Source organism: Coenobita brevimanus, chromosome 19, assembly GCF_032717465.1.
Source record: "Coenobita brevimanus isolate Jiangsu-jjx chromosome 19, ASM3271746v2, whole genome shotgun sequence".
In the NCBI taxonomy this organism is placed as follows: Eukaryota; Metazoa; Arthropoda; class Malacostraca; order Decapoda; family Coenobitidae; genus Coenobita; species Coenobita brevimanus.
The window spans coordinates 28728800-28800888 of record NC_136972.1 but is presented as its reverse complement, the minus strand read 5'-3'; the positions used below and the strand labels follow the sequence as shown (position 1 = coordinate 28800888).

Here is a 72089-nt window from a genome sequence, read left to right as displayed (position 1 = left end):
CTACCAATCTACCAGTCAATTAACCTTCTGACCTCTAGGTAGTAACTGGTAAGGTGAAGTAGGTAAGATATTTACTAGAGTTATCCCCACTGTGAAAGGGTTAAGGTGTCTACATCTATTTCCAGACGTCTATTTTACCGTGTCCTTCGTCATCAGGCTGCATTCTCTCCAGCTCATATCTCCCTCTCTCCCATCTCCTCACCCCACCCCTTCACTTCCACTCACTCACACTCTCCATTCCCCCTCCACTTCACTCAAACTCTCCATCCCTCCTCCACTTGACTCACACTCTCCTAATCAGTCTCACATCCTCCAGCCTCACCAACTGTGCAAAATAAATCGCTACGAGAAAGGTGTTACGAGCTTAGATAAATGAGAATAGGCGACAGTTCTTGGTCAAATACCCCTTTTACAGTTGACTGTAGGTAATTCTCAAAGCATAGTGTTTGTATTGGGTAAGATCACTCGAGGTTTCGCTAATCTCGCTGTACCAATTAATCTCACCCTTAGATCAGACAGCAGTGAAAAGGAGCAGCTATGTTACTTTGTGAGGAGCAAGCTTGATGTACTGTAGGTGAGAAAAGTTCGCCTGATATTTCACTGCTTCTACTTATCACTTTCCTCTGCCGCCTAATTTTGTTAAACTAAGAGAGGCTTGGTAAGTTTCTCTGCTTATTATTTTACTGTTTCTGTTTGTCACTTTCCTCTGCTGGCTAAAAGTGCTAAGCTAAGATGGGCTTGGTATGTTTCTCTGCCTAATATTCACATCTTCTACTTGTCACTTTCCTCTACTGGCTAAAAACTGGTATGTTAAGAGGGGCTTGGCATGTTTCTCGCCTAATATTTCACTTCTACTGGGAGGCGTGGCATATTTTTCTGCCTAATATTTCACCTCTTCTACTTGCCACTTTCCTCTGTTGGCTAGTATTCTTACGGTGAGGGAGGCTCTGTGTTTTGCTGCCTACAAGTACAAAAGTTAGGCTATTATTTCAACTCCTATACTTGGCACTTTCCTGTTACCTAATCATCCTAAACTGAGAGAGGCTTGTTATGTTTCCCTGCCGGATGGTTCACCTCTTCTGTTTATCACTTTCCTTTGCTGTCTAATACTGCTAATCTGATAAAGATTTGGTAAATTTTTCTGTGATTCTAAAGTTCACCTAATATTTCACCTCTTCTATTTGTCATGCTCCTCTGCTGCCTAATATTTCTAAGCTGAGAGAGGGTTGGTATGTTTCTCTGTCCATAGATACAAAAGTTCGCCCAGTATTCCACTTCTGTTTGTCGCTTTCCTCTGCTGGTTAATATTGCTAAGGTGAGAGAGGGTTGGCATGTTTCTCTGGCCATAGATACAAAAAATCGCCCTTCCACTTCTGCTTGTCGCTTTCCTCTGCTGGTTAATAATGTTACGCTGAGAGGCTTGGTATGTTTCTCTGGCCATAGATACAAAAGTTCGCCTATTATTTCACTTCTGCTTGTCGCTTTCCTCGGCTGGTTAATAATGCTAAGCTGAGAGAGGCTTGGTATGTTTCTCTGGCCATAGATACAAAAGTTCGTCCAATATTGTACTTCTAATTGTCATTTTCCTCTGCTGCCTAATTATGCATGCGAAAGAAGGGATTTTAGTCGAACCTAATACGCTATCCATCAGAAATATTTCCCTAACTAAACGAGCTTACAAGAGATATATTACACAGATTTAATGTTTAGAAATAAGTTTGTGTAAAAAGCGCTTATGACGAAAACGATAGGGAAAATAATGCTTAGAAATATGCCTAAAAAAAAGTTACAAAAGAAAAATCTGACGAGGAAGAATTGATGTTCAGAAATATTTATGATTGAAAACGCTTACAACAACAAATATGACGAGCAAGAATTCATATCAGTCTGTCTATAGCCCGACGCCCTAATCCCGCAAAAGGGTGGCCGTAGACAAAACGCCTCCATTTCGCTCTGTTGCCCACCATTTGACTGTCATTCCCCGCAACTCACTCCCCCTTCCCTCATATACTCCCAAATATTGCGATAATCACCAAACCATACACAGGATGGAGTATATTCGTTCTTGTGGGAATCAAATCATACATTCCCAAGCATGCGTCTATCCATCTATCTATCTATCTTATCTATTTGTCTATCTATCTATCTCCCTAGCCATCCATCTATCTATCTGCCTTGTCTACCTCTGTCTATCTCTCTAGCCATCCATCTATCTATCTTATTTATTTATCTCCATCCATCTATCTATCTTATTTATTTATCTATCTATCTATCGGACAATTACCGCCCTCAGCACACCGTTAATCACCGTATAATCCTCTACGCCAAAATAAACTCCGGCTAAATCCGCTTCAGTTAGTGTGACGTGTAAATATAAACAATGTATCTATCTATCTATCTACCTATCTATCCGTCTGGAGTATATGTCAACCTGTTTTTCCCTATCTATCTATCTATCGATGTACCTGTCTTTACTGTCTATCTATCTAACCATCTATCTATCAAACTGTCTGTCTGTCTGTCTATCCACCTATCTATCTATCTATCTGTCTACCTATCTAACTGTTTGGCTGTCTATCTATCTATCTATCTATCAATCCATCTAACTATCTATCTACTCGTCTGTTTATCCATTCATCCATCTATCTACACGTCTATCTATCCATACTTTCTACCCCTATCGCTTCATTAATCACCCTATAATCCTCTAAGCCAAAATTAAATCCTCCTAAATCCACAAAAATCAGCTCAAACCAATACAAATCCTCCCAAATCCAATTAAATCCACCCAAATCTGTTTCAATCCGTGTGACATGCGAAAATAAAGGAGCGTATCAGCGTCCGTGGTAATCCGCCCTAAATCCGACGTATTAACAGCCATTCCGTATTTATTAAGTCCATCATCCACTCACTCGATGTAGTGCCGCCTACTTCTTCCTTCACCTTCGTCATTCATTTTCTGTCTGCCCACCTCTCTTCCTATTCCTCTCATCTCTCTCTTTTCCTTCTCAGGTGGCTTTACACTGAGTGACATTTACAACGCTGGGTGGTAACCATATAACCAACCCATACGTGTTCCCTTCGTGTCACCAAGTGGGTTGGCGGAGGGTTAGTGCCCCTCCCTGTTAAACAGCTAAAGATAAATGGCCACCCCTTACGTGATTATGGCGTCTGGCTGTGGGTTGATAGTTAGATGGATGGACAGATAGACAGATAGATAGATAGATAGATAGATAGACTGACAGACAGACAGATAATTTATTAGTCTATCTACCAGTTTATCTATCTATCTATCTGTGTGTCTGTCTGTCTATCTGTCTATCTGTCTGTCTCCGTGTCTCTCTCTCCCTATCTATCTATATGTATCTACCTACATACATACCTACATATCTGTCTACGGTATCTATGTATCTATCAGTATTTTCCCATATCTATCTATCTACACATCTGTCTGGTATCTATCTATTTATCTACCTCGTTCCTTATGCACCATCTATCCCTATCCATCTATCTACGTACCTCTCCCTATCTACCCATCCCAAATCCTCATCAACCCGCCTGACGTGCAAGAATGAAGAAGCATTGCCCAGTTCGTGATAATCTGCCCTAAATCCAGCCTGTCAGGTGGCAATGGCGGGAAACGAACGCAAAACTCAATTAACTCTGAACGACAAAACGCAGTTCGGTGGGCTAAATTTATACAGACTAGACGAGGAATTGAACTGATAAATAAATAGGTGTATAGTTAAGTTAGTTAATACTGATGCAGGGATGGATGGATGTGTGGTTGGATCGATAGAAGAATGGATGAATTGAGACAGATGGATAGTTGCATGGACAGATGTATAGATAGACAGGTAGAGAGCTTAATGGGTAGACAGATAGACAGATAGACAGATAGACAATTAAATATATAAATCAATAAACGGAGAGAAGTCATAATTATTCTGATTGTTAAATGATGGAGGTTAATTTTCAAACTCCAATTATGGAATAAAAAATAAACATTTAGCCTCTTCCATCCAATGCCTTTGTTTGTTTTTCTCCTCCTCCTCCTCCTCCTCCTCCTCCTCCTTCTCCTCCTCCTCCCTATACCAAACACCCACCGAAGAACTAACAGGTCTGGTGCTGTTTTCTTTTGTACTCTTCCTGCCCCTCCCCTCCCTCCTGCTCCTCCTCCTCATCATTTTCTTCCTCTTCCTCCTTCTCCTCCTCCTCCTCTTCTTCTTCTACTTCCTCTTTCTCCTCCACATCCTCCTCTTCCTCTTCTACTTCCTCTTTCTCCTCCTTCTCCTCCACATCCTCCTCCTCCTCCTCTTCTTCTTCTACTTCCTCTTTCTCCTCCACATCCTCCTCCTTCATTAATCACAGGTTTTTCTTAGATAATTTCAGACGATTTTATTCAGCTACGGAAAGACCCTCTGAACTGGAGGGGTTAGCTGCAGCCTTCATTTACCCCTTCAGTTCAAGATGCCTCCTTTAAATTTAATAACACTGATGGCACCATAAAAATTGCTGTTTACGGGGAGAGGAGGGAGATAGTCGTGTGGTTAGTGTGTCTAATTCGCGAGTGAAAGAACCTGAGTTTTAATTCTGATGCCGGTAAGACTGTTGGACGCAGTTTGTTTCCCCTTCCCCCTGTACACCCGGAAGTACAACTGAGGATATGGATGTAACACTGACTTCCTATTGTGTTCTAGTGGAAGATTGGGACTCAGCAAAACTGGTTACCCATGGACGGATCCAGGGGTATTGATGCTTAGGCTGCAAGTGGTGGACGGGGAAGCCTTCACGTGGTGGCACTGATATAACTGAGCAATGGAGCAGCCCGGTTGTACAAACGTCCCTCCACTCCCCATCCCACAAAGAGAGGATGGTGGACTGGAGGAAGGGGGGAAGGGGGAGCTTCAGCCTGCAGTCCACTGGGGTCACGCTGAGATGAACCTGAGGCAGCAACGAGAACCTGGTACAACAAAACAGGGATCTTTCCATTATGTACATTTCTCCCATGTACTTTTTTTTTTTTTTTTTTACTCTAACCTGGCTTAAGCTTGCCATCTCTCCACCTTGAATGCTGAGTCGTAACAATAGATCAACACTAAATTATGATGCTAGTCATGAAGAAGTGTTACGGAAAGAATGTGGATACGTAATACTGTCTTCCTCCTCCACTGACCAACGTTAAATAAGCTGCAAAAAGGACGAAAATCTGGGCCAGGTAAAAGTGAAATGAGTATAGGGATCATCTGAACGTGAACCCGGTGGACTGAAGGCTAAATCATGCCATTCTTCCACAGTCGATCATCCCTCTTTCGGAAAATTGGCAGCAGCTTGATGGACGTTTGCATAACCGAGCAGTTCCACCGCCCTCTCACATCAGTGCCACCAAATGAAGGCGTCCCTCTCAGCTCATCAATATTCACTTAAAATTAGGTCTATATGAAAAGGCAAGGGTGCCCACCATCCACTCACTCAATGCAGTGAAACCTTCAGGACTCTCCACTGAGCGACAGGCCACACGGTTCCCTTATTTACCACGTTGAGTGATAATAACATAATCAAATCGACGCGTTGTAGTCTAGTTATCAAAACGTATGGGCCGGTAAGGGTATACATCGAGGGGTTAGTTGAGGGAAGTATACTCTATTCACTCTAACTAGGCTATTCGTCATATTTCCATCCTGCATGCCGAGGTATAACAAGAAATTAAAACATACTCTATTCTCTCTATCTGAGGTTGTTTGTCATATTTTCACCTGGTATAATAATAAGGTATAGGCCTAACAAGCGACTGACACAAGAATATGGTGCTAGTCATGAAGAACTGTGTCTATCTGTCCAACTACATATCTATGCAGTGCTTGAAATGATCTAGAACAGCATAATACTTTTTTCAAAGGAAGATGAATGGAGGAAGAAAAAAAAAATCCATACTCCAGATTAAAGAAGTCCTCCTTTCATAAAAACCCGTAAGAGATGGACCTAAACTGCTGTACGTTAGAGTTTCTACCCGGCAGAACGTAAACCAACGCCAGGTTAAAATGAATAAACTACAGAAAATAAAACGGCCATAACAACTTCCGAAAAGGACAGCCAAAGCTATCTATCTATCTATCTATTGCCAGACGCTTCAATCCCGTTTGGGGTGGCCACAAACAAATCGCCTCCAAGTCGCCCTGTCCCCCGCCATTTCACTGCCCTGCTCCCAACTCACACACCCCTCTCTCATATACCTCTCCACCCCATCCCTCCATCTCATCCTCGGCCTCCCCCTCCCTCTTCCCCCCTCCACCTCACTCACATACACTCTCTTCGTCAGTCTTTCACCCTCCATCAGCAATCGCCCACAAACGCGTGTCGCCCGCCATCACTATAAAACTACCGTAAATCAGTAATCCTCTAGCAGTTGAAGGCATATTAACGCAGCATCACCAAAATTACAAACCCAAAAGCCTCATATACCGGGACACTGCCCACAAAGGTTGGATACAATATACCCACTTGCTTTTGAGATATTTAGGTAACAGACAGACACACACTAGCCAGGCAGTAATAATAATCACGACGTTCGCAGTAATTCAGTATAAGTCGACGTTTCAAGATGGCGCTCAAGGAAGACAAGTGCAAACATAATTTTCTGAGGACAAAGGAGGAAGGCGAAAATAACATCAAGGAGTCAATTCAGGCCATGTAAGACACTTTTGACGCTTTTACTCGAGTTTCTTTGAGAGAGAGAGAGAGAGAGAGAGAGAGAGAGAGAGAGAGAGAGAGAGAGAGAGAGAGAGAGAGAGGTCAGTTGCAAGACAGGTTAGAGACGGAAGTTAGTTACAAGTAAGAGATAAAAGATGAAAGAGAGAGAGAGAGAGAGAGAGAGAGAGAGAGAGAGAGAGAGAGAGAGAGAGAGAGAGAGAGAGAATATTCAGCAGTGGGTATGCACCGTACACTCTTTTCATTTTAACATGACCTAAAATTGCCATCTCTCCATTTTGAGTGACGAGTTGTAATAACAGCACAAGAAAATAGTGCTAGTCACGAAGAAGTGCAATGGAAAAGGAATGGGAGACGCTGTACTGTTTTTCCACCGAGTTCCATCAATATATTAACACTAGAATATGATCCTAGTCACGAAGAAGTTTTATGGAACTAAAGAAGAGCCGAAGTACTGTTTCATTCAGCCATTGAATTTTAACAGCATTTTGCTGATCACGAAGAAGTGCTGTGCAAAGAATGTTGAACTGTAGTATTGCTCTCTCTCTCTCTCTCTCTCTCTCTCTCTGAACTATTGCTCCCCCCCCCTCTCTGACTCTATCGGACACGTTTGTGTGAAGCTACAGAACGTGGTGAATGTTTTTTGGCGTATCCGATAGCGCCAGGATTCCGGGGACTTGGATGATGAGTGAATGGAAGCGTGGCCCACTGGACTGGGCAAATCTGGGCTGTCTGGACACTATTACTCCTCATCCTGCCCTAGGGTGGGAAAGGAGGTCCGGACGATGATGATGAAACATATAGCCTATATATACAGTAATCTATCGCTATATTTTTGCACAATATATAAAAATCACGTTACGATAAATCAGGTTATAAAATACATAGCCATATATATCTCATCCCATCTCAGGTTACATCATTCGCAAATTATAATTATGTGGCGTATCTATGGGAATTATTGGCTGGCAGATTGGAAGAAGCCTTAACACTGTATCCAATCATGGTGCATCCCATTCCTTAGCCACCCCTCTCCTCTCTCTCTCTCTCTCTCTCTCACTTGTAACTGACCTCTCTCTCCAACCTGCCATTTAACTGACCTCTCTCTAACCTGTCCTTTACCTGACCTCTCTCTCTCTCTCTCTCTCTCTCTCTCTCTTGTAACACCTCTCTCTCACTCTAACCTGTCCTCTAACTGGCCTCTCTCTCTCTCTCTCTCTCTCTCTCTCTCTCTCTCTCTCTCTCTCTTTCTCTCTCTCTCCCTCCGTCCATCCAATAGTCCATATAACCTCCATTCCTTAAATCACCGCATCGTAAAAAAAAAAGTATCAGAAATACAAATCAGATAAGTAAAAAGTCAAACTATTAAAAAAAACACACAAAAAAAAAAAAAAACATTGTCCACTTAAAATTTAGATATTCCAAACTTAAAATAATAAATACATAAATAATACGTAAGAAAATAATGATAAAATGCTTTCGCCTATAATCTGTTTTCACCTGACGGAACACCTTTACAAATATGAAGTCTCCTTGGTTACTAGTCAAATCAACCTTCTAATCTAACTACACCCGGCCATCAACTGAGCTGAAAAGGGTTACGGATCTCTGTCAAGGGAAATTAAACACCCTACAGTATAGCCTGCGTTTGTCTGCAAGATGTGGATTCTCCCTTACATGCACAGTCATTTGAAATCCATCTGAACCTGACTCGACGAACTGTAATTTGGGTCTGTCATCTTGTACTCTAGGTTAGGTTAGTTTGGTCAGGATAGGTTGATTGGTTAAAGGCTCTAGGCGACTTTATACAATTCATTCACTACGTTATTCTAGGTTATATTTATCATTACACTAATAACATTAATAATGATAATAATAACAATAAACTGGAGACAACTGTTGCATCGAAAGCAATTTAAGCAAAGGGAAAAATTAATGAAACCTGAAGAAGACAATACGGTAGTAGGCCTCGGCACTGAGTAGTATTAAGTGAACGATTAACTTAAAGTATTTCTGTTGCTTACTCTCTTCAATTCAGGTGGCGTACTTTCTTTTCTCGTCATCATTTTATTCAATTTGAAAAAAGGCCTCTCATTTAGGTGGGATTCATTAATGGTATATAAAACCATCCCAATTCAATATGCCTATCAAAGTCGTCAAATTGCACGAACAGAGCAAATTAAGAGGTACAAGTGAGAAGACATACATTTACCAATAAGATCATGGACTTACCTTGCCCTTCCATAGTCCCACCATCTGCTGAAACTCAAACTTGTCATCTTGTGAGAATGCAGACTCCTCTTGCTTCCACATGCATTCACTGCCTTTTAAAACACACAGAGTTTCTCGTTATTCTTCTTTTTTTAATGCATTTTCTTCCTCTTCGAGTGCAATTACCAGCATTCAGAATCCCACTTCTCGTAAAACTCGTGTTGCGTTTACGAAGATGCAATATACGTTAATGTATTTAACACGTTATAACTGCACTGGAAAATATATATAATGTCACTATAAGTACACACTTCGACGTAAGACAATCTACGTTATAAGCACACTATAATATAAGTTATGTTTTACGCCTGTGCAAAAGTTAAATGTGTATGTCGCAAAGGATAATGTGGTGGTGAGGTACGGTGGCGATTTTACCTTACCTACCTTCACATTACTCTTACGTCGTCTTCATCACATTACTAGTACTATTATAATCTGTATTTTCTTCGTGTCCAGGTCACTAGGCGTCGGGTTTTTTGCCTACGGTTAGCACTCACTAGCATCATTTAAGTCACTGATTTGTCTATTGTGTACATCGCTTATGAGCAAAAAATCAAAGTCAGTGGTTAGAGAAAACGGAGGTACGCCAAACTATAACAGAAAACCCAATATAATTGTTTTCTTTACATTTATATTATTTCATCGATTACTATAAGCCCATCAGTGAAGGAAGATTATAGAAATTAGCGTGACACCCAACAGTGTTACAAAACTGAATATATACAGACTCGTCAAACAAGGAGAAATAAGGAATTCGGGCTGCCTTTCCTTCGAATAAGCAATATATTTCTTTCTACACATCACCAAGGGCTAAAAATTAATGGAAGTCTTCAGGGAAATGGACAGCAATATATTAGAAATTAGTGGTTTACACCCTCGAACCTTTGAAATCATTTAAAATTAATTCTATAAAGTAGTCTAAACTGAAAATATCCTAACTTCCTGGTGAATATCGATTTTCACTGGCCTCGACTTAAAACAGCTATATATAGGTTAAGCAGACTGAACCACTTAAATGACATGACACATTTTTATGCCTACTGGTAGAAGATTATCAGGTTAGGAGAACGGCCTAGTTAGTCAAGAAATTAATGTTATTGAATGACGCCTTTTTTTTCTTTTTTTTTTATGCTGGCTGTTGCTATGCTTTTTTTTTTTTACCTTAACATTGACACATCTCCATTTTGAATGCTGAGGTGTAATATATGCAATAGAATATGGTGCTAGTCATGAAGAAGTTCTATGGAAATAATGTAGATCTCTCCAGGGGTGTACCTAGAGATTTGGGGGCCCGGAGGGCTAGGTTCTTTGCGGGGCCCCCCTCCAGGAGGGGGGCCCCGCAAAGAACCTAGCCCCCCTCATTCTCAAAACTTATCTAACATCTCAGCAGGGATTGTCGGGATGATAAATATATATATTCTTAAATATTAATAGAAAAAAAATAAATAAATTTTGAAGGCTTCTTGGGGCCCCCCCTCATTGGGGGCCCGGGGGGTAGTTTCAAACAGCCCTACCCCCCGCCCCCCCCCCTCAGGTACGCCACTGGATCACTGTAGTCTTTGCCGCCGACCGACGAGAAATAATTTGCAAAAGGTTGAATATCTGGGTCAGGGTGAATCACTCGTGTTTTTAAGATTAGAAGTCCTGACAGTGAAGGGCTTAATGCAGGGTATATTTAACCCCTCCAATTAGAAAAGTTACTCCTAAGCTGAATTAAATCGTTTGTTAGTAGTAAAAATAAAGTGATAGAGGTCATGCGAATCGTGAGGTTAAGATGGACAGTTGGTGCAAGTGAAAATTTGATGTACAGGAGTAGACGTAATGCTGAGGCGAGCATTACACGAGATATTTTAAGTTATCGAGTTTAAACAGACTTTTAAATTAACACTGTAGAACAAGTTAACACGGACTTTTACTCAAAATATATCTTATAACTTTAACCAAGCCACTGCAATAAAAAAGTCAATATCCTCTCAATGAGATGATGAGGAAATGGAAAATGTACGTTTAAGTACTTGGGTAGTGTGATGAGTAAGGACTGAAGTTTGGAGGGTGAAGTGCTTGAAAGGGTACAACAAGGAAGAAAGGTTGCTGGTTCCTTGAAGGCAGTGATAAGAAACAGGGAAGTGGGCATGGAAAAGTTACTGCATGAAAGTATTGCGATACCAACTCGAACGTGTGGAAGTGAAGCTTGGACGTTGTTAGAGGGACACAAGTCAAGATTGACAGCACTGTAAAATAATGAGTTATTTGAGAGGAGCCTGTGGAGTCACATGGAGAGACAAACTGACAAATGAGGATGTAAAGGAGCATTGTGGTGTGGATGTGGATGTGATGGGAAGCGTTAGGAGAAACACATTGTGGTGGTTTGGCCATGTGGAAAGGATGGAGAGTGAGAGACTGACGAGGAGAGTGTATGTGAGGTGGAGGAGGAAGCCAAGGATGAGATGGAGGGGTGTACTCGTATATGAGTGAGAGGGGTGTGAGCTGGGAGCAGGGCAGTGAAATGGCAGGGGACAGGGCGACGTGGAGGCGATTTGTTTGTGGCCACCCCGTATGGGATTAAGGTGTCTGGCAATAGATAGATAGATAGATCTTCTCAATTTTCAATATGTGGGTGTAATTCTTAAAAATCTCGATGCATTTTTTCCTACAGTATACAGTAGTAATAACTGAATTAACTGTAACCCCAGGCTTATCTGAACCACAGAAAAAGCTACAATTCACCATCCTCCTCTTGGAGGGTGGGGATGAGGAGTGATTAATAAATGTGCTTCCAGCCTTGTCCTCCGTCCAGGTGCATTGGTGCCACCACAGGGAAAGCGAAATGTTCCCCCAAGCTGGACCTTATTAGATTATACAGCCCTGCTGGTTGACAGGAGGGTGCTACCCCTCCCGGCATGGCAGCAGCTACCGGGCGTGGCTCGAACTCATGACCCCCCAGTCCCAAGTCCGATGCTCTACCACTGTGCCACCCTGCCCCCTGGTGCCACCACAGGAAGGTATCATTTTCCACCACTGGATTTTGCTCTGCTCAGTAAAAGCACCAGATGTTGCACTGAATATATCACCAAATGCATAGCCATAAGTTTCTGAAGTAATTACATCTTTCACTATTATGGTTATCCCTGAGCTGAATAAAATACCTTGTATTACCTTGTATATTACCCTAAAAGAGGTCCTGGAAGTGGAAGTTGGAGCATGAAGGTGTGTGTGTGTGTGTGTGTGTAATTCACTGGGTCGGTCAGGATCACTTGATGGTCGTGATGGTCAGCTTTTACCCTCCCGGAAGGGAGCTGAGAGCTCATATAGTCCGATCTAAAGGCAAGGCTGTGACCTTCACACACCCGTCCCCTTGCTCCAGGGGGACAGTAACCACCCACTTCGTCAGTGAAACTTTTCGCAACCTGAGCGAGGCGCGAACTCCCATCTACCAGATGGCAAGCGAGAACGTTACCACTGCACTGTGTGTGTGTGTGTGTGTGTGTGTGTGTGTGTGTGTAAGCAATTTTTAAGATGCATGTGTACTGAGTTTTGAGAAGCATGCGAGTACTGTATTGTACTGAGTTATAAGAACTGTGTACAAAGAAGTTTGTTCAAAGTGTGTGTGTGTGTGTGTGTGTGTGTGTGTGTGTGTGTGTGTGTGTGTGTGTTTACCTTGAAAGAAAAGTACCGGTAGTAGTAATGTGTTCTTGAAAATCACAACCCAAATATTTCATCAGTACCACCATACGAAAGCATCCCTCTCCATGAAAACAAACACCAGAGAGTAAAATTCCAAACACATGCAAGATGGGGTACCTCTTTAATGAAAGTATGTGACAAGATTCATTTATGTACAGAGTTAATGGTTGGTGTGAGGGTGATGGCTCTCTCAGTCTGACACGAATAAATTACACTTCCTACCATAACTTATCAACGAAAAAAATTACATGTTTGTGAGTGTACGACAAAACTACCGCCGCCTACTTATGCATTAGTAACCCCTTCAGTCTGAGTGATTATTATTTTATTTATATTTTCTGATGAATGTCTGACGGTCTTATCTGTATCATCATTAGAAAAATTATCAAAATCCCTAAGTACTGTACAGGAATCTTCACTGTGCTATTCAGTTGTGTGTTTGTTTTTCTCACCTGGCATCATAATCATCATATTAAAAAAAATTACAAACAAATGCCCTTCGGTACACACTGTTACATTCCACTCGGTACACATTGTTATATTCCACTCTAGGTCTGATGGGTTTATTCAAGAGGTAAAAATGGCAGCTTATGCATTATCTACAGTGCTCCCTTGGTCCAGCAGTCTTTAAATTTATTCTGGTTACAGCTATAGTATTCTTGTTAATGTCAAATGATTTTATTCAGCTAAATTAACCAGACAGAAAGAGTTAGAGCATATCTTTACCTATAACCCTTTTGGTCTGGGTGTCTATTTATATTTTTGTGTGGTGTACATTAAATATTTTTCTGATGAGGCGAGAGATCCTTGGACAGAGAGATTACCCTGCTCACCCCAAAGATGTCTCAGCTTTCATTCTTGCCATCCCAGCATGATTTTATACTGGAGATCTTAGCTCCTTCAGTGAGGTCTTTACGTCATCATCATCATATTCTTTACTAATCATCATCATCTTTACTAACCTGAAGACAGCAAGAATGCATTAATAAAAAATAAGGAAAAATTGTCATAGGACTGAATGAGTTCTATTAAAAAAAAAAAAAAAAAAAAAAAAAAATCCAGAATGCACTAAGAATTTGGGCATGTAATATTTTTCATAAGTCGACTTTATCTCGTCCTACACCCACAATACAAGCAACATCAGTTACCAGCTATGAATGCTTACAATGATTCAATGAAATCATAAACATACACACACTGGGCCTCGTATTTCTTCAGTTCTGGTGGCTTCACTGCAACTGTTCCTTAGTGATTTATATTCTGCAAAGTACACCTTAATACTCTCCTGTACGACATTTATTACACATTATTATTTTCTTGTATAATATTCATGCACCTTAAAATTCAGTCGTATGCCACTGTGTCTTTTAAATACTGTAATAACAAACAATCCACATAAAACTGCGATTCATAACACCTATGGGATGGCTAGAAGTAACATACAAAAGTTTATTAATAAGCCATATGCAAAAATAAACTGCCAAGGAAGAGGTGCTAGGAAGCCTTCTTAACTGATGAAAATACAGGCACTGGTCATCTCGCAACAACAATACCTTTAATGCCTAAAGTTTGAGAGGGAGTGGACAGTTTGAAGGGAAGTAGACAATTTCGAACGAAGTGTACACTTTCAAAAGGAGTGGGCAATATGAATGGAGGATTACAATTTCAAAGAGAGTGTACAGTTTCAATGACAGTGTACAATTTCTAAAGGGGTGTACAATTTGAAGGGAAGTGTACAATGTGAAAGTGAGTGGACAGTCTGAAATGCAGTGGACAATTTCAATGTTCATCCTAGTGCCATCGTTAGCATACAGGGGGAACAATTTTAGTTGCCAATATTAAATACCAGTACAGTACCAAAAATAATACCATTAATACTCTACACTGCCACCACACATTCTAATTTCAAAGTTATTACAATTTTCACAATAATTTTTGCACCAGCTACTATAATTGCTACACAGACTCCCTTATTTTTTTCAGCAAACAGTCAAATTAACCCCTTTATTCAGTTGATATATTTCCTTCCATTCTTTCAACCACCAAGCAATTTAAATCACCATGGGAGAGATTTTTTGAACTTGACGTATCAGATACGACATTAATTCACCCCTTCATTACCAGGGTGTTTTTCTTAGGCTGAATATATAACAGCCTGATGGAAGCAAGAATAAAATAAAATATACATCTGATGCAAGGGTTTAACAATCAGTCTGCAAAGCTATGAAGCTGCTAAGGAAAAGTGCAGGGGGGTAAAAAAGTCAGTGTTTGTTTCCAGAAAGGCAGAAGAGAATTTGAGATCGATTGAAGTGGATACATTTAGTGAGATCAACCCATTCAGCACGAGGGTGTCTATTCTTGCTGCATCCTGAAGATCTTATTCAGCCAAGTACCTTTTTTTTTTTTTTTTTTTCTATAGTTTACCCCACTCCCTCCAATGTTTATTCTTAATCTAAAAGATTTTATTCAATCTGGTATCAATGCATCACTGCATTAAATATATTTTTTCATGCTATGTTCACATAATTTTATTCACTTTTGGAACAATATCTTGGTCTAAGGATACAATACACATGTAAAATTAAAGCTTTCAGGGCAACAGCATCCTTTTCTACTCTTATTTTTAGCCCTTGTATTGAAGGGGTTAAAAGTTTAATACTCCAGTAGCAAACCCAAGAAAATGAAGAAGAAAGAAAGAAAGAAAGAAAAAAAAAAAGTGATTTGAGACAACCAAACAGTGCGATATACACAAACAAGTCATATTAAATCTACGCAGACACTTAACCCCTTCACCACCATGACTGCTTTCATAATTCATCCTTGCTAGTACCTCACAACTTTGTTCAGCTTTTTTTTCCATTTAAGATTTAGAAAGTTCAGGTAGTGAGGGGATTAAAATATTAGAAACAAGCTCCATAACCCCTTTTGCTACCAGAAATCTCCCTGCATGTGGATAAAATAATGTGATAACAGCAGGAATGAGTTAAAACATGACATCATTGTAGTGGTGGGGCCAATATAGTCGGACGAACACTTAAACAACTTAAATAAACACAGAACACAACAAGGTATAAGAATTATCAAATAAAAATACTGCATAGTTCTATATCTGGGAGAACTTCAACTTGCAGCTTGTGCTTAAATGTCATTGCTAAGAATTACATCATTTATGACTGTACAAAACAGAAGGGTATTTTAGTAATTCTTTTTGCCACCAAATATCATATGTGTTATCTTATCCTCCAATATATAAATTACACTCACTCCATGCACACTTTTACAATAATAAATATAATCTAGTTTTCTGTTATTTAAAACTGTCAGTTTTTCCAAAGGAATTCACTAGGACTTGACCCATGTTTCATGATTACTGTATTTTAAAGCCATATTTTCCAACAAGTGGAAATACAATAACTGCAAATAAAGCTACTTATTTGCAATTATTTCCAAACAAAATTCTTTTACATGTGGCTGCAAGTGAAGCTCCCTATTTACAATAACATTCAAACTCCTAGGACCAGCTTGGAAACTTAAATATCTCTCAAAGGCATACACACAAAAACGAGCTGCAGGTGTGCAAATGATATGCTGGTATAACGCGACGCACTTCAAGGGATATGACAGGTACGCTTTGTATTAAGTTAGATCAATACACTATCTCTCCACCATTCTTGCTGCCTCCAAATGAGTTTATTCAGTACAAGAGACTTTCCAAGCTGAAGGAGTTAAATTAAGCCTTTCCTAACCTCTTAATTTACAGGAATCTTCCAAAAGTTTAAACTGGAGGGGCTAATTACAGTCTTCACTTTCTTCCTTACAATAAATCTTCCCTTTAATCTTCTCTATGTAAGATACTGCTCCCAAACTGAATGAACCTGTCTGGAGGTAGCGAGAATAAATTAAAAGAAAGCCCTCATAGCACTGACAGAGTTAAATAAAAATCAATACTTACTACTGAATCATCTCACAGGCATATGGTGAAAAAAGGGGTACAAGTATTTACAGTGAAGTAATCCCTTTCTATTTAGTGTCATCTTCTATAGTCATCCTTGCTATCTCTACTTTCTAAGTTTGGGAAAGAAGTATTGATCTTGAGGGGGTTAAATATAGCCTTCGTTAACCTTTTCATTACCAAAGATCTCTCATACATTGAATACCACTGTCTCCGGATTATTATATTCAGCATAGGAAACACACGTTGATCCGACGGGGTTAGAGACAGCCTTCATTAATCCCCTAGAATCTCTCCCTTAGCTGAATAAAAATGTTTAGAGTACTGTACCAATTTTAATCAGCCTGAGTCACATATTATCTGGATGAATCTGCTACTGCCCTCATGAACACCTTCTCCCCTAAGCTAAACAGCCTTGAGGTGGCAAGAATAAACTAGCGAAACATGTCACTGGAAGCAAGGGGGTACCATAGCACAGGATGCAAAGGAAGGAAGGTATGCAGGCAGCATCAGGAAAACTGAGTACGTCAAGGTGTCCAGCAAGCCCCTAAAATTCTGAGTCATTTGTTTAACTCTTAAGAGTAAAGTGTGCTTGTCTGCTTCATATCACTGCTGTACGTGCTTTGAAATATGGCATGCAGGCTAACATCATCATCGTCATCATCCTGACTCAGTGTAGGCAAGACCACATATTCTGACAATCAGCTGTTTAATTACAGTGTATCAATAATGTATGCTGGCTCCTCTACTTAATCATCACATCATCATCAAATTTTCACAAATGCTCTATAAATAACTGTAAAAAGTTAGGAGTCTACTACACCTCTGACCTCTTAGTTTTAATAATACACTAGTTCAAACTTAAGTTTTATATATATATATATATATTGCATTATTTCTTTTTTAAAATTTCAAGACAATATCAAAAAGCCACATAAAAAAAATCAATTGAGGAGACTGGGATGAAGCTGAAGAATGGTGTGCATGTGTGTGTGTGTGTGTATATATATATATATATATATATATATACTGTATATATATTTTATGTACTGCATCTTCCTGTACAACATAATACAGCAGTCCTCGCTACAAGTCATGGATGCACTAAAAAATACTGGGTGGTCCGCAAACACCACTCCACTAGAAACTCACTCTTTGGTATTTTGTGTGTTGCAGGAATGACCCAGTCTGCTGGTGTGGGTGTGACAATGGGATATGAATAAACAATGCAAAATAGACAATGATAACGCTAAGCCATTCCAGCAACACACAAGAAATCACCCAAAGGAGTGGGAGAGGAGTGCCATATACGGACCACCTGAATTGGAACTTTCCATACAGATAAGTTAAGAATTACACTTGGTTACGTATCATCCTCTTTCACATCTCCCCATAATACCTCACTCTAACTCTATCACTAACTATAATTCTAAAATGGAGTGGCTACAGCTAAAAGTGATTAAGCTGGAGAGAGGGAGTATGGGTGGGTGTGGAAGGGTGTGAGTTGCAACCGAGTGTAATTCAAATCTGGAACAGTCTCTGGTATTGTAAATTTAATAAAAACTGGAAAATAGGATTACATGAAGGGAATGATGATTAATATGCAATTTTTTCCCTAATTAGTGAATTTAACCCCTTCAGTACTATTTTTTTTAAAGCTTACTGTGGCCTCGCAACTACCAGATGATTTTATTCAACATAGGGAAGACATTTTATATTGATAGGGTTACCGAGTTGTCATTTGGAGACACTAGGAATAGTGTGACATCACCATATCGAGATCAACTCCTTTTTTATTATTTTTTGGAATTTCTATATTTCTTTGTTTGTTCTTGCTATTTCCAGATGACAGTACTTAGAACAGGAGTTGAAATGCAGAGGTTTGATATAGCCTTCACAATCACGTTATTCCTCCTAATCATTCTCAACTGAAATCCTTCTTATTCTCAATACAAAAGGTCCGGTGGTAGCGAGGAAAAACTATTAAATATCAAAATGCCATATTTCATAAGGAATCTTCGTCTTGTGGTTGGCCATGGTACCTCTGTTTTCTATGGTTACAGGCTAAACAAGGTAATGGAGCCAATTATTTCCAAACAGTTACTAGAAATATTTGGGAACAAACTAAAAAAAAGACCACCATATCAGATTGGTCAGTCACAAGTTTAAAATAGGCAACTTGAAGTGAGGGCCTTCTTAGGGATCTCTCACACCTCACATTACACCCCTATGCAAAGTCCTCCACCCACAATTTCTTAGATCTGGCTTCAGCAGGACATCCGTGCTACTTGCAAGGGACCCCCAAGGTTAAAGATGCTACAGTGCCTCTAGTCTTTTGTCCATAGTTGTAAATTTCTTCTAATAATTGTTTTTGTTTACATCATCACTATCATCCCGACCACTCTGCCTACTTGAGGGTGAGGTAGAGTTCAGACGTTTTGTTAGTTTCTCATGTTTTTCTTTTACTATCACTCATGTTCTTTCAGTTACCCAGGTATTTTTGCAGCCAGCAATATCTTTCACAATTACCCATTTCCTTCCATGACCTGACAGTTTTTGCACAATTATGTGTTTCAAATGATTGACAATATATTTCTACACTCACCATTTTCTTTCATATGTCCATTTCCCCCTTATATATTAATTTTTCCAACAATAATTATTTACTTTCCAAATGAAAATTCTTTTACACAACTGCCCATCCTCCCCAAAATTACTTATTTCTTGAACAACTATTTACTTATTCAGCTTCATGGAGATCTATTGTAGTGAAGGGAAAACACTTTTTACCTTAATATTCCTACTACTGTACCATACTGGATAAGTGTATTCTGCTTACAAGTGGCTGTCTTATTCTTGCTACCGTCAGACAATTGTATTCAGTGTCAAGGACAGCTAGAACAGTGAAGGTGTTAGAGAATTTGCTATTTTTATTTAGAGACATGTTCTGATATTTCAAAACTATTTCAATTCAACCAATGTTGTTAACTGGGGAAAAACTAGCAAATCACATTCATATGTATAACGGGAACTTTAATAGGCAATTTCTCTATAATTTACAATAGATTTAACCCCTTCAACCCTAGCATGTCATCTTAATTAAATTCTTCCTGTCTCCTGATCTTCAACGAAGGAGAGACCCAAGTACAGTAGTGAAGGGGTTAATGATGGCTACATCTAACTCCTCCAGTTTAAGAAGCCTCTCCTAAGCTGAATAAAATAGCCTACATACAGAAAGAATACTAGAAAGAGTAAATTCTCAGGCTAAAGGGACTGATAGAAAGACAGTGGAAAATGGCAACTTAGATATTTTACAGCAAGTCCTTGTTATGTGACAATGATGCAATTTAAAATATTGCAAATTTTTCCAGCAAAATTGCTTTTTAGGTTGGAAATGACCTTTAACTGGCATTTTTTAAAATTTACAGAAAAAGTGACCTGCAACAATGACTTACTTCTTGTCAACATCAGTACCTCAGTGTTCCTTGTATCTCCCCTACCCCCTGGTTGTGAGATCATGTAAATAAAACTGTTGCTTGGATGCAGATCCACAGATAGGCTTAGGGCTTTTCTATGTTATTCTTCTAGCAATAACAAACTTACATTCTCCCCACCATTTTTGTTCTGCCCACAAAAATGTTACCTTATTTACAGAGGGAAGATCATTACAAGATACTCTGCCTTTGCTTTTTCTTTATTTCTTTCCTCCCAACTAAGTCTTTGGTATGAAGAGAAAATTATACATTACTTTGACCTTCACATTTTAGTTTTTTGCACAAAAACATGCCTGGTTATGGAGGGAAAATTATAAAGTTACTCTCACATTACCACGCCTTAGATATGAGGAAATGATCGTAACTTACTCTGTGGATCTGCGCCCAGTACTGTGGCAGTGATACTAGAGGTGCCTGACCCCAACCTTGCTATCCTGCCATGCAACACCTACCACACACAGTTACAAGTGCTTCTTATGTTTTTAATTTCTTCGCTACATTGCACACCTTTATATTCTACTCTTGCTACTGTCAGATGATTTTTATTCAGCTTAGATTAAATTTCTTGAACTGGAGAGGTTATACATAGCCTTCAGAAACCCCCCCTCAGTTTTTTAGGTTCTTGTTGTGGCCCCAGGTGCACCTCAACATGAACCCAGTGGACTGCAGACAAACTATCATTTTTCTGCAGTCCACTGTCTTCCTTTAAGGGGACTAGCCTTGCAGTTATAACTCCAGGCTAATTTGGACAAGAAAAGCTCAACATAATTGTCTGGTACCAGTAAAAACAAAATAAAAACTGATGCACTCTGGCTGAAGTGGTTAAATCCTTCCTAACAATGACATCTTTTAGGTTTTACTGTTGCTACTCTGCCAAACTTATTCAGGTCAACGAAGACCTTCTGTAGTGAAAGGGTGGTGGTTGTTGTGGTTGTAGTTAACCTCAGGCTCTTCCAGTTGGACACTAATTCAAAAACGTACTCTCATGAGATTTTTCGTGGAGGTTAAGTTGAAGGATTGTGTTTTGATAGTGTGGTGCATATCATGACTAAGTATACTGTGATGTAAGGGGATGCATGGCAGTGAAGGGACTAAAGAGGGCTAAATCTGACCTTTCTAGATTGCATAGTCTCTCCTGAGCTGAATAAAACCATCTGGAAAGCAGGAATACAACTCCCGCTACTGCCAGACAAACTTATTCAGGTTAAGGGGGACCTCTCGTAGTGAAGGAGCAAGTAGAAGACCTCTTGTAGTGAAGGGGTTATTTGAGCCCCGAGGGTCCAAGAGATCCTTCATCAACTGAAATGAAATCACCTGGATGTAGCAAGAGTTAATTGGGAAGAGCCACCATCACAACGAAGGGGCTACTCCTTGTGATGGTGTCTTCTTCATCTTATTCTTGCTACCTCCAGACAATTATATTCGGCTCAAGAGGGGCACTCCATATAGACGGGCTACAGCAAATTCTTCCAAGGAGAGTAAAACAGTCTGGGAGCAGCAACAATAAAATGATGTCTTTTGCACCATATTCTTGATAAATTTAGATAAAACTTTCTCAGCTTACTAAAGACTCGTTGAACTGCAAGGATACATACGATACAGTCTTCATTAACCCCTACCCTACTGAAATGCTCTTCAAAGCTCTAGAACATATTCTGGTGGCCACAAGCATACATACTACTGGGGTCATCTAGGCATAGCAATATATCTTGGTAGCAGCAGGTATTAAAAAAACTAAAGAATTGCTTTATTCTACAGACCTCCCCAAGAGTGAATAAAATTTCCTGTTGGCAGCACAGAGAAGTACAAACAGCATCCTGGAATTTAAGTAGTAAACTACTCCAGCACAATGATGTACTTTGTCATTTACTCTTTCCACCAGTACTACTTTACATAAATTAGGAGGCTTTATGACAAGAGGGGGTTAGATATATCTTCATAGCCCTCTCAGTACAAGGGGGGTTTTCCTTAGTTGAGTAAAATTACCTGGAAGGAGCAAGAATATAATGATATATAATAATATACCAACAAATTATGTCCCAGAGCTGAAGGAGTCTGATGTTGATTAGGATGGTGGGATGGACTGTACAACGAACTTAAGGACATTCTGTTACACCTACAGCTAGCTTTAATATCAGTGCAGTACAGGTTGGGGCCTTTCAGTATGCCAATACTTTATTTTAATCTTTCTACCTATGGACAATTATATTCCGCTCTGGAGACTCTGAGCTGGCAGGATTAGATATAGCCTTTCTGCTCTCCCAATTTCAGTAAAATCATCTGACAGTAGTAAGATTGTTATAAAAAAATCTTCTTGAAACCAACAGACAACTGTATTCAGCTCTGGAGAGACTGCGAACTGGAAGGGTCAGCTAAAGCCTTCTTTAACTCATTCATTACCAAAGTCTCTCCTGAAGTCAATAAAACTACCTGCTGGTGCCAAGAATAGACATTTTATTTTTGCTGCCTCCAGACACTTTTCTTTTGCTTCATGGAGATATCTGGTGGTGAAAGGGTTAATGCAGTATATGCCATAAAGTGAAATTCCAGTGATACAACAGATGAAAAGCATCTCTGTATCCTGTTTATATTTAAGGTGCTTTCACTGCTCAGCTCCCATCTTGAGAAAATAAAAATAAAAATTCTCTCCTGAGCTGAATAACACTGCCTGGAGCCAGCAAGAGTAAAATACACGAGACATCCCAGTAGTGAAGGGGTTAGTGGGGTGCCACATTCTTTAGCTCAAGTTAGTAGCTGTTTGAGCCATTTAATTATGCACAAATATATCTAAAATTTTAAATAATCTTCGAAAAGAAAATATACAATGTCCTGGTTATAAGTCAAGGAGGGTGTGTTAGCTACTGTTTCCATATAACATGGTCTGACAGGTTGCAAAAGATTTTTAATAGATAATTCTATTTTACCCCATGGCAATAGCAATGTAAACTTAATAAATAATTCTCCACTAGCCTCACAGCTGTGAGGAGGTTTTCAGAAAGCATTTTCCCTGTAACTTGCTGCACGCCTTCCAGAACCTCACATCTGACAAATTTTCTGTGTTTCCTTAAGGCAAAAAGGGCAGGCTATGCTTGATGAGAGAGACGGGGTTGAACCTTTGTCTCACACAGTGATGGTGGTGGCTGGTTTCTATCTAACTGGGTACTATTAAGTAAAAAAACAAGGTGTCTTACTCATCACTATGCACGCACTAGACCATGTAGTCTTCCAGCTTACTTCATTTGCAAGTATAAAGGTTGCTTTACTTGTGTGTGGAGTTTTACTAATGTATGGTAAGTATTTGTATAGTGGATCTTTCAGAGAGAAAAGGTAAATTTTCAAGAAGTCCTGCCAACCTCAGAAATCCTATCTGAACAGCAGGCCACAAATAGAGGATAATCTGTGTAGCCACAGACAGGGGTTAATTTACAATATTTAGGACTTTCAGATACATTTATGTGAAGCTAAAGAATGTGGTGAAAGTTTTGGGTGTATCAGATAGAGCCAGGATTACAGGGCTTGAATGATGAGTAAATGGAGTCATGGCCCATTGTTGTGGGCAAACTTGGGCTGTCTGGACGTTGCTCCTCCTCACCCTGCCCAGGGGTGGGTGGGAAAGGAGGTCCGGATGATGACGATGATGATGATTAAATAGCAAAAAACATACGTGAATGTGACTTATAACTTGGACTTAGTGTAGTGATGCCTCATAAGGATAAAAACTCTATATGCACTGAGGTAGGTCATTCAGCTATTATGCCTCTCTGCCAATAAAACCAAAACTCTCATACCAAATTACACAAATGGATCTTTTTAATTACTGTGGCTCCTCTTTGCTTCCTCCACTGCAGCTCACCAGAAGTTTATAGTCCATTCCAAATTAAAAACACACTCAGTCACAATGTCCCCTTCCGCAACGATGACACTTCCTCACTTGAATTACTTAACCTGTAACTACAGTATGCTTCCAACTGTAGCCAGATGCCTTAATCCCAGAAGGGGTGGCCACATACCAATAGCCTGCAGGTCTTTCTGACTGCCTTCAGTCCAATTTACAACTCCCTCATTCATATACCTCTACCACATCCTTGCATCTCACATTATAGCAACTGGTGGAGCTTGAGTGAGGGACTATGAGCAAATGTGGAAGGGTGCAAGTTGTGGCTTGGTATAATTCTCCTCTGAAATGGACTACAGTATACCTAGATCAACACTAATAAGGGGTTAGATTTCTTTTATAGTCTAATGAGAAAATACAGTGTTGCATCAATCTTATAAACCAGACATTCTAACTGTTCACAATTCAGTCTACTTGATATTGGCAGTCCCCACTGTAAGTCAGAGATGTGTTCCATGTCATTTTTTTCTACAATAGCTGGCAAAGTATCTTTTTTGGATTAATTTTTGTTACCGTGGATTTAACGTCATATTACAGGTGGTATAGGAGGCCTCATAACACTTCTTCATTAGTAACTTATTTCCATATCACACCTTACCCTTCTCTGGTATGCTTACTTATATAAAGTCTTAATATCATCATACTTTGCATCCATGCCGTGCAAGGGGTTACTGAGGCATAACTGAGATGAATAAATTGCTAAGGAAGAGGTGTCAGAAACTATCCAACATTATTTGCAATATGGTGTTAGGAAATACCCAACACAACTTGCAATATGGTGTTAGGAAACATCCAACACTATTTGTAATATGACCCTTGATGGCAAAAAGGAACGTCAAAAAGTGCTTATAATGAGGACATAACTGTACAAGGAATTTTTCTACCTCAAAGCAAATAATCCCTAATGCTAAATATCAATTTGTACGGTTTTGATTTGTATTAGACTTTCTCTATCTGGACACAGTCTGCGAGTCGAGCGCATGGGTAGAGAAGGGCATCTGTGAGGCGAGCGTGTGGTGGAGATGGTGAGGAGGGGGTGGGTGAAGGGGCATGTGCATTGATACAGTGGTTGGGGACATGTGTATGGCAGGGTGAAGCTGGGACTGCATGTGTGCGAGGGGGTTTGGGGTTGGGACTGGGGAGAGCAACTGGTGGTGGAGTGAGGTGGCGGCAGCATGTATGGGCAGCATCTGGGCGTGCATTGGGGTGAGGGACTGAGTTACCATGGGGCTGTACGCTTGCTGCTGAAGGGAGATTGGGAACGTAGTCGCCGCCTGCATCGAGGTCGTGACCGGCGACTGAGGCAGCATTGAAGTGGTGACTGGTGACTGTGGGAGCTGTGACTGTAGGATGGATTGCTGCGCTTGGGTGTGTTCTGGCAGTGTGGGCTCTGGCGTATGGGACAATGGCTGTACCAATGCCTGGGAGATTGGGGTGTGGGGGGATCCTGATGACGACTGGCTGTGAAGTGTTGTCAACTGGGGCACAGGGGACATGTTAGACTCTTGGTGTAGGGGCAAGGGAGGAGTCTGGTGGTGCTGGTAGGCAGCTGTTGAGTTACCGATATGCTGCCCACCTTCTGGTGAGTGGGCCTCCTTGGACTCCCCCATTTGTAAATTCAATTGAGGGGATGCTACCTGCTGCTGCTGATCACTTCCTGTTTTGTAATCTAGAGCTTGTATGGGTCGCTCGTTCATCAGATTCTCTGGCAAGGGGTTCAAACTGGATGGAATGGTGGCTGATTGTTCCTGGCTTGCAATTGCAGCAGGTACTCCACCATTCGTCATCTCATATTGTGAGTGGCTTCCTTCTGTGTGTGGGTATGTGGTGGTTTGGGAAGGTGAGGTGTGTCCCTGTTGATGGGTATTGTATTTTGCGGACGATTCAGCCCCTGGGAGTTCCGGTGAGACAGTCTGTTGGGGGTGACTGGCTGGAGATATAGTCTGTTGAGGGTGGCTGGCTGGGGAGACTGTTTGTTGGGGGTAATTTCCAGGCAGTGACTCAGCTCCTGTGTGTTCTGGAGAGACTGACTGTTGGGAGTGATTGCCTGGGGAGACAGTCTGTTGGGGGTAACTGGCTGGAGACCCCATCTGTTGGGAGTGACAGCATGGAGACCCCATCTGTTGGGAGTGACTGCCTGGAGACCCCATCTGTTGGGAGTGACTGCATGGGGAGACAGTCTGTTGAGGGTGATTGCTTGGAGAGACTGAGTGTAGAGACTGATTGCCTGGAGAGACTGTCTGTTGAGGATGACTGCCTGGGGATTTCATTTGTTGGGAGTGACTGGCTGAAGAGCCTGTCTGTTGGCTGCCAGGTGATGACTGCTGGGTGGTCTGGGGGAATGAGGAGGGATCACCTGTTCTTGTAGGCGATGACTTCTGTGATGGCTGGACAAATGAGGTATCAGATGGTCCTGTGGGTGACTTTTTAGTGTTTTGCAATGGCTGAACTACAGCTGTCTTGTTGCTATCCATACCAACTGATTTTTCGTATCCCAGAACCGTTGCTACCACACCCTGGCTGCCTGCATTACTACCACTGCCACCAGCACCCGGATTATTTTGTTTAACTGAGCCATTTTGTGGTGAGGCTGGCTTGGTGGCTGGTAGAGTTGTAGTCTTGTTAAGCTCCTCCTCGCTTGCCTCATATGCTGCTACAGTTGCTAGGACTCCCTGTATATCCGGGGTGCATATAATCTGACCATTAACATTGCTATTGAGGACGTTTGGCTTGTGTGTCACCGGCATTATGTTTCTGCTACCAGCAGCAAAAACGCCAGACTTGGATTGCCCCAGGTGAGCTATTACCTGCTTCCCCTTGAAGTTCTGGTTGACCATTTGTGCAGACACTTTCTGGTACCCAGGTTTGGCAGCATAATTGACAGGGAAGTTTTTGCCTATGTAGTTCTGCACTCTACTCTTAGGAGGACGACCTCTTGGGTTCCCAGCTGGCTTGTACTGAACAACCACAGATGAGGACGCTGGGAGTATGGGTGTCTTGTAAATCGGGTGGGGTATCTTAACTGGTTTCCTGTTGCCCTGGTATGGAACTTTTGTCACTGTGGCCACTGGCATACCCCGATTTAAAACTGTAGCCTGTCCTATTTTAATTTGTGAACCACCAGGCACCCCTACCTTAGCTGGAGAGCCATTTGTGTTTGGTGCACCCTCACCCTTCCCAGATGATGTGGCAACGGGGCGAGTGATTGTCGTCCCTGCTCGACGCAGCTTCTCATACAAGTCCTCAGCTGATTCTGGGTAGCTGTCAGAGCTCTGTGTTTTGGAGGTGTGGCGCAGGTAATCTCCAAGTGGTAGACCCTTCTGATACTTTGGATAGGTGAATCTTGGGGTCTTGTTGGCACGGGGAACCTTCGGCTTCAAGCTCTTCGGTCGTCCCCCCTTCCCCACCTTGCCCTTGCCATCCATGAAGCCCTCTATGTCGCTTAGCACCTGACCAAGCTCCTGTTGAAGATTGCTGTTCTTTTCCTCATCGTCGTCGTCATCATCGTCACTGCCCTTTTTCTTCTTCTTGCGGGGGAAAGTGGAGCTCATTGACCGCTTGTTGCCTATTGCCTCAGTTTCATTCGGTTCCAGGTCTGCAAGAATACAACAATTGAAGCCAAGAATATATTATGCAAATGAAACATTCCACACACTGTTGGGAAAAACTGAGTTAACCCCATCTATACCAGATGTCTCTTTTCTATTACACAATAGTTTGGCAGTATGATGAATAAAATATAAACCCCCCTCACCTTAGGATGTCTCTCATAAACTAAAGAAAACTTTTGCCATATTATTACTCAAAATAAAATACAAAATACATCTTCAGGCTAAGTGCAAACTCATACTGAAAAGTTATTGAAAATTCGTTTTAGGTCCTTTAACACGGTGACATCTTTTTTTTTGATGATTTATTCTTGCTAACTCCAGATGACTGTATTCAACTTGGAAAAGATCCCTTGTACTAAATGGGTTACTGAAGGCTGACTCCAACTCTTCCTCTTTGAACAGTCTCTCCTAAGCTGAAAAACTCTGAGGGTAGCAACATTAAACTGGAAAAATGTTATTACTTCATGGTATATATATATATATATAATATATATTTTGTTTTCTTAACCCTTGGTACTTTCACTAGCTTTTATTCAACTTAGGAGAGAATTTTCAAACTGTTGGATTCAGATATAACCTTCATTAACGCCTACAATATCTGAGGTATGTGATCTGTTGAAAACAATATCTGGCGGTAGCAAAATATAGGGTAAGTCAACAGAATGAGAGTTAATATAGAATGCTTGGGGGTATCTATGATACAATGTAAATTACTTCCTGGTACTGAAGGGGTTTATGTCAAGGCACACTGTCCAGTAATACAAAGAAACAGATGTTAAACAGAAGTGGAATGATTAAAAATAGGGGGATACTGGGATAAAAGGCTGAAAAAAAGTTGTGAAAACAGTATAGTATACAAAACTACAGTACTCTACACAGAGAACAACAACAATGGTTTACAATACTGAATGCACATGGCCTATCTCACTAGGCACTCTGTTGACGCCCCTCACGGGATGCGGCATCGGGCAAAATATGTATATAAAGTTGCTACACCTACTTGCCTGTTTTTTCCTTTCTTTTAGTATCAGCATTCCCCCCACCCTTTATGGGATGACGATGATGATGAAATTAGTCTGGAAAAGCAAGGTATTCGTCAGTCACCGTCAGTCTCCTCTATCCTCAAGCCTCAACCCACAACAGAAAAACATAATTATGGTATTAAGTCTCCCAAGTATCTGTCATTACATTGTATTCTTTCACGTAAATGGACACAGCAATAAGTCTTCCAAGTATGTCTATTTATAAACTCACACCCACCCACCACTGTTCGTATTAAAACATGGTACAGTACTAAGTCTCTGGGGCATCTGTCTCAACATAATTTGTTAACAAGCTTTCTCTTGTTTATTCTTTCTGTGAAATGTTTCAAAATATCTGTTCGCAAACAACCTCCACACACACACACAACTCTATCTATATGCCTTCTTTGGCTAAATGTGAACATGGCAATAACTCTCCCATGGTGTCTGTCTCTGTATATCTTTTCTTTACCACCCAGTCAATGTTCTTTCCATTGCTTAATGTTCATTTTGCAATGGTTATTCAAACCTCTATCTCTACATAACCTGCTTAGATTCTCATCTTTGTCACTGTTCTTTACTGTCATCATTCTGTCTGTCAACATCTCTCTCTTATCCAGACTTGTCTAATTCTGCTACTGGCACAGAACGATAAGATCCACGAACATTTATCTCTGAGTAATCAGTATGGAGAGAGTGAATATCTTACATATTTTTACCGAGCTGTTAACCCCTAAAGTCCTATGTCCAAAGATCCATCAGTCTCCAAACTTGGTACATGAAGTCCTATGGACAACGATTGTAGAGAGATAAAAAAACAATGGATGTCTGTAACCCCACCTCTTTTATGACGTAAATGGTACCTAGCCAATGGGAACTAAGATATGTGGTGGTGGGAGGCAAGATCCTGCCCCCTCCCCGGGTGTGGGGAGGGACCCCCCCATGCCATCTCTCTGTTCCCCGTGCCCCATTGGATCCTGCCCTCTGTGTTCCCTCCCACCCAAACTACCCCCCATGCCCCTTCTAGACTATATTGGCTGTGTGTGGCAGGCATATCCCCTCTCTTTCTGCCCCTCCTGATGCCCCCACACTCCCTTCACCTCCCCCCCTTATAATGTCCCATTCTTGCTCATATTGGCGTGACTTTTTTATTTTTGATGGTCAAGAGTGCAGCAACCATTAGACATATTAGTGAAATATACATTTTTCTGGTGTGTAAAATCAAGCTCTTCAAATCCAGAAGACCAAAATTTACTTTAGAGGAATTTTTTTTCTCTCTCTTGATACATGAGGGGTAACAATTTTTATTTTTAACATTCTCTGACAGTCGATAAAGCACCAACCATTAGACATACGAGCGAAATATACGTTTCCTCGTGTGTAAAATGAAGCACTTGAAATCTATAAGACCAAAATTTACCTTGGAAAAAATTAAATAATTGGACCCTATTTGAGGTTCTGGAGACAGGCAGAGAAGATGATTTGCAGTCTTTAGGGGTTAAGTACAACAGTCAAGTCTGAGTAAACAAAAATCAGTGTCAAAAGTGACAAGTTTTGAGTACAAGAGTGACAAATGTCATCATCACATTCATCTTGGTTAGTCCAGTGCACAGCAAAGGCCTCTTGAATACTTCAAAACAACATAATAGTCTATTAGCTCGTGCCATCTTGCCTAGCAGGTGTGTTTTGCCCCTCTGCATTTATCTATTTTTACCTATTCTCAGTGCAAAAGTCATTGTTTTATGTTATGTGTTCCAGTATATCAACTTCCAAACACATGGTACTGTAAGTTTGGGGAACTTGCAGGTCAGTCTTACAGGTAGCATGGGTTCTTTAATAAGCCATTTTTCTGTAAGTAAATGTGCACATTTAAAGAGGCAAATCATTCCAAGAACTTGCTATATTATTATTATTATTATTATTATTTTTTAAATATATGTGCTCGACTCTGGGCATAGGCTTCACAGCCTGCTCTCAAGGCCCAGTAGTCCTCCTACATACCATACACCTCTACATGTCACCACTTCGGCACTAACACCCACCGTCCATATTGAATACATGCTAGGGCTGTCTCATACAGGACTGGTGTAGTGGTATTAGCGGGGGTATTTTTACGACATGTCGACGGGTCTTCTGGTAGATCGGTAAAGCCTGCTTTACATGAAATTCAAATCCTTACACTGTTCCCTGCCCCAGAGGAGAATTGAACCTGGGTCTGGTAGGACCGCAGGCCACCTCTCTACCGATTGAGCCACCGCCTCCCCCAAGTTATTGACTTACCTATCATTCCTGTCTCACTTCAATGTTTAATAACCGTCACCATTACCATAAACCCCTTCTTTATGATGACACTAACCTTCATCTTGCTATCTTCACATCAACTTTGGAGGAGCCATATATAGTGACTGAATTAAGAATTATGTCCAACAATCCCTTCCCTAAGCTGAATAAAAACATCTGAAGGTAGCAAGAATGATACACCGTTGAGGCGCCACCATATCGAAGTTGTTATGCCTTCATGTGCCAAATATTCTTATATCAGGGGGCATGTTACACCAAGCAGTGCCATAAATACAGAACACTTAACACATATTACATCAAGCATCTACTAGCATTTATCATGCAATACCGTACAGTGTGTGTTTGGGTGCAGCTACATTCAAGGATAAAAATTCGCCTAATATTTCACTCTTACTACTCACATTCCTCTGCTTACTAACAATCCTAGGCTCAGTGTGGCTTGGCAAGTTTCTCTGCCTACAGATTAAAAGTCTGACTAAAGGTGTGACCACGTGCCTGAAGCATGTCATCAACAAGATGACCCGAAGCATTGGGTTAAAGCGACTGCAATATCTGAGTCTCAGCGTTGGACATACCTGAGCCTTGTTTCCTCTTGTCAACCATGTTTGGATCAAGCATGGTTGCATCCTAATACAGTACTTCACCACTTCCACTTCTTCCCTATACTGGCTAATATTCCTGAGAGATGTTTGATGTGTATCTGCCTATAAATAATAAAGTTCACTTGATAGTCACCTCTTCTACTTCTTATGCTCCTCTACTGGCTAATGTTCATAAGCTGAAACTGGCTTGGTTTATGTTTTCTGCCATAGAAGAGTCTTTTAAGTAATGGGTAAGGGAGGAATATGATTGACATAGCCTAAGCATGAAGTACGGTAGACGCCATCAAATGTTTGTCCCCGACCATATTACACAACCTAAATGCCTTTCACACTGAAGATATGATTTATTTTGTTCTTGCTATTACCAGGTGATTTGATATGGCTTTGGGAAACCTTTCATACTGCAGGAGCTTAATGATGAATGTTTCTAACCACTTCACTGTCAGGAATTCCCCAGAGTTAAATAAAATGTTCAAGTATTAACATCTTTACCATCAAGGTACCACCAGATGACTACTAACAGTTTTATATACAGTAGCTGTAGTGGTCATGGGGCTACGTATGGATATATTCAACCACTCCTGTTTGAAGTCTCCTGTGCTGAGTAACATCATCTACTTGGGAAAATAAGCAGGTTACAGAGGCTGTGATACATGCTTCTAGCTTATAGGCAAGGGGTTAGACGTACAAAAAGCATAACAACCAGAAAACTACATGAAAATAGGGGTCTGTGTCGTAAACTTACAACCAAAGCTAGTCGCCTTCTAAGTTAGATCTCTAGCTCGATAAAACAACAGAATCTGACTTTACCCAGAATATTAAATGGAGTCAATGGAATAAATGAGCACTGAAATGAAACAACTTAAATGAGGAGCACCTGTATAGTAATGGATGAAGGTGGTGATTATGATGATGAGGATAGAACAAAAATGATGACTTAAAAAAAAAGAAAAAGAAAAAGAAAGAAAGAAAAAAAAAAAGTCCTTTGTCATAATACCAGCAAATAGAGCAGTACTTACATGATTCCCCAGCCTTGGCATAAATATCATCGAGAACTTGAGACAACTCCTCATCCACAACTTCCCCATCAAAGATCAGCTCACCCTCATTCTTGTTTTGGTGGATGGGATGCCTCTTTACTTTCTTCTTCTTTGGAGACTGGTTCAGCAGCTGTTCAATAAGTGGTGATGGAGTGACATTTCTGAGGAGAGAACGATGTGTTTAGGAATGAGTGTGTGAATAAAGGAAGTAACATGAGTCAGTGTAATTGGTACCGAGATGAGAAAGGACTGGGGGCAAGTTGACCCTTCTTTGGCAACTGGTTCAGCAGCTGTTTGATGAGTGATGAGGGGGTGACATATCTGGAGAAAAAGAGAGAGAGAGGAATGGTTTACGGATGAGTGTGGGGGTAAGACATGTATAACACTAATGGGAGTGAGTGGGAAAGGGATGAAACAGGACTGTAACAAATAGAACCTTCTCTGACAAATGGTTTAGCAGATGTTTGAAAAGCAGGAAAGAGGTGATGTTCCTGGAAAAAGAAGTCTTCAGAAGTGGAAGAGGGATAAGAAAGGTAAAAGAAAACAGGCATGGATGTTAACAAATGAGGGGAATAAAGCTGAGTGGAGAAATAAAACAGCAATGAGGGTTAATGAATGAGGGTAAAGAGGGAGAAAATAGGAGTCAGTAGCAGAAGTGTTGTTGTTGCTAATCAACACTGGTCTGTCTGGCCGTGTGGACCCATCGACCATGTGGAGATTTGGTTCCTGGTTAGATGCTCCATTTGCATCTTCAAGTTAGGAGTGTATGGCAGTGACACCTAGGGAGTAAAGAAAAGAGATATTGCTGGCTCAAACGTACAGAAATGACAAAGATTAGGCAGATATGCAGTATGTCCTTGAATGCATGGTCTGGGGGAGTGGGGGGGGGGGCTAGGTTTACAATGGAAGAGTTAAGAGTTAGGATGGGACAGGAGTATACTGGTGTTGTGATGAGGAGAGGTAGTTGGTTTGGGCATGTGCAGAGTCTGGGGGATGACAATTGAGTACAGAAAGTGACAGAAAGGGAAAGGTGTTAACGTTAGGGGTAGGGTTGCGAGAGGTAGACCAAATAAGACCTGGGAAGAGGTATTTGAGTCTGACCTCAGGGATAAGGGAGTGAACAGAGAGACTGTCGGAGATTGAGCAGCATGGAAAGAAGCCATTAAGTGACCAAGACTGACGCATGCAAGCACGTTGGAGTCTTCATAAATGAAATGAGCCAAACTTAGTTAACAGGGGTACCATAGTAAGCTGCACTTCACCTCATGATCTGGTTATATGGTTACCACCCAGCCTTGTGAATTGTTTTCTGGGCTACAGGAATCCATTAGACTTGTCAGTCACTGTAACAGCACCTGAAGAGGAAAGAGAAGTAATAAAAAGTGACAGGAGGGAAAGGGAGAAGCAGACAGAGAGGAGGCCAGACACAGAAAGAGAATGATAAAGGTGATGAAAGAAGTAGGCAAAACCATCACGTGAGTAAATAATGGGTTAGCACCACCTACCACCCACTCAATGTCACTAATCAGTGAATGAGTGAATGCTTGAAACCCTCAAGAGACAACAGAAGGGGTTGTCTATCATGTATAATGCTACAAGTAAGCTGGTCTTTACCCTTTCATGGTCTGGATTGTTGATTACACACTTTCCATGGGTTGTATGTCACAAAAAGAGGACAGTAGCATTGGATTTGCTACTAATATCTGTAGTATGTGGTTTTATATATATATATATATAAAGCACAAAGGATAATTACTGATATCATTAACAAACAGTGAAGTCTGGTTACCATACCTTATCAGAGGGGTGGATGTACAAAATGTACTGTGTGATCATGATGTCCCATCAAAAGCTCCATGCAGTCATACACAGGTTGGCAATCTTTTGGTATGGGTATGGTGCAATATGAGAAACAGCAAAACCACATCACACACACTAGTTACACTCAATCATGCAGCTGCATTCATAAAATCTGAGAGGGCAAAGTGTATGAAAGCCCCTAATTTGACAATCTTTTATACAGCATTTGCCGGAGTGGGACAGCTGATGAAAAATTGGATATGTTACAGGTGGGAAAGGTAAAGGAGGGCAATGGAGGATGAAGTAGGTTATGTCAGTCATCTCTTTTAATCACAGGAGGGTGAATATGCATACCAGCCTTCAAATTTCAAACAGTCAATTGTAGACAAGCTGAACACATTAGCTGCGGTTAGTCTGCATGCCATGTAACAAAGCATATCCAAAAGCAAGGCAGAGGAGCCAAACATGCTGCACCCTCACAATGGGTTTCACAAATGACTTGGATATTTCGGGTTTGGATACACCTTCACAACCTCTGCTTTGACCATTTGGCTACATTACCATTACACTGTACTTGATTCCAGCTTATACCAGACTCCTATAGTCATCAAGGACACCCACTGTGGCAAAAAAAGGATGTAACTGTCTAGAGTACTGTATCAATCATGGCCAAGTATCAATCCCTGCATTTTACTTCAGCTACCACTCAATTTTACTGAACATACACTAAAGAAACAAGAGTTAAAATGGCTGACACACACTCACAAAAATTACTTGAGAATAGCAAAACACCAAAACACAAAATAAAAGTTTAATAAGGATAATCAGATTTTTTTTTTTTTTCCTTACTTCATTATATGGCACAAAACTGACCTGTAATATATGCATTCTTCACTTCATGTGTGGAGTGTGTGCAGAAAAAAATTAAAAAAATAAAAATAAAAAAGTGATACACACGATCTTAGCTCATGGTTTAGGGCTATATGAAAACAAACACTCCTTTCTTAAATTGAAAGAAAATTTACTGTGGATCATGTGTAACTGGTATTTAAACTTAAGTACTGACTGCAGAGAAACTTGACTCTTAAGGTATAGCTCCTGAAATCTATTGCTCCCTCCAGACAATTTCAGTTTGCTACTGGTACACCCCACTATGTAAGGTGTAGTGGTAGGAGGAATAAATAGGACTAATTTTATTAAAGAAATTATAATTGGGTGATACACCACCATAAAGTGAGGAACATCAACCTATAACAGATATTAATTATATCACTGGACAAAAAACATAAAACAATGGGAACAAGAAAGCATAACGTGCAGAAATCCTCCATCTTCATTATTATTCTAGCCTATTTAATTATCATCACTGATTCTCACCTAATTCATCATAATCATCACCATCATCCTAACCTACATACATCATCATAACTATTTTTTCCACCAAAGAATGGGGGTTAGGCAGGGTGCAGAAAGTGAGGGAACTGAGGGAGGAGAACTTATCCACAGCATACCAAGTGATATCTACATGACAATGACGCCACCGAAACTCCCAATTAATGGCAGGCTGGGTAAAAGATGGTATTGGCCCTTTTACTCTGAGAATGTACTTTTCTATCACATACTTGCTACTTCCACATGTTTTTTGTTTAAAAACATTTGGAGGTATGGAAGTGAAGCTTGGACGTTGTTGGAAGGACACAAGTCAAGAGTGAGAGCAGTGGAAATGAGTTATTTAAGACGAGCCTGTGGAGTCACATGGAGAGACAGGCTGACAAATGAGGATATAAAGGAGCATTGTGGTGTGGATGTGGATGTGATAGGAAGCGTTATGAGGAACACACTGAGGTGGTTTGGCCATGTGGAGAGGATGGAGGGTGAAAGACTGACGAAGAGAGTGTATGTGAGTGAGGTGGAGGGGGGAACAGGGAGGGGGAGGCCGAGGATGAGAAGGAGGGATGGGGTGGAGAGGTATATGAGAGAGGGGTGTGTGAGTTGGGAGCAGGGCAGTGAAATGGCGGGGGACAGGGTGACTTAGAGGCGATTTGTTTGTGGCCACCCCAAACGGGATTGAGGCGTCTGGCAATAGACAGATAGATAGATAGACAGATAGATAGAAACCTCTAGTGCTCAAAGGATTTTCAAGGCTATGCAACCCTTACACTCTGTGTGTGTGTGTGTGTGTGTGTGTGTGTGTGTGTGTGTGTGTGTGTGTGTGTCTGTGTGTGTGTGTGTCTGTGTGTGTGTGTGTCTGTGTGTGTGTGTGTGTCTGTGTGTGTGTGTCTGTGTGTGTGTGTGTCTGTGTGTGTGTCTGTGTGTGTGTCTGTGTGTGTCTGTGTGTGTGTGTGTGTGTGTGTGTGTGTGTGTGTGCGAGAGAGAGAGAGAGAGAGAGAGAGAGAGAGAGAGACTCACAGTATAATAGTAATAGTAATAATAATAATAATAATAATAACAACGCTTCACTCTCATCTTGAATGTCGGGACCAACTGCCTAACCCCAGGCTCCTACGCTCCTTATGGGGCAATGTAGGATTGGATGGTGGATGGATGGATGAATAATAATAATAATAATAATAATAGTAATCCATCCATCATCCAATCCTGTGTTGCCCCATGAGGAGTGTAGAAGCCTGGGACCAGGCAAGTTGGTCCTGATATTTTAAGAAGAGAGTGACTAGCCTCACTCATCCTAGAGTGGTATTACATGAGCAATAAACCCAACCACCCCTTGGATATAAACCTATACAGGCTCAATCCAATTGGAGCACCTTAATAATCCACTAAACCACCAGGTGCCATAATTTGGTTATATGGTTACCACCCAGCGTAGTGAATGGTTTCTTGATGTACAGGAAACCATTTGGCTTGTCACTAAGTGTAGTCACCCACAGGCAGAAGGAAGAGGAAAGACTGAAGGAAAGAGAGACAGAAGAGGAAGCGTAAAGTCACCCATAGGCAGAAGAAACAGGAAAGAATGAAGGAAAGACAGAAGAGGAAGGATGGAAAGAGGGAAGAGAGGAAAGGACTGGCACCCGAGAGCAGCACTACATTGAGTGAGTGGATGGTAAGCACCTGCATCAACCATTGTAATAATAATAATAAATAAAAATAATAATAATAATAATAATATTGAATGAATGACAATGAATAATAATAACACTGATCCTGCACAATTATTGTATGGAAAGCAACAAATTATAATATCTATTTGCTTGCAATTTCTTTGATGATTGAAAAAAATAAAACAAATAAATAAAGCTCTGACGTGCTCAGCCATAACCTTTTCAGGACATACATTTTTTTTGAGTTACCACAAGACTAGTTGTCTCAATGTACAGTAATTTTGCAAAAAGCCTACTCTGAACTCAACAGGACTGTCTGACTACCAAAAGACTTTAAATCACACTGGTATACAATTCCAGAAACAAATTAAAACCGATATTGACCATTCTTTCAAATCAGCAGCCTTCACACACATCAAATGGACAACTAAAGCCACTGACACCAAATTGAAAACTTCCTCCACAGACACAAAAATAAAGTAAGGCACAAATTAAACTATTCAAATCACTAGTATAAACTATATAAATTAACCATTTTCTTTATCATTATCATTTTTTGTTTCATTTTTGAAGGCTCCAACATGCTTGCATGCGTCGGCCTTGGTCACCTGATGGCGGCTCTCCATGCTGTTCAATCTCTGGTAGCTTCCCTATTCAGTCCCTTATCCCTGAGGTCACATCCAATGACCTCGTCCCAGGTCTTTTTCGGTCAACCTCTCGCAACCCTACCCCTAGCACTAAAACTTCTCACTTTCTGCGTCCAATTATCATCCCCCATCCTCTCCAAATGCCCAAACCACCTCAACCTACCTCTCCTCATCATAACACCAATACACTCCAGTCCCAACTTACCTCTCAACTCTTCCATCATAAACCTAGTCCCACCAGATCTCAAACTCAGGAACGCATTGCACATCCACCTAATCATTGCCATTTCTGTATGTCAGAGCCTGCGAATATCCTCTTCCTTTACTGACCAGGTCTCAGAAACATACAGCATTACACTCCTAACACTTGCCACATAAAAAGATCCCTTAACACGGAGGAACAGCCCTCTCACTGTAAAGAGAGGCAACAGCTCCCTGAACTTCTTCCAACCACTCCTCACTCTAGCCACAGAGCTAGCTCCAACCCCACCTCCAGCACATACCATATCTCCCAATTAACAAAACTTTTCCACACACTCAAAAGACTCCCCAACAAGTTCAATCCTTTCACGCTTGGCAATCTCCACATGCTCTCCCCAACACACCGCACACATGAAATCAGCATTACCTCGCTGTCTACCTCTAATACCACTAATGTACATCTCTTATGCACCCACTTATCACAAACATTGCACAAGACAGAATTACTTCCCACGTCCTTGTGGCAAATTGCAAATGGCTACTTTCCCTCTCCTCTGACAGTACCATTACCAGCCCTAGATACCATCACTTTTATCTGCATTTACTCTTAAGCTCTTGTGCCCCATACCATCTCTCTGCTTCCTAAATCTTTCCTCTGCCTCCCTTTCTTTCTCTGCAACCTATATAAATAACAGAAAGTACACAGTGGACATTTAGAATACAGTATTGTAAAAAATTCAGTTTGACAAATTTATAATTTTCCAGAAACAAATATCTAAATGACAAAAAAATAATCAATGAACTTATTTTTGGTCATAAATTTGAAATAAAGCATATGTTATGAAGTCTTCATTCTCAGGAGGCTGCTAATACAAAACAGCACAGCAGACGCATGTTTTTCATGGTAATCAAGTCTGCTGTTTCTGTTTCCTCACAGGTGAGTAAACCATAAAAAAACACACTAGTTTAAGGTGTACTTGGGAATAAGTTAACAAAATTTGCTCTTAAATAATTTCAAAATACATTTTAAACAAGTAGATTCTAATGTCTGTGATGCCTTGGGACACTACGAAGGATTTTAGGCCACTACAGAGTTAAATTATGAGTGTGGGAGCCCTTCAGCTTCATTACACAGAGGAAATCAGCTTCTTGTGAGTGTTCATGCTAAGTGCCCAGTAACATTCATGAAGGATGCTGACATACCATACCTGGTTTCTCCATGTACCACCAGGGGACAAGGAGCTGGCAGGAACGGAGGAAAGGAGGGAGGGCGAGTGTATAACTGAGGGTGGGGGGTGAGTGGACAGTGCTGGCAAAAAAGGATAGAACTGGGTGAGTGCTGTGCGAGATCTGAGTGAAAAAACACAACGGGTCTGATGATTAGGAACACAGATGGGACTGAAGACTAATGGATGGAGAAATAAATGAGACCAAACACTTCCATGCATGAATGAATGCGTGAGCAGACATGTGGCCCACTCAAATGCCAGACACAAGCATAAATGGTGATAGCTGCAGCAACGAATATGGGCCTGAATAACGCTCATAAAAAGGCACCAGAACACTATATCAAATGTTTAACTCACTCAGACCAGGGATGATTTTTAAAATTTCATATTGTCACTTCCTGTTAATTTTATGCAACTAAAGAGAGACTTTTCAAATTGGTAGGTTCTGACCTAGCATCAATAAATCCCCTTCAACGAGAGACACCTTTCCCAAGCTGAATGAGACTGCTTGGTAACAGCAAAAGTAAAGTTTAAAAGACCTCCCCCAGAACCAAGGAGTTAATTAATAAGCATGCGACTGCTCAAAAACACCGGTATCAAAAACAAAATATTCTAACACTGAACAACAACAAATTAACAACATTTCTGATGTATACTATCATATTAATAACATAAAAAAAATAGACAATTCTTATATTTAAATCCATATGCTGATAAAAAACCAAAGTAAATAATTAAAGATTTAACTTACTCTTGACTCCTTCACAGAGGCAAGTAATAGTACCATATTTTGAGTGACCCGGGAGGGTTCAAAGCAACTCTTCTTTAACACTGTATTTTACATATTACACTTATCATTCTTCTGTATAACATTTTCATTATCTTAATACTGACAGTTTGCAATACTAAAACAACACAATGAGGTTGAGGTGTAATGAGCTGAATAACTCTTTACAAAATAGGTGCTACAATGCCTCCTCTGTCACCTACAAAACTACTTAGGGTCCTGGGATGGCAAGGGGGTTACCGAGGGAAAGACCCACTGAGGGCACACCTGTGTAGCCCTGGGGAATGGAATGAATGGTGGCACCACTATAACCAGCGGCCAGCAGTTAGGCTGGAATCTGGCTGAGTCAATGGTCAGTTCAGGTCGCGGTGCATTTACAGGTTTGGGTCTAGGATGACCTGGTCCATCTGAAGGTTTGGGTATTAGGTTTCTTGGTCCGTTCAAAGGAGTGGATTTTGGATGTCCTGGTGCAATTAATGGTTCAGATTTTGGATGTCTCACTTTGCTTAAAACCCACTTTTTTGATGTCTCCTTGGTCTGTTGGCTTGGCATCACTGCAGGAGAGTTTATTGTGGCTTCCTCAGATGTCATTCTGCTTCGTATTGGTTCACACAATGGTCCTGCTACCTCGGTGGTTCTTTTTAGTTCTGGTCCACCCAACACCCAACCTCCACCTGAAGTCTCACCTATAACCTGTTTGCTATAGGTGGCAGTTGACTGGGGTCTGGGAAGTTCTGGTCTGCTTACAATCCCAGCTCCAGATACACTACCTAGTCTCTGCTCACTTGGAGCTGCAGTTTCAGTTTTACTGTGAGCTTCCATGGTACTATTTGCCTTCATTCTTGGCTCCTGTAGCATCCGTACTACACTCAGATTGTCAGCTACCCTTTGCTTGCCAGGAACTGTTGTTACAGCTTTAATTGTGGGCTCCGTAGCAGCTGCTGTCTTTATTCCCGATTCATCTAACATCCCCACACGACCTGCTGAAGGTTCACCAAGCCTCTGTTTACCCGGTAACATTTGTTTAACAATAACTCTGGCTCCCTTAAAGATGTTTCCTTTTGATTCTAGTTTGGAAAATGCCAATGCACTACTTGGCATGTTACCAAGCCTCTGTTCACTTGGCATTGGAGTTTCAAGGTTTGCCTTCACTTTCTTACTAATTCTCTTCAGTTTTGATTTTTTTAACAGCCACACCCCATTTCCTGTCACTTCTATTCGCTGTTCTCTAGGAGTTACGTTTTGATGCTTTACAGTGGACTGTCTCTTATAAGGGCTAGGATTAGGAATTTGGGGGGTTTGCCTCCTCAAGGGGCTAGGAACTGGAGTTTCTGGGATTTGTCTCTTGCTGGAGTTAAGAAAGAGAGTTTCAGTTGCCATTATGGACTTGTCAGGGATTCGACGCTTACTGAGGAGGTGAGAAGGCTCACGTAAAATCACCTGGGAAGGCCTCTTCCTTTGCTGCAGGGGGGTGGAAGCAGTATGGGTAACTCGCTCGAGTGTATAGACCTCATCATCTTTCCAGCTCGCCTGACTATCACTTGACTGCTTCAAGCTAGTGATATTAGTTTTGGGGGTTGTCTGTGTGCACCCAAGTCTACTACTGGTACCAAAGGCTGTCTGTATACACCCAATACTACTACTGCTGCCCACAGCTGTCTGTATGCATCCAACTTTCTTACCAGTGCCAACAGTTGTTTGTGCATGCCTCCCTACTCTGCAACTGGTGCCAAAACCTGTCTGTGTATACTCCACTCTGCTGTCAGCACCAAAGGCAGCATCCATACATCCAACTTTACTCCCAGTGCCAATAGCTGTCTCTGTACACCCAAACCTGCTACTGGTACCAACAGCAAGTGGTTCTTCTCTACCACCAATGCCAAAAGACTGATAGGTGTGGGTCACAGTCTGTTGAGCATTAAGGACAGTACCATACTGATCTGGGGCCACCGTTTGTTTCTGTCCTCTAAATACGTGAGGTAAGTTATCATTCACCTTTAGTGCATAGTCATTATAATATACTGTTTTGGTATTTGCTGGAATTCTCATCTTTGTTATTTTTGGTTTATTATCCAATCCAATGTTGAAATTAACATCAGCACTATATGATGTGCGATGACTCTTCTGCACACTACCACAATCACGGCCACCAAATGCTGACATATTTTGAAACTTGGAGACATCACGAGTCATGCCAGTTGGCCTCACTGCTGACACATCTGGAAGGTTGTGGATGTTAGATGACTTCACTGCTGATGTATTCTGAAGCCTGTAGGCATTACTAATTATGTTAGCTGGCTTCTCAATCTTGAAGACATTTGTTCGCTTATCATCTTGGTTATAGTAAGTGCGGTTTGTCTCGCTGAGTTCCTGGATCATGCCAAAAGTGTGCGAATCCTGGGTGCTGGTTGCCTTCTTATCTATAACACTACCTACAGGCTTTGCATTTCCATGGCTGTAACTCCTGCTGCAGTTCATGTCACTCAGCATGTGAGTGTAAGCATCCCGGGTGGTATCACAGTACTGTTCTCCGTGTTTCTGTCTCTGGATGACGGATTGCTCTGTGTCGATGTCCAAAATCTCGCTGAGTTTATGGGTGTAAGCATCTGTTTTACTGTGCTGTTCACTGCATTTTGACTTCTGTCTGATGGACGAGTCAAAAACATATGTTCCACTGACTGTGTTTGTGTCATAATACTGCTCACCACATTCTGATCCTTTTCTCTTGCATTCTCCTATGCTGGTGTAACAAGAATGTGTGGGTTCTCTATGTTCTGGTCTCTGTCTGGTTTCCTCAATGTCTGTGTCAGAGGAATGCATGAGTGACTCTTCCTCTGTGGCTGACTCTGTGATTGAGGTGGAGCAAGGTGAGGCAATGTCCATATCCACAGAATCCAAGTCTGTGTCACTGTTCTGTCCTTCCACCTCTGGCCGCACGTATTGCCACAGGAGGCCGCAAAGTCCACACAACTGTCCAGTGCAATCATGCTTGAAATACTTGTCCCAGTTTCGTGTTTCAAAAGGCAGGGTAGTCAGGGTGGTGTACGTGGCTGGGGATGACGTCTCTAACAGGTCACTGGGGCCTTCACAAGCAGTTATTGACAACTCTGGCTTCGGTTCATAACTTACATCCTGCACGTCCAACAGCATGTCCATGTATATTTGTCTGAGACTTGTTCCCTCATTACACTTGGCATTCAAACTTGTTCCACTCTCACCCTGGGCATTCCCACTTGTTTCACTCTCACCCTGGGCATTCAGACTTGTTCCACTCTCACCCTGGGCATTCTCACTTGTTCCATTCTCACCCTGGGCATTCTCACTTGTTCCACTCTCACCCTGGGCATTCTCACATGTTCCACTCTCACCCTGGGCATTCCCACTTGTTCCACTCTCAGCCTGGGCATTCTCACTTGTTCCATTCTCACCCTGGGCATTCTCACTTGTTCCACTCTCACCCTGGGCACTCTCACTAGTTCCACTCTCATCCTGGGCATTCTCGCTTGTTCCACTCTCACACCAGGCACTGCGAGTTGTTTTGCTATCACTCTGGGCATTCATACGTGTTCTGTGATCGTCCTGGGCATCCACAATTGCTTTATCACCCTCTTCAGTGTCAACCTGCTTTTGTGAGTATAGTGGCTGGCTAGACTGAATGTAATCAATGACATCTGCATTCCGGAAGGTATTTTCACTCACCACTGCTGCATCATGTGCTGTCTTTCTTGCACACAAATCTCTCTGCACCTCTGACTTAATCTCAAATCTCAGTGAGCAGGCCTCTTCACACAGCTCAATAATGTCACCTTCAATATCTTTCATGGATGCTAAAGAATAGTCAGAGAGGCCTATGCTGCTCTGGCAACTGAGGTCGAGTGGCTCCTGGCCATGACATAGAGTAAGGTATGGGTCCTCCAGCTCGTCTGTGGCTAGGTCTATGGTTTTACTGCGAGGTGGGGTGAATGTGTCCACAGTGTTTGTCCAGATTTTAATGTCCAGCTCTACCTCTTTGTTTACACTTGACTCTATCTTGCTGTCTGCACTCAGCTCTATCTTGCTGTTTGCATGTGGCTCTTTTCTGCAGTTTGCATTTGGATCTATCTTGTTGTTCAGACTGTTTACATTCAGTTTCAACTCACTGCTGGCATATGGCTTTGCCTCATTTACAGCCAACTTTACCTCACTGTTAAAATTCAACTTATTCTTTGGCTCTACACTCCTGTTTACATTTGGCTCTACATCGCAGTTTTCAGTAATAGATACGCAGGTTCCCAGATCAGGGTCTGTTGAGGTTGTGATCATAGAGCCTTGGAGACATGGGTTAATGCATGACTCAGCCAGGGCAAGAACATCTGGATCAATCATCTCTAATGACGTGGAACTCGAGCAATTGGAATGGTGTGGAAGAGAGACTGGGACGGGAGAGAGAGAGAACTGTGAAATGGCGACAGCAGGTGAAGAAAATGACCGAGGGATAGTGAAAGTGGAGGCTGATGAAGAGATGCTGAACGTGGGGGAAGAAAGTGACTGGGGGACGGTGAAAGTGAAGGATGAAGATGATGATCCTGATTGATTAGTATGTGATGATGCCTGGCTATGAGGGGAGGCAGAGGGTGGGAGGGGAGAGGAGAGAGGAGGAGCGGGGGAATCTGGGAGAAGTGATGCTGGGCTTAGAGTGCCATAGTCACTAGGTGGGGAGCAGATGAGGGGGGATTTTATGGTTCCTGCCTCATCAATCTTATGTTCCGAAAGTCCTTGGGTATCAGAGTTGCTATGCTTTCTCCTGTTGTGCCGTTTGAGGCTGGTGAGAGAGCAGTAGAACTTCTTGCACAGGGAACAGTAGTGCTTGGTGGGGATCTTGTTGCTGTTATGGTTGCCGAGGTGAATGAGGTACCTCTCCTTAGGCACCAGGGTATCACAACGACTGCAGTAGTATCCCACCTGGGGCCTGGGCTCTAGGGAGGGTGTGGGAAGGGGGTAGAAAGAGGGTGCGGGAACAGAAGGGGTCTTGGAGGACACAGTGGAGGAAACAGACCCTCTCTCCTGAGTGCGAATCCCCTCCAGTGCCTCATCCAACTGCTTTGTGAAGGGGAGGTATGCAGGGTGTGGTGGGGTAATTGGGGTGGGTGTAATGGGGCGTGGGGTGTTGGCAGGGACCATGGCAAGGTGCTGGGTGGCAACTGCGTCCAGCCCCATGGCAGCATTCCTCAGTTCATCCTCCCACCATGATACACTCACACTTTTTGCCCCTGCCATATCTCCCCTTGTTTCCTCCTCCCAACCACCTTCTTTCCCATCTTCTTCCCCCCCTCCCAACCCTCCTCTCCTGCCCCTAGTACTGCCTCTAGGCCTGATCCTGGAACTCTGCCTGGTAGGGGTGGGGATGAAGGGAAGGGAAGTTAGTATACAAGCAACATGCAACCAAACCAGCACAAAACAACAAACCCATCCATCTTCTTACATGCCTTGCATCAACAGGCAATAAGAGGTACAGAAGCACAAGCAGTTATGATGGGAGTTTATGGGCATGCTTGTGGGAATGGAGGAATCAATCCAAAAAGGGCACTTTTGACAGCTTCAGTAGAAAACACGTATATATTATGTCAGCAGACTGATGGTGATCAGCTCAAGCAAATGCAGTGAAAATGTGTAAAACAGCTATTAAAAAACAGACTAATTTACAGAATGTAAAACACAGTACAAGCATGATATTTATACCAACATACTCAACTCACACCAAATTAATTAAAGCAAAAACATCAAAGCTTGGTTACTGGGAACGCTATAGCACATTTTACTACTTGTACTATACACAACATGGGGTGCCTGGGACTGACAACAATGAATATGCCAAAGCCAAATACTGACACTCTCATGGTCTTTAAGGTTAAGGGGTGTTAAAGTCTGCTCATGTCATTTCTACACTTGGCATATTCATGACTTCAATCCCAAAACCTAATTTGTACTGCATGTTTAAGCATTAGCCTCTTCAGTCCAATGACATTTTTCATTATACAATTGCCATTTATGAGCAATTTTATTAAACTAAGGGATAACTTCTTGAAGGAAATGGACTAATGATGGCTGTATCTAACCCATTCGGTTAAAAAGTTTATCCTCCCAGTTCAAAAATTCTCTCCTCAGCCAAACTCACCTGGAGAAAGCAGGAATAATATAAAAAGTACAGTGATGGACTGGAGGGTTTAGCGTCATTGGTATCTTTCGTTTTTTAAGACCCCCACTATCATGATGCTTTTTCTAGTTTCAATCTTGCTATCATCAGGCTATTTTGTTAGACTAAGCCAAGTCCAGTTACAGTAAATACGTAAAATAAGGTTATGTCAGACCTTTCCTGTTAAAAGAATGTCCCCAAATCTCAACACAAATGCTTTAAAACAGCAATAATAAATTATGTATGTCACTGGACGTAAGGGGTTAAAGTAATGCATGCAAAGAAAATCATGCAAACATTTATTTAAAAGCCAACCATAAAGAATGTAAATCAGCTATTTCACAGCCAGGACTTCAATCAGCTTAACAAACTGCCATATCAGTCTTATTAAACAAATAATAATGATAATCAAAAATGAATAAAGTAAAAATTAATCGTTAATTTTCAAATCTCAATTTTGAACAAGTCTTGTGTCACTGGAACAGTATATTCCACGCAGCATAAAAGGCTTCATAACACCTCCTCCATAACTATTTATTTCGCATATTACACCTTAACACTGTAATTACTTTTATATAAACATTTTGTATCAGTACTGGTAACATATAAGAGGATATGGAGTTGTAATGTGCAGAATACATCACTTATAAAGAGGTTTTAAGACCCTCTTGCACATTATTTATATCACTTTCATATCAACAAGCTGAATCAGTAACATATATGAAGATACTGAGTTGGAATAAATAGCTAAAGGAAAGGTGTTATGAAATCTCCAAAGCCACATTAACTATGGCCCTTTGCCTGAATGAAATCCCTAGGAGCATCCACAGCAGAGAAAGGATCAGCTTCCCACCACCACCATCTCAGCCATGCACGGATGTGGACTGAAGATTTTGTGATGTTTGACTTACCTGAGATAATGGAATGAGCTGCATATATATAATACGTAAATAAATAAACAAACAAATAAGTACATCATCGCTGGTTTGGATGAGCAATGTATGGCTGGAATAACAAGGTGAATAAATAAATAAAAAAATCATCATCATTAATTTGACTTACTAGAGAAAGACATGAGTAGTACTGGGTAGGGTTAAGAAAAAATAAATAAATAAATGTATAAATTAAAATAAGTAAATGAACTGAGTTACAAGGTTAAAAGAAAAGACGGCTGAAGATGTTTTGTAAAGATGTCTTGTTTACCTGGGACACTGGAATGAGAAGCATACATCTGGGCATAGTGGACTGTTTTTATGAGTTGCATTTTGTGTTGGTAGTGACTAATAACAGCGAATGCCTGTAAACAAAGGCTACAACACAAACTGGAATGGAATCAACGTCTGCAGCTGGGCCAGAATTTGGATCAGATGGAATGGAGGCCTACATCTGAGGTGGTAAGGATAATGTTAAAAAGTAAATGCTGGATAGGAGGAAGAAGACTGGCAAAGATGGGGGGATAAAACTACGGAAGGATAACAAGAACAGACACATTGGGAGAAAAAGTTAAGGAAATGAATACTTGATAACCGAGAACAGAGACATTGGGAGAAAAAGTTAAGGAAATGAATACTTGATAACCAACTGGGATAGAATGATGGAATGAGAGTCAGCAGTTCTGGCAGATAGATAACATTGCAGAACAAATGCAGGATATGAGACTGAGGATAGAAACGTGGAGAGGAAAAGCTAAGGAAAGTAGGAAATGAATACATGGTGGCAAATTAAAGATATGATGGAGTCAAAATAAGCTATACTAATGATTGCTTTGTCAGTGTCACCTTCAATGATCTAATGAGGCATCAGGTATGTTGATACTGCTGTTTAAGTTGGTGATGTGGTCCCTGGATGGAGTAGGTGTGAGCCCAGTGGATGGACGAAATGTTGTCACTTGTCTCAGTGCTCCCATAAATCTGGAATTTATGTTGGGGGAGTGTCTGTATTGTAAAAATTGGGTGTGTGAATTAAGTCTCTCAGTAAAATGATGCTTTCAATGAACTGTCCCTACTACCAAACATCTTTCCTACCCTGAATAACACTTTACTACCAGATGTCTCTCCCACCTTGAATAAAAATCACCTGATAGTTTCAGTGTTAAAATATGAACTCACATTACTGTCCTGTTGGCTGGCCCCCTGATGGAAGCTAAGTGTCAGAGATGATTTATGACAATGTCATGTGTAGTAAAAGAAAATAGGAACAGAAAATATTAACCAATACAAAACAACTGAAAGCACCGGAAGAGGGGTAATTCAGCAGAAGATAGAAGCCATCCATTCATCATCCAATCCTACATTGGCCCATGAGGAACGTAGGAGCTCAGGGCTAGGCAGTTGGTCCCGATGTTTAAGATGAGGGTGACCAGCCTCACTCATCCCTGAGTGGCATTACATGAGCAATCAACCCCAATCACCCCTTGGATATAAATCTTCACCGGCTCAATCCGATTGGAGCGCAATAATTACCAACTAAATCACCAGGCGCCAAAATTTGGTTATATGGTTACCACCCAGCATAGTAAATGGTTTCCTGGTGTACAGGAAACCATTTGGCTTGTCACTCAGTGTAAAGTCACCCACAGGCAGAAGGAAGAGGAAAGAATGAAGGAAAGAAAGAGAGAAGCAGGAGTGTAAAGTCACCCGTAGGCAGAAGGACAAGGAAAGAATGAAGGAAAGACAGAAGAGGATGGAAGGAAAGAAGGATGGAGGGGAGGAAAGGGCAGAACCTGAGAGCAGCACAACAGAAAAAGACAGAACATCAATGGATATTAATGGGGCTAAAGACATCAGTGGAAAACTGTTGGTAATACAAAAGAAACACACACGCCTCAGTGGGAGACACATAAAAGGAAGACAGTAACTCAAGAAATATATCAGCTGATACTACAGGAATAAAAAAAAAAAGGAAGAGGAACACATTAAAAGAGGAAAATCGTCTAAATATGAGAAACTAAGCTGACAACTGCTGAAGAAAATTTCAGTTCATATAAATGGAGAAGCATTTGTCTCCTGAGTGTAACAGGCAAAGCATATGAGAGGACAGGTAGTGAAGAAGTTTGGGAAATAACACAAGAATTAGCTGGAGAAGAACAAAGAGATTTTAGGAAGGGAAGAGGCTGTGTAGATCAGATATTCATCCATAGGTCTTTAGTGGAAGTTTCTAGAGAAGGGAAAGTTGTATGTGGCCTTCATGGATTTGGAGAAAGCATGTGACAGCACAGACAGACAAGGAACGTGGAAAGTATTACGAATATACCAGTATGGAGTAAATGGGAAGCTGTTGAGTGTCATGAAGAGTATGAATGAGGGTGCTAAGAATGCTGTGCATGTGGATAGTGAACTGAGTGAATTTTTCTATCTGAATGTTGGATTGAAACTGGGATGTGTCATGTCTCCATGGTTATTCAATCTGTATATGCATGGGGTTATAAAAAGAGATACAAGACGGGGCAGCAGATGTTGCAGCGTCCCTAATGAGAGAGGGCAGCGTTTGGAAAATTCCTGACCTGTTGTTTGCAGATGATACTGTATTTGTGAAGATGGAGGGGAATTGCAAGGCTTGGTGAATGAGTTTGGGAGCGTGTATGAAACAATCTAAAGGTAAATGTAAGGAAGAGTAAAGCTGTGGCCTTCCAGAGAATTTAAGTCACTGAATGTACAGTGAGGTTGGATGAGGAGAAAATGGAAAATGTGAGTGCATTTAAGTACTTGGGTAAAGTGATGAGTAAGGACAGAAGCTTGGAGGATGAAGTGATTGAAGGGGTAAAACAAGGAAGAAAGGTTGCTGGTTCTTTAACCCTTTAACCCCGGGCATATTTTCGCCCGCCTTCCCGCTCACCCGGGCATAATCGCCAAAATTTTCGTACTTTTAAAAAATTCACAAAAAAAAAAAAAAAAAAAAAAAATACTTAACCTAGAATAAAAAACTAGGTGTCAAATGATAAAAAAAATAGGTGTCAAATGAAAGTACTAACCTCCAGCTTTTTATAAGAGGTTGAAGTTGAGGGGCCAGGTTCGTCAGTCGAAAGTGGCGCGGTGGGAGTCGTGGGCTGGGAAAGCAACAGCGTGATATGTTCACTTATCTATGGTCAAAGGGTGACTGACTGTGGCAAGCATGGCTGCGTGGGTGGTGGTATATGGAAACAGTGAGGGTGGCAACATCGTGTGACAACGTGATCCCGTCACTCCAATGCCCGGGTATTTTGAAATTTGTTTGGACGACATATGTCGTCACCCGGGGTGAGGGACTTTTTACGTAATGACGACATATGTCGTCACCCGGGGTTAAGGGGTTAAAAAGCAGTGATAAGAAATAGGGAAGTGAGCACGAAAGTAAAAAAAAAAAACTCGCTGATGACAGTATTGTGATACCAACTACCAAATGGAAGTGAAGCTTGGACCTTGGAAGGACACAAGTCCAGAGTGAAAACAGTGGAAATGAGTTATCTGATAGGAGCATGTGGAGTTACATGGAGAGACAGACTGATAAATGAGGAAGTGAAGGAGCATTGTTGTGTCGATGTGGATGCAATAGTGTTGGGAGAAATACACCGAGGTGGTTTGGCCACTTGGAGAGGATGGAGAACGAGAGACTAACGAGAGAAGTGTATATGAGTGAGGTGGAGGGGGAGGGGGAGAGGAAGGGAGAGGCTGAGGATGAGATGGAGGGATGGAGTGGAGAGGTATATGAGAGAGCAGGATGTGAGCTGGGGGGAAGGAAGTGAAACAGAGGGGGACAGGGTGACATGGAGGCAATCTGTTTGTGGCCAACCCTTATGGGATTAAGGCATCTGGCAATAGATAGATGGGTACATAAATGGAGGTGAAAATAATGTTAACAGAAAAGCAATAATTCGTCATGTCATTCTGGGCTTTAGACTTACATCTGTTTCCACACAGCATGGACCCCATGCTTTCACCTGACAGAAGTGTCCGTGCCTGTTCGCTAGTAATACCTCAATACTCACCATCTTACCAATATCTTCTTTACAGCAGTCTATCCCTCTAGCAATGGCCCAGTACCTCAATAATTCTACAGCTCTTCACCCAACTCCCCTGATCCATCCTCTCAACACATCCAAACAAAATAACTAGTTACCAGTGACATCATAAAAAAATTAATCATGCATCTATACACTCTTAACTACCCCACATACTTCTTGTTGCAAAGCACATCATTGAGTGAAGGTTGTGCAGCGGCTGAGGAGCGTGTTGGGTCCTCTGGGTGTGGCCCAACATCCTTACCCGCCAACCACAATTCATACCGTTCTGGCTGGAAACGCTTGACAAATGTGTCCATAGAGATCTTCACCATGTCACCTCTGAAAGAGTTTATATTTTTAGTACAAAGCCCCTTTAGGCTATACTGGTAAAAAATCTGACATGTCAACAAGTCTTATTCCCACATTAATATGGGGTGAGGCATGACCCTAAAACTGGGAAAGAAACATAAAAGTGGGAAAATAATACACATGCCCTGTGAAATGGGCCACAACATTCAAGCCTCCAGATTCCTAGATCCAATTCACAAGCATAACCCTCAGGCCATCCTGTACTTTTCTTCATAATGTGCACTTTATTTTACCCAGTAAAGTTAATCACAGCATCTGACAATCATGTTAAAATGAGGTTCCAAACCCTTGCCGCATTGTACTCTGTACATAATTCATCCAACCAACTCGATCCCATTAATTCCCAAACCTTGTAGTATACTATATTTCCAAACCTCATATTCTTATATAGTCCATCTACCTGCTTCTTGGGCTACCAAGGATCCTCTCATCTTCAAATTCATTCACACATACCCCTTTCACTACCCTGCCAACATGCATTCACGTACCAGCATACTATTGAAAGAACACTCTCTGCACATTATTACCAAGGACTTTCTAACTCCATCATCATACTGTAAAATCACTTACATTATGATCTTTTCTGATCTCACAGCCACAACTTTGTATTACTGATGGAACTTATGGGGCTGTAAAATCAGGGACACAAGCTGGCCTACTATTCCTTTCCATCTCCTGCACTTAGGATGTGTCACTTTCTTTCCATAGTCATTTATGGGTACAGACACATATCAAACCCCTCTCAACTTAGGAATAGTAGCCAGCAGAGGAAAGTATGCTGAAGTGAAGAGACATACCAAGCCTCTCTCAGCCTGGGAATATTAGCCAGCTGAAGAAAACAACCAGAAGTGAAATAAAATCTATCTATCTATCTATTGCCAGACACCTTAATCCCGTATGGGGTGGCCACAAACAAATCGCCTCCACGTCACCCTGTCCCCCGCCATTTCACTGCCCTGCTCCCAACTCACACCCCCCTCTCTCATAGCCTATACCTCTCCACTCCACCCCTCCATCTCATCCTTGGCCTCCCCCTCCCTCTCCCCTCCTTCACCTCACTCACATGCACTCTTCTCGTCAGTCTCTCACCATCCATCCTCTTCACATGGCCAAACCACCTCAGTGTGTTCCTCCTAACGCTTCCTATCACATCCACACCACAACGCTCCTTTATATCCTCATTCATCAGCCTGTCTCTCCATGTGACTCCACAGGCTCCTCTTAAATAACTCATTTCCACTGCTCTCACTCTTGACTTGTGTCCTTCCAACAACATCCAAACTTCACTTCCATACGTTAGAGTTGGTATCACAATACTGTCATGTACTGTAGTAACTTTTTCACTTCCATGCTCACTTCCCTGTTTCTTATCGCTGCTTTCAAGGAGCCAGCAACCTTTCTTCCTTGTTGTACCCTTTCAAGCACTTCACCCTCCAAACTTCCATCCTTACTCATCACACTCCCAAAGTACTTAAATGTACTCACATTTTCCATTTCCTCACCATCCAACCTCACTGTACATTCACTGACTTCAGTTCTCTCAAAGACAAAGACCATAACTTTACTCTTCCTTACATTCACCTTTAGATTCCGTTTCTTACACACACTCCCAAACTCATCCACCAAGCCTTGCAGCTCCCCTTCGTCTTCACTTAACAACACAGTACCGGTATCACTGGCAAACAAGAGTACAGGGGGTTTCCAAACAGTACCCTCTCTCACTAGGGCCACTCCAACATCCACTGCCCCACCTTGTATCTCTTTTATTACCCCATCCATGTACAGATTGAACAACCATGGAGATATGACACATCCCTGTTTCAATCCAACCTTCAAAGAGAAAAATTCACTCAGTTCACCATCCACACACACTGCAGCCTTAGCACCACCATACATACTCTTCACAGCATTCAACAACTTCCCATCTACTCCATATATTCTTAATACTTTCCACACTCCTTGTTTATCCACCCTGTAATAATGCTTTCTCCAAATCCATGAAGGCCGTATACAATTTCTTTCCCTTCTCTAGAAACTTTTCCACTACAGATCTAAGAATGAATATCTGATCTACACAACCTCTTCCCTTCCTAAAGCCTCCCTGTTCTTCTCCAACTAATTCCTCAGTTATTTCGCTAACTCTTGTCAATAAGTATCCTACCATACACTTTTCCTATTACACTATGAAGACAAATGCCCCTATGATTACCAAACACTTCTTTTTCCCCTTTTCCTTTGTACAAGGGAATAATTATACCTGACTTCCAATCCTCCAGGACTCTACCTTCCTCCCAGGACAATCTGCACCTCTTCCACATCCATAAAATACATTAGGAAAATCTTTGTTCTTAATTGTACCACGTGGTTTAGTGGGTAAAAACGATGCTCCAATTGGACCGAGCCGGTACAGGTTTATATCCAGGGGATGGTTGGGGTTTACTGCTCATGTAATGCCACTCAGTGATGAGTGAGGCTGGTCACACTCATCTTAAACGTCAGGACCAAGTTGCCTAGCCCCGGGCTCCTACGCTCCTCATAGGGCAAAGTAGGATTAGATGATGAATGAATGACTGAATGAATTGTACAACTCTAACAGAATGGTGGACTCACCTGCACTGACACTGTGTGGCCCTCTTGCCATACTCCACCCAGCGCTCCATGGCAAAGTTGGTTGACTCGGCGCAGTTGAACCCATGGTTGAACCCAGCATGGTAACCGTATGGAAAGGTGATCATTATGTGGCCAGCCTCCTGTGTAATCTGTAATGGAGGAACCTTGTGTTAATCCATTCACTACCATGGTTTATCATTTTAGTTTACTTTTGCTACTTCTAGATTATTTCACTCTGCTCAAAAGGGATTTGCAAAGAAAAAATTTTGGAAGTTATTTACTTAAGTTTACAGACAAAATGTTACACATCTGGTAAACCAGACTAGCTTCAAACAGTTGCTAATGGATGCTTTTTGGCAGGATTATTGGGCAAAGCACTCAACCACCTCAACTATCAATCTATCTATTGCCAGATGCCTTCATCCCATAAGGGGTTTCCACAAACATATCACCTCAACTAACATCAGATTATTAAACCATCACAGTACTGGACATAAATCGATTTATCTAGCCATATATCGACTGCCAGACGCCTTAATCCCAGAGATGGCCACAAACAAAATCACCTCCATGTCACCTCTCCTCCACAATCTGGCTGCCCTTCCTCCGACATACACCACCCTCTTTCTTTATCCAATCCTTCCACTTCATCCTTGGTATCCCCTCCCTTTTACCCCTCCATCACACACACACTCACCTAGTCTACCTCTCATATATCTTCATTCCCACCCCCCACAACCATATCACTAACTTGCACTAACCTTATCAAATGGGATGGAGTACTGCTTGAGGATCTGTGGTGATATGAGGGACATCTTGTGGCGGAGGTAGGCCGGACACGCCTTGAAGGAGTTGGGGAAGAATCCGTTGGCCAGCCGCTCCAGCCGTCTGCCATGCTCAGGAGGAATGGCATACCAGGTCTTGGGGGCGCCAAAGTGAAGGTAGTTGATGCTGTGGGGAGGAGAAGCATTAACTTTTATCTTCATGGATATAATGATGATAAGTAATGTGCTGGAAAGAGGATGCCTTCAAGTGGCAGCACTAATACAACTAAGGAGTGGAGCCGCGTGACTACAAACGTCCCTCGAGTCCACGAGAGGATGATTGTGGGCTGCAAGATAATAGTAGCTTTATTTTGCAGTCCACCAGGTTCACATTCAACTGAGCATGGGGCTACAACAGCAGCAGTAAGTAAAAACAGTATAGCATTTGCTGGGTCCCTCCACATGACAGCAGCTGATACTGAAGGGGACACTAAGGTTAATTTGTGAATGTGATTGTTTTAGCAAGAATGATAATGATGAGTTAATGTTGCTGGAGAAGACATATTTGCTCCCTGCATCATTTCCCTTTCACTCTATCACTACACATACTGTTTCCATGTCTCTTCCAATATTACATTCAGTCTTGCCCATTCATGACAAACTCGATCTCACTTTCATGGGCATCCCACTGTACACGACAACTAATCTGACTTTAAACTGGCCTAAAATTACGAAATCTCTATACTGAAAGTTCCGTTTTAACAATATATAGCTACAAGAACATGGTGCTAATCACAAAGAAGTGCTAAGGAAAACATGTAGTCATCAGTCTTTCTGCCACGGAGCTACATGAAATTAAAAAGGATGAAGTCTAGGCTGTTAAACTGAAAGTACTGTAATAAGGTTTTCATCTGAGGAAACTGGCTCACTTCCACATTTCAAATATTAAGTTGTGGTTGCATAAAAACCGACGAGCTTTAATTATGAGGCTGGCTAGTTTCCTTAGTTCAATCTGACAACAATCTGCCATCACCTGAGTTGAAAAGGATTATGGATTCTTCACAAGTTAGAACAAAATGTGCTGTGAAGAAGTGAGATGCAAAGGATGTAGAGTTATTGTACTGTCACTGTCAGAGACATACAATATACAAGATGATGAAAATCTTCTTCAAGTTTAGAAGAAAGAACTATAGGACAAAACTTTGGTCAGGTTATGGTGAAAGAAGTATAGTGACTGACCTGTACAAGTCCATATCCTCGGTGTGCCATGCAAAGGTTGTCTTCCACATGCCAAAGTAGAGGTAGGCTGTGTTGACGCCGTCGATGCTGATACCATAGTCTTCATTGACATAGTCCAAGATTGATCCCAGGCTGTTGATGTTCCACTCCTGAGGGGGGGGGGGGGGGGAGAGTGTTACTGACACATTCTTTACCTGTTCAGTCAGAGATCTTGATTTAGCTTCTGCTATAATTCATACACCTTAACTTGGCCCACATTTTCATCTCTTTACAGTCTATTTCACACATCTTGGTAGCAGAAAAGACTATACAATGGCTCTACATCTCTTCCATAGCACTCCTTCAAGACTAGCACTGTATTCATGTACCGGTATTAAATTATTGTTAAAACTCAGCAATCAAAATAAAGTGATGGCAATTTTCGGCAAAGTTAAAGTGAAAACAATGGTACCAAACAATGGTACTTTGCTAAGGAAAGCTAAGAAAAGAGGTGTTACTTAAGTTCTGTACACTATACTTTACCCTTCAATGCAAGCACATTATCATTATATTTATGCTACCTTCATGTACTTTTAACCGTTTAAGAGAGACTTTTAGACTGGAGATCAGATATAGCTTTCTTTACCTCCTTCGCTTTATCACATTATTGTCTTGCTCACCTTAACATCAGGGTCAGTGATGCTGCCAGACACATCAGCACCATAGATGGGAGACACATAGGTGATGTTTTTCCAGTATTTGCGTTCCAAGTCCTCAAACGAGGAGTGCTTTGGGGTTCGATACCTGCAAAATACATGGTATAATCACTGTATCCATATGAGTTGGTTAATATCTTCATTCTGCTTGGTCTGCATGCACTACCTCTAAGCACACTTAGGCCTGTATTCTCATCAGTTAAGGAAGCTCCTTAACACCTCTTCCTAAGCAATTTATTTTGTTTATTACACCTTGCCATCCACTTCTGCATTACCTGAGTCATTCTAATATCACCATACTCTGCATAAATAATGACAAAACTAGATTAGTCAGCTGTATTCAAAAAGTAATCAGTAAGGAAAGGTGTCAGGGAGCTTCCTTAACCATCAAGAATACGGGCCTAAGACTGTTTTTTATTTGCCTCTTCTTCTCTTACCCTTCCACTCAACCCTCAAAATCTTAGTTCTACTCTCTTTTTCAGCAAGGTAACAAGTCCTCATTATACATGCTTCTCCCCTTTTTACATTATTTATTATCAATAGTACTGTACACAGTAAGCTACATTAAAAATTCCTTTTAAAACTCCAGTACTATATTAAGCTGATCTGGCTGTTCCCTTCAATTTTCATTATCACTTGTGTATGGATAAAAAAAAAAAAAAAAAAAAAAAAAAAGTAAACATCCTGGATTTACCATGAACATAGCATTCAAATTACTGTTAATCAAATCATGATGTACAGCTCCATGAAATAACAATCATACATTTACACAAAAATTCACTTAAGCTTTGCATCTGTAAGAACAATAATTTTATCCAGCAAGTTTTACTCAAATGACAAGTAATTCAAACTCTACAAATTCATTCAATGAGTTAAAAATACATCTGCCAGGGCTAGTGACAAACTAAGGAGGGCTCGTACTAAGTACTGTGCATACATTTCACTCTACATAATACATACTTTGCCCCTTCTAGTTCCAGGTCCTTACAGCCCTTCATCCAATTGCTCTGACTCTCCCTCCACATATCTAAAGAACCTCTGCCTACTCTCTCAATATACATATCCCACTTCACAAACACCAACACATTCACTTAACCACATGAGTGAGCTTAATAAACTCAACATCTGTCTCTCTCTCCAATAACTCAATGCCACCCACCTGTCACTATTAGCCAGCTTGCTGAATTCCACCACAGTCATGGGTTTCTTCTGTATGTTGATCTGCTGGTAAAGACCCTGTTTACCAGTTACCACCTGACATATGGGTGCTGGTATGGTCATCTGAAGCCCGTCCAGGTCATACCCTTCCTTCCTCGGACACCACTCTGGTGGTGGGATGATCTGCGGAAATAGTCGTGTTAGTGGGTCTAGGGTCGAAAGTCAATTTGGATTTTTTTTCTCTTAATTATCATCATAGATACATCACAGAGGAGTAAGACAGTTTCGTAAATGCTCTCTGTATTGCAAAGGTAATATTTGATTAAGCATGGGGTTGATGAACAAGGGAAAAAGCCATTAGGTGCCTAACTGTGGTGCTCACTTCAATACCTTATGTCTTTTGGTCTTTGACAGGTTATTTAGCCTGGGATACAAAGGCCATATATCATGCAGGTTACCACACTTACCTCTCCTATGTGCAACTCTTGGCAGCTACTCATTTCTATTACTCATCCAACAAATGGTAGATGGACACCTGATTAGACTAAATTACCGGTACCTCCTTAGGTGTTAAGATATATGGTATCACATTTCATGCATCCATATATTTTCACACTCCTCCAGCTTAAGGGTTTAAGACAGGTGGGTCATTACCTTTGCTAGGCCAGCCTTGTGAGCACCCTGGGACTCGATGTATTTAATATACGCCGTGAAGTCCTTGAACTCATCCCAGGTGGGCCTAAACACCATGATCTTAGGCTGGTCTCCCATAGTCGACTTCATCTGAAACAACAAAAGCAACAGATTAGAAAATGTTAATTCATTAAATACAGACATGTGGCCAAACAAATTAACAACAGAGAACATGGACATATAAATGCAAGTACTTTTCATTCATTCATTGCCAGACGCCATGTATCCCAAACGGGGTGGTCAAGGGCTTAGAGTTAATTGTTTTACAGGGAGGGGCACTAATCCTCCACCAACCCCACTTGACACGTAGGGATGGCAAGTACTTCATTTGGATAAATAAGATACAGAATTGGATCGAATATTAACATTCAAAAATAGAGAAAAAAAAAAGTAAGCTAAATATGTTAACTATTTAACACAAAATATAACAATAAAATGGTATGTGCAATGCAGGAACAAAAATAAGAAACCATATACTTTATATGTCACCTGCAACTGCAAAAAATATAATTGAACCTATACAAACAAAAATAAAAGACCGGAATAACTACACAGATGCCTCCTCCCTAATGAAATATCGATCTATCTATTGCCAGATGCCTAAATCCTGTAAGGGGTGGCCACAAACAAATCGCTTCCACGTCACCCTGTCCAACGCCATTTCACTGCCCTGCTCCTAGCTCACACCCCCCTCTGTTAAATACCTCTCCAGTCAAACTACACAGATATCAAGAAAAATGAAATAAGACCTACAAACCTTATCTTTAGCATCAAATATGTGATAATTTAATGGAAAATGATTACAAATTCACCTTAAAAAAAAAAAAAAAAAAAAATACCGGTACCTCTTGTAACGAAGGGGTTTAACTCTCGTGAACGATGATGCAAATTGTGTCATATGAGTGTTGGGCTGAAGAGTAACCAATGATGCAACTTCCCATCATTTGAGACAAAAATATTCACCAAAAATTAAGTTCTAGTAGCAAGTGCATCAAACCTGGGTGGGTTACAGGGGAGGGTGTACATCATTTACATACATGTGCTGTAAATAATTTACATGAATGTTAGTGAAAGGTTCAATAATACTATAAGAAAAGATGAAGCATACATTTTGGGCAAATTTTTAAAGTTTTTGATGATTTACCAGAAAACTATTGGTCACATCGAAATTCCAAAAACAGCATGAGATAGCTCGTGAAATTTGGCATCTAAACATACGCTTTGCTCTTGCTCAGTGCAGGCAAAATTTTGCTCTATGATGTTCGGAAGCTATTTTAAGCTATTTTTACTCTTGAACAAGTTTATTATCACTGCATTTCTGTAATTTTATTCATCAGTTTTGTGTGTTTTATTTGTTCATCTCATGGTATAAACACCAGTGAAGATGAAGGTACCAGTATACAAATTATGCCAATATAACCAATTTTTGGTGGAAAATTTGGCCATGGAAATGTTTTTCTTTGTATGTGTGTAGAAGCAGCCATAGCTGGGCTCTTTGCTCTGTTATATCCCAGAAACTTATTGAAAACTTATGGTTCTTGAGAGGATTAAGAAGGCTATATCTAACCCCTCCAACTTAATTTAGTTTTTCTGCACAGTTTTACCTGTTTTATTATGCAAACCGGTAATTTCATGGTGTTTTTATAGGGATTTTCAAGTCAGATGACTTTTTTTTTTTTTTTAACCTAGCCATGTATTACTGATACAAGTATGGTATGTACTTCATCCTTGTTCTGATTTTACTCTTGTTATATGGTGGCAATGACCACTGTTACACTGCCATAATATAATCAAATGAGAAGACCATTCTTAGCTGAATGTCATAATAATCTGTTCTGTACTGTGATAAAGCATTTTATTTGATAATAACCTATTGCTTTAACAACTGTGCTGACAGAGGATCAATCACTTTTGAGTTCATATACATTCCTATTTACTTTTGACATAATTTATGCTTCTATCTACAATTTTCAGCAAATGTTAACTCCCAGGCATCATGTATGGTGTTCTTCAGTATGATAGCTAACATTTATCTTGGTTAAATCTTGTACTGCATGGCTTGTAATTGATAAATATTTATCTGTATAGCCTAGTGTTTATACACAGTACTCAATTTATATATCAAAATTTAAAAACATACAGTATACAGTGCCTGATGTAAGAGGTTTCCCAGAGCCAAATCAGGTGCTATGGGAGATATTACTTGTTGATTAAAGCTTGAACTTAATGAATGAAGATTCTTACTACAGTGAATAAAATTGTCAAGAGCTTGCATGTGCTCTCTCTCCTCTCAGGTTGAAAGGATTAAAGCTATATTGACTTCTGGTTCCCCAACTGAAACTATTCCTAAATAATGGATAATGCACACAAGCTGAAACTTAGGTATTCTGGCCACTGACCTTTTCACTGGTTGAGGCACTCTTGGCAACATCCTTTTGTTCTTACAACTCAAGTGGTTATTGTTCCCAGCATCTACAAACAATTTTATTCATACTTCACTGGCCACTAAAGTACAAGGACATCTTTTGCACTGACAATTTTATTCAACCTCTCTGAGAGACTGTCCTACCTTACGGATCTGATATAGCCTTCATTATCCCCCTCAATAATGTGGCACTCTCCTATGCTGATGTGAACTGAACTGTGATAAAGGAAGAATAATTTAGAAAAACACATTCCTGAATTTATTTCACTTCTCGGTGGGTATATAATGATGAAAATAAGATTCACTTTATACCCTTCTGTAATTAAAGCAGCTACCAAGTTAGGGTTGTTCCTCTCAGAACCAAACAAATCTACCTACTGGAATGTACAGACAGTGAATAATGCAGAATATCATACCCAATTCACACCTATATGTCTCTTTGATGGAAAAATGAAGGATAACTATATTTGGCTTCGTAAAATGAATTAAACTGCACTGTTATGGAAAAAATCAACAGTAAACCATACAACCAAAAAATACTAAATCCAGTAGCCTATGTCCATAATTCCTCTGGATAAATATATATACTGCTAAGTAATTTATTTAATAGCCAATAATTGTGGGTGATGAAAAACACAAACTGAGAAAATTGCACATTCCAACCACAAACTCTGTAAAGAGGTGTGGAAAACAGAATTAAAAAAAAATCACAATATCCATAATTAATCACTGCTAAGTTTCCTGGATGGCTAACTGAGAATATACAGTACACTGGTATTGTACAATCAGGTATCTTCTGTACCGTACAGTAGCTAATTAACCCGCGCCGTCCCGAGGACGTACTTCCACGTCCTCGCGTTTTGTCACAGCTAATCCCGAGGACGTACTTCAACGTCCTGCAATTGCAAGGTTCATAATTTCCACAATTTTCAATTTTCGCGAGTCATTTTTGGTACGTATACACGGGACACCTTCCTCAACAAGATGCCAGGCAGAGACAATGCCTTACCCAGCATGACCTCCTCCCCCCCCTGCATGCCCTTTTCTCAGCAATTCACCTGTTATCAGTGACCTGGCCAGTATAGCCATGTCATGCCACGGTACGAAATTCAGGGCCAGAGTGATTCCCCAATCAATGACAATGTGGAGGACAAACTTTACATAGCATTAGAGGAAGAAACAGTTAGAAATGATGATCAGGTAATGTGGCAAAAAAAGGTCAGGTATTAGTGAGTGAAACAATGCTTATAATGCTTATATTGCTGCTTGAAAACCAATATATTCTTGTACTACATATACGTTCGTAACAGTAAATAAATAAATACCGTTTATGAGTGGTGTGAAATAGTTATCCTCCCATAGAACTCGTTTTCTTTGGTGCCAGCCTGATAGAAAACCCAGTAAGGTAAGGAGGCTCTCCTACCTGTAATGAGTATTTTAAACCTCAGGTGAGCGATTTCTCTATGAATTTTCGATGTTTCTCACCAAAAGCGAAAGTTTTAGCAAAAAAAAAAAGGGTCGAAAAATGGTCGGGATTGGGGGGTACCAGTGCTCAAAAAGTGGTCGGGATGGGGCGGGTTAAAAGCTGGGGCAATACCAGTAAAAAAAAAAAAAAAAAAAAAAAAAAAATAGTAGTAACTAAATCATCCCCGACTCCTAAATAAATGAATTAAATCTATCCATTGACATAACTACAGCCAGATGCCATAATCCTGTAAGGGGTGGCCATTTTTCTTTGAGTTAGTGGTTTTATGGGGAGGGGCACTAACCCTCTGCCAACCCACTGGTTGACACAGACACATAAGGGTTGGTTATATGGTTACTACCTAGCATTGTAAATGGTTTCCTGATATCAGGAATCCAATAGGCTCGTCACTCAATCTGAAACCACCTAAAAAGGAAACCACCTGAAAGAAGAGTACCAGTAATAAAAAGGGTCAGAAAAAATGGGAAAAATAAGAGGAAGGCAGACAGAAAAAGAATGATAATAGTGAGGGAAGAAGCAGGCAGCACTACATCAAGGAAGCGGATGATGGTCGCCACCACCTACTACCAATAAAATATATCTATCTATCTATCTATAGCCCGACGCCCCAATCCCGCAAAGGGTGGCCGCAGACAAAACGCCTCCAAGTTACTCTGTCACCCACCATTTGACTCCCCTCCCCCCAACTCACCCCCCCCTCCCTCATATACCTCTCAACTCCATCCCTCCACCTCATCCTCGGTCTACCCCTCCCTCTCCCTCCCTCCACCTCACCTACATACACCCTCTTAGTCAGTCTTTCATTCTCCATTCTCTCCACATGTCCAAACCACCTCAGTGTATTTCTCCTAATCTTTTCAACCACATCCACATCTACCCCACAACCGTACAGTAAATACTGCATATATCTGTTGTATATTTTGTAAGGTGACAACAATATGAACCACAAATACAATGAATAATCAAGAGTGCAGACAAAATGAACAATGCAGAATACACCAGCTAATTCACCCTTACAATTCTATCTATCCATCTATCTATTGCCAAACGCCTCAATCCCGTACGAGGCGGCCACAAACAAATCGCCTCCATGTCGCCCTGTCCCCCACCATTTCACTGCCCTGCTCCCAACTCACCACCCCCCCTCTCATATACTTCTCCACCCCATCCCTCCATCTCATCCTCAGCCTCCCCCTCGCTCCACCTCACTCACATACACTCTCCTCATCAGTCTCTCACTATCCATCCTCTCCACATGGCCAAACTAATTCACCCTTACAATTCTATCTATCCATCTATCTATTGCCAAACGCCTCAATCCCGTACGAGGTGGCCACAAACAAATCGCCTCCATGTCGCCCTGTCCCCCACCATTTCACTGCCCTGCTCCCAACTCACCCCCCCCCTTCTCATATACTTCTCCACCCCATCCCTCCTTCTCATCCTCAGCCTCCCCCTCGCTCCACCTCACTCACATACACTCTCCTCATCAGTCTCACTATCCATCCTCTCCACATGGCCAAACCACCTTAGTGTGTTCCTCCTAACACTTCCTATCACATCCACATCCACACCACAATGCTACTTTATACCCTCATTTGTCAGCCTGTCTCTCCATGTGACTCCACAGGCTCCTCTTAAATAACTCATTTCCACTGCTCTCACTCTTGACTTGTATCCTTCCAATAACGTCAAAGCTTCACTCCCATACGTTAGTGTTGGTATCACAATACTGTCATGTGGTAACTTTTTCACTTCCATGCTCACTTCCCTGTTTCTTATCACAATTCTCATTGATGGATAAATAAAAATTATCTACACAATCAATTTCATGATTTGGAAGACACCTAGAACCGGCAAACCAGTATATACAAAATAATGTGGTTAATTCTTACTATAAAACTGAAAGGTTAAAAAGATAGCAGTAATTAATAATAATGATCACTGTCATGTTCTATTATTAATGACAGGATGGTGATCTATAATTTCAAACAATTCCATAAACAAGAATGGAAGACAAATAAATATGGAATATCATAGTTAATTTGCCTCTATAACTCTCCCAGATGTATATATAAATAAATAAATACAGTACATAAATAGAAAAATATAACTGTCTAAGTTCTTGAACTACTCACGTTAGGGGTGGAAAAACAAACAAAAAATGTTGGAAAGTGAATAATCTATAAAAAAGTTATTAATTCACTGTAAAGATTTCGTAAATAAATAACAGAAAGTAGAAGAGATCAAATTCTATAATCACTTTTCTGATGTGACAAGTCTATGAACCAAAATCATCTATAAACACAAGTGTAGACAAAGTGAATTATGCAGAAACCAATAGCTAATTCACCCCTATACCTACTCTAGCTGCATAAATACGCTAATAATCAATATAATTATCCACGTTCTACAATTAACGAGCTGATAAGGCAGAAACAACCATTGTAAACAAATATATAAACAGGGGTGTAGAAACTGTGAATAATGCCATATATGTCTGCTAATTCGCCCATATTACTCCCATATATATGTAAATAATAATAATAAAAGTAATAATCCAAATACTGTAATGGTAATTAATGAGTTAGGGTTGTAAATCAGAATCAGTGTAAAAAATGTATAAACAAGAGTGTAGACAGTGAATAATGCAGTATACAGCAACTAATTCACCCTTATAATACCCACAGATGTATAAATAATAAACAGAATAATTATCCAAGTTCTATTAATGAGTTGTTGGGGTGACGACCTCTGTAACCTCACGTGCGTTTGTTTACCTCTCATCCTAACCACCCAGCCTCACCCAACCTAACCTCCTCTTTTAACCCCAATTATCTCCATTTTTCATTATTATCTGCCACAAATGCGCCTCAAAAACCGCGTACTAACTCCCCAGTTGTGTTCCTGTAGTGTCACTAGCCTGGAAATAGGGAAAATAATGCAGGAAAATGTAAAAATGCCAGGACTTTTTCCTCATCGATATGCCCTTCTTACTTTTACACACAAAATGGCGATTGCAAGGATAAGGTGGATATTTATTTAATTTCGATATTACCAGGATAATGGCGGCTTAATTTATGCCTCATGCCTGTCCTCACGGCGTCAGGGGGTCCGGGGATCAAGCAGGCAGGGCAAAAATAGTTCTTCAAGCAAGCATATGTAGCCAAAATCACCTTCAATGTCACGACTCGGCCAGACCAGAGGTCCAAGCAAGCGGAATATTTCCCTCTATTTGCTAATAATTACTCGCTATTTCCACTACTATCTACCCATACAATATCCTCAAGGGTTACTCACTTGGCCGGTTGTATTGTCGTGACGCTTACACCATTATAAATTGTGAAAAACCAACGCAGAAATAAGCCTACCGCACTCAAACCAGCTCAAGACTCAGTGAATGTGTTCCAGTAATTTATCCATTGTGGACTCGTAACAATATCTCTTCATTTCTAAAAAGAAAACTTATATTTGTCATTCTTATTATAACATAATAGTCAAAATAATATTCCTAGTTCTAAACATTGCGGAACAATTTAAATAATTTTAATAACCAAAGTTTTAAGAGGCGTTGGTACTATGATAAGTGAAGAGGAGCCAAAAATCGATGTCGTTTTCATTGACGGTGGCGTCACGTATACAATCCTCGTTTTCTATGTTATGGAAGTTAAGGGTAACCATTATTTGCTTTTATTCACGTTGAAGGATTAATTACAATAGCAAATTAAAAAGCGAGGAACGTGAAATTGTCTGATAATGAATAATTATTACTACTGCAGCCGTAACAGCCGCGTTTTCTATGTAGTATCAAATTTCAGGGTAGCCTTATAAATAAATATTGACCCCATAAATATATAAAGACACGTTCGAATGGAAGGTGCACTGAGTAAAGCATGTAGAATTTTTATTTTTATTTCTTTACCTCGTTGTTTACAATATGTCACTGTAGAATACTATACGAAAAAAAAAAAAAGGCAAAGAAAACGCATGGTGCTGGAATGTTTGTTTATCGTCTTTAAATTTAAATGGCTACGTCAAACTGGTAGACGAAATCGAATTAACTATATATTTCTCCATCAACCTTATTTTTTTCGTTTCTCAATTGCTAATAATGTCACTGCACAATATCATTATTTACAATATACACATGACGCAATTCGGTTTGTTTTTGTCCTGTCATGTCCTTACGTTCTCATGCTTGCCTCTATCGACATGCTTATCTGCACGTACGCCTTCAGCCCGTATTCACAAGTGTATCATTAATATAGTTAATATCTACACACATATCCTCTCAATATTTATATTTTTGTGGATATAGCTGGCTTTTTAGCGTCCATATTCACAATTTACTCTGCATATTCCTACTTTATATTTTGTTATCTGCAGACGAATTGATTCATCTCATGAGAATTTTTTCGAACTGAGTTTGTTCCATGTAGCCTTAATTAACCCTATCATCACTACAGGTCGGTCAAGAATAGCAAAAATAACCTAAAAATTCTATATTGCATAATAAACATCCAGACATACACACTGTAAACCTTTACAGCAATAAATATTTCAATCACATTCAATAATATATATATATATATATATATCTATATATCTATATATATATATATATATATTTTTATTTTTTGCATTTGAAAGCTTGGGTGACGTTGAGAGAGAGAGCGAGAGAGAGGGGTGTTTCCCGGTATAATAATGAAAAAAAAAAAAAAAAAAGCACCTTCCCGGAAAAGTTTTTATCAACGTTAACTCTCATGGTCGATAATTCTAAATATAATGTGTACGTTGATTTTTTGTGAATGTCATTGATTATTTGGCATACGTACGATGATTTTTATTCAACTGAAAGAACCATAAGAGCCTGCTGAGTGTCAGTACAGTCAATATTAACCATCTCATGGCCAGGACAACTCTAGCATTCTATTTAGCTAGTGCTAGACGATTTTATTCAGCTAAGTTGTAGGATCCTGTGTTGCTGCTGATTCCACTAACCCCCTCATTGCTAGGACAGCTCTCTAGCATTGTTCCAGCTGACGCCAGGCGATTTTATTCAGTTGGGAGTGAGTCATAGGAGCCTGAGTGTCAAAAGGGTTAACAATGATAATATATCACTAAATTAATTAGAAAAGGCTCCCCTAAACATGATATAAAACCTCTACATGGAGAATATCGTCCTTTTTGCATTATTTTCGAGTTTCGATGGCAGGATATGGCAATTTTACAGTTCTGTATAATTTTAATTGCACTTCCTCTTGACTAGGGCTATGTTCTCGTGTTAATATCGTAATATAACTATGCACTCAAGGCGGAGAGACGGAAATATTAGGCCAAGTTTACGTGAAAAGACAGAGAAGCAATATAAAATAAATACCTTAGTTTACCCATAAGGCAATGTCGTTTTCTATAATGGGTGACATTACGGTGATAAGGAATGAGTTATGGGAGGTAGAGGAGGAGGAAGAGGGAGTACAAAGGGAGTACAAAGGAAAGCAAACAGCTACAGACCTTATGGTCCTTTCGAGGCTGTTTGATACAGAGTAGACTGTGACTACGAGATCTAACTCTACATGCTGAAGGATAAGGACATGAAGCAAGAAGGCTCCCCCCACCTCCACACCCTCCAGTTGAAACTGGTAAGAAAAGGCGAGAAAAACCACCATGCAGCACGGAAAAATTGACATGGAAATTTCATAGGAAAGACATAAAGGAAAAGTGACATTCTATAATACTTTATCTATAAGCTACCAGTATGAATAACCTGGAAGAGAAAATAGTAAAGTAAAATGAATAATCGAATAAATAATTAATGCATAACACCATGTATGGGTACATTGAGTTAACGGGGTGTGTGCAGACACAGCGTGGAAATTGCACAGCAGCACAGCGCACAGTGTGGATGTTCAGGGGTGGTGCGGCAGCCTTGCCTGGCGCTATTAAGGTAGGCAGCAGTCAATCAGGCTCCAGCACTGTTCATTCTACTGAAACTAGGGGCGTTCCCATGCAGGACAAGCACACAAGTCACCTCCTGAAGAAGTGACCCCTGGTACATTAAAAAAAAATCCCGATGGTGGTCACTTGACTAACAGGGACCCTCAGTGATCCACAGCCCATCACAGGTCGAAAGTATGAGTAGTGACCGTTAACTCCGGGCTATTTGTGCAGATCCTAGTCTGTGCATATATTTGCATTGAAGAAATTGATCCAAGCTCTAAAAACAATAAAATGAAATAAAAATATATATATATACATTCACAAGTGTTTTATTCAGGAGTAAACATATTAAGCTGGGGGTTAGACGACAAATACTTATCGAGGCGACCTTTAAAGGTCAGTACTGAATTAGAATTTACTATATTAGAGAGCAATTTATCATATATATTTACAACTCTATTGAAAAAGAAATGCTTAGCTTCATGCGACTGGAATCGTTTGCCAATTATTTTATGTCCATTGCCTCTAGTATAATTCGAGTGATCAACTGTGAAGTATTATCAACGGCCATGTTATCATGTCCTTTGACTATTTTGAATACTTGAATTAGATCTCCTCGTAACCTACGTTTAGTTAGGGTAAATAGATTCAGGGTTTCTAAACGTTCCTCGTATGGTTTATTTCTTAGTCTAGGTATCATCTTTGTCATCCTTCGCTGCACTCTTTCAAGCTTTTTATAATACAGTGACCAAAACTGAACACAATATTCCAAGTGCTGGCGTACTAAGGAATTATACAAAGTGAGGACAATATTATCGGATTTATATTCAAATGCTCTACCTATGAATCCAATCAATTTATTGGCTTTTTTCACAGCTCCTGTGCATTGTTTGCTTGGTTTCAAATCGTTTGTTATTATAACTCCTAAGTCTTTTTCATGGTTTACCCTATCAAGTTGGACATTATTCATGCTATAACTAGCTCTTACATTTTTACAGTCAATGTTTAGCACTTTGCATTTATTAATATTGAAATCCTTTTGCCAGACTTGGGCCCAGTTAAACAATCGATCAAGATCTCTCTGAATTGCCTGTCTTTGCAGTGCTGTATCTGTTCTGTTACCTATTTTAGTATCGTCAGCAAATTTTGAAATTTTACAACATAATCCTTTATCAATAACATTGATATATATTAAGAAAAGAATAGGACCTAACATTGAACCCTGCAGCACTCCACTTGTAACGTTTATCCAGTCTGACCCTTTTCCGTTTATTACAACTCTTTGCTTTCGTCCGGTGAGCCAATCTTCTACCCACCCGAGAACACTGCCGCTGAAACCATGTGCCTTTAGCTTCTGAAGATGTCTTTTGTGTGGAACTTTGTCAAAAGCCTTTTGAAAATCGAGGTACACAACATCAACAGAATTAGTGTCGTCATGCATGCTCAGTATATCATTGAAAAAGTCCAGCAGATTCGTAAGGCAAGAGCGATTATTACGAAAACCATGTTGAGAATCTTTGATGAGATTGTTTGTTTCAAAGTGTTTCACAAACTTGTCTCTGATAACAGTTTCAAGCAATTTGCAAAACACCGATGTTAAACTAACTGGGTGGTAGTTTTCTGGCTGTGCTCTGTTGCCTTTTTTTAATATTGGGGTTACGTTAGCAAGTTTCCATTCATGTGGCACCTTACTGCTTTTAAGTGATAAGTTAAAAAGTTCAGATAAAGGCTTTGCAACTTCATTCTGTAGTTCCTTCAAAACACGTGGAGATATTTTGTCCGGTCCTGGTGTTTTATTCTCTTTTAATTTGCCAATTGCAAGTATCACGTCGCGATCACTAACTGTAATGTCAGTGATTATGTTGTCCTCTTCTATAGGAATGGGGGAAACAGCAGGAATCGTATGAATATCTTCTGTTGTAAATACTGACGCAAAGAAAGTACTGAGAATTTTCGCCATCATAGTTTCATCACCAGTGTGCTCTCCGTTATCTGTGATTAAGGGACCAATTGATGGAGTTATTACCTTTTTGCTTCTTATGTAACTGAAAAATTCTTTGGGATTTGATTTACTGATACTTGCAATATGTGCCTCAAGGTTTTTCTTACTGCATTTAATTAATTGTTTTGCTTTCCGTCGAAGGGCATCGAATTCGTTTTTATCATTTTGACTCTTTGTGGTATTATAATTTTTATATGTAAGATTTTTTGCTTCCAGACAATGTTTAATGTCGGAGTTCCACCATTTAGTTTTAGTATTTTTGACAGGCCTTCTGTTGCGCATTGGAATACGTAACCTGACAGCAATGTTGAGGGTTTCTGTAAAATAATTCCACGCGTCATTGATATCTAAAGTTTCGGGAATAGGATGCCAGTTACCTGCACCAACAATTGATTTTAATTTCTTAAAATTTGCCCTCTTAAAGTCAGGCACTTTCTCACAACTGGCCCTGACACTGTCTTCACTGATTTTAATGTTAAATGTAACTGTGTGATGATCACTTGTACTAAATTCTTGTCCTACAGTAACATTACTCACTACGTTTTCTGATGTGGCTAAGACAAGATCTAGGATGTTAGCTCCACGTGTCGGATGATTTACAAATTAATACAGAGAACTTTCCTGCAAGTTTGTATACAGGTCTAACCGTGTGTGTGAGCATAGCGCTTCTCCCCAGTTTGGAACTGGTAAATTAAAATCACCAAATATTACAGTGCTTTGCATACAAGATATTGCGGCAATTTGATTGTAGATTTCATTAGCAATGTTGAGTGGCTGACCAGGTGGACGATAAATTAACCCAAGTGTGATTTTATGACAAGATTCGTTCCTAAGATGAATATACATAGTGTCGATGTTTTCAATACATGGTTTGGCAATTACAACTGGATGAAATCCTGATTCAATGTATAACAAAACACCTCCCCCTGCTCGATTCTTCCTTTCATTACTGAAAATGTGATAGCCTGGTAAATTAAACTCTGCTAGGAAATCTTTGCTCAGTATTTAGCCACGATTCTGTTATACCAATTGCATCATAACCTTCAGTAAAGACAAGGGTCTCTAAATCAGAAAATTTATTACGCAGACTACGCGCGTTCACAAGAAGAGCTTTAATGTTTTTTTCCTTTCCGATGTGGGAAGCTTCCGTTACTTATTGATTTATCAGATCGTATGACATCTACGTTTGCCTCCTTTGATGTTTGTTTTTTCTCCAGAAAAAAGTTTACTGCATCACTAAGCAAACGACCGAGAC

General features: G+C 40.7%; 1 protein-coding gene across 1 annotated transcript; it reads right to left on the bottom strand.

The window, feature by feature from the left end:
* Window positions 1-24954: 24954 nt before the first annotated feature.
* On the bottom strand, window positions 24955-59059 carry LOC145391733 (uncharacterized). Its single transcript, XM_080266268.1, has 9 exons — window positions 58943-59059; window positions 58290-58471; window positions 57095-57218; window positions 56436-56584; window positions 55194-55383; window positions 54433-54581; window positions 51628-51792; window positions 32560-32741; window positions 24955-27599 (listed from the first exon to the last, which is right to left on the bottom strand). Exons 1-9 carry the CDS (start codon window positions 59057-59059, stop codon window positions 24955-24957), a joined length of 3903 nt encoding a protein of 1300 aa, XP_080122394.1.
* Window positions 59060-72089: the final 13030 nt, after the last annotated feature.

Excerpts from the sequence above, each read along its gene's own strand:
- LOC145391733 (XM_080266268.1), bottom strand. The coding sequence starts at position 59,059 with ATGGGAGACCAGCCTAAGATCATGGTGTTTAGGCCCACCTGGGATGAG. Across the intron at positions 54,582-55,193 it reads ACTCCATCCCATTTGATAAG|ATTACACAGGAGGCTGGCCA; the intron begins GTTAGTGCAAGT and ends CCTCCATTACAG. Across the intron at positions 27,600-32,559 it reads TGCCAAGGCTGGGGAATCAT|ACCTGGAACCGAATGAAACT; the intron begins GTAAGTACTGCT and ends GTATTCTTGCAG.